The 72089-nt window shown below is 38.9% G+C and overlaps 2 protein-coding genes across 3 annotated transcripts; both read left to right on the forward strand.

Moving 5' to 3' along the window:
- The first annotated feature begins 19287 nt into the window (after positions 1 to 19287).
- Positions 19288 to 39571, forward strand: LOC5572423 (integrin beta-nu). 2 transcript variants are annotated; one of them, XM_021856275.1, is made up of 7 exons: positions 19288 to 19428; positions 19493 to 19572; positions 32816 to 33014; positions 33080 to 34205; positions 36635 to 36826; positions 36896 to 37260; positions 37591 to 39571. In XM_021856275.1, exons 1-7 carry the CDS (start codon positions 19359 to 19361, stop codon positions 37938 to 37940), a joined length of 2382 nt encoding a protein of 793 aa, XP_021711967.1. In that variant the 5' UTR covers positions 19288 to 19358; the 3' UTR covers positions 37941 to 39571. The 2 variants fall into 2 exon arrangements, with proteins under 2 accessions (XP_021711967.1, XP_021711968.1); XM_021856276.1 differs by lacking the exons at positions 19288 to 19428; positions 19493 to 19572 and adding an exon at positions 24123 to 24380.
- Positions 39572 to 56602: 17031 nt separating this feature from the next.
- LOC5572425 (microsomal triglyceride transfer protein large subunit) lies at positions 56603 to 66748 on the forward strand. Its single transcript, XM_021856274.1, is given in 9 exon segments — positions 56603 to 57015; positions 60925 to 60945; positions 63744 to 63913; positions 63986 to 64606; positions 64665 to 64922; positions 64925 to 64982; positions 64985 to 65258; positions 65260 to 66117; positions 66178 to 66748. Coding segments are annotated over 9 exon segments (2616 nt in total). The 5' UTR covers positions 56603 to 56972; the 3' UTR covers positions 66491 to 66748.
- The last annotated feature ends 5341 nt before the right edge of the window (positions 66749 to 72089 follow it).

The raw sequence follows: 72089 nt of genomic DNA on the forward strand, positions 1-72089 counted from the left end.
CAACACATATCGCGACGCAATGAGTGCTGATGAAAGCCCACAATCTCCATCCTCGGCCGATAGAGGGAACGGTCAGTCCTGTCATTTATCATCGTGTTGTCCAAGTCTTGCCCCTAGTGTCCGGAAGAGCCTATTCTTACCGACCAAGTGTCGCTCACACAGACGACTAATGGGAATTGTCTCACGGCTTAATAGTTCAAGCACATCAGATAGATATAACTTCGTGCCGCAGATGTTCTATGCAGAGATTTGGTTAGATTCTTTTCTCACATACCTCCAAGGTTGTTTCACCCTTTACTGACCTTCCGGACGATTATCGTTGTCTGCTTATTGCTCACTAGTGTGCATTTTATTTACCCTTATTGTCCATTTGCGCTTGACTGTGAAACGTGTCTTTTACTCCACCCAAGAATCTCCTGATTTGCGACATTCGTTTCTGCCAATTTCTAGCCCGTGCGCAACCCCGGAAATCCGTATCTCAGTACGACGACGGATACATGATAGCGTAGAAGAGCCTTTCCTACTATTTCTCGGACCATAGCGTCGCATGTAAGTGCGTTGGTCGCCATAATGCTGCCTTTCACATGCAAATAAATCAGAAATTCCCGTGTCGCTCGTTTGAGATTTCAGTTTTCCGTTGGTCGTCTTATGCAGTCTCTACGCCCAAGGTTGTTGTAATTTTGACGTTCTGATCCCTGGTGCGTGGGAGGTCTCTCCCATTATGACATCCTAAATTATTACAAGTCTTCTCTATGACCTCCGCACATATCTTCAGTACTGTTCATAAGTCGCATTTGCGAATTTCCTTCTATTACTAGATAGCACGTTCGTTTTTTAACTTGGTGGCTATCTTTTCAGCTGACTGCATTCATTCCAGATATACTCTATTTCATTAATGTTGTTCCCTTCTCCCTATATATTTTTTATTTACCTTCCTTTAGCATATACGACAATGTAATCCAATGACTAATCGCTGCAGCGTCCGGGACCTGAACATTTACTTTAAGGACAGACAGCTGCATCAGCAAAAGGGTCCATTCGATTTTCCCCGAACAAGCCCTTAACAGAGTTTAAAAAAAAAATAGAGTAAACTTCCATTTAGATTAGATGTTAAATTCTCCTCCCATATCATTTCTCCATTTATCCTCATAGCGCATCTGCCCTGGGCCACCCTCTTAGTTGGGATGGATCCGTGTGTGGGAACTTCAGCCCGGGATTACTATTTAACTCCCTTTCCGGAACCGGTTGCAATTATACGACCTAACAACTACCGAGAACGTCTCGAGTTAGGCTCTGCAGAGCATCGCGAGTTGTAAAACAGCTTATTTCGAGGATACCCTGTTGCGAATTTTATTTTAGTGTCAAAGATTCTGTCTCTTGCTTCAATTGGGGGAACAATTGCAACCCTTTTCTTCTGCTACGGCGCTTGTTAATCGATCTTGCCACGCGCTTGCTGTCTGATGGCAGGTTCTCGACCCGGGTGTGTTCTCTAGAGTCGTCCATGATCCCCCGTGTCGATACTGATTCTGCGTTACAACCACACTCTCCTCTCTCCCCTTCTCGCCCTCCCTCGACAATTCCCTTCTCGATTCTCTCTTATCTTAATAGCTCACTCGATGCTTCGAAATACACATCTCGCTGTCTCTGCCGTATTCATTGGTGGACAATTCCCAGCAAATTTATAGGGTGCGGAGTGAGTCCAAATGTTCCGAATGAATCACCGTTGGTGTTAGTATTTCAATGAGCATATGTTTCTTGAGACAAATGCCAACTCAGCTTTCTTGCGCATCCTTCTCATAATATACTTGTGTACTGTGACCTTCCTCCCGTTTTAAGCTCGCCTACCACGAACATCTTTCCCGCGTTGATACGACTAGCTTTATAGTGCCACTTCTTATTCCCATCCGGCTCCTGTTGCTGCCTTGTATTCCACAACTATCAATGCTTTCGCTTGTCTCTGCATAACAAGCCTCCGTCTCCTTGTAAGAAACTGACGGGATTTCTTCAGCAGTTTTTGCATTCAATGCCGCACCGTACGTACGTCGCCCAAACCGGGTGTGCAGATCAGTAGCAACGTTATTTAGGGTTCAGAAGTGAGATTATTTACAAATGAAGCCTACAGCTATTCAGCACAATAGTTTAACTGACAGGTTAAATGACCCTTAGCTCTTTTTTGCCTTGCTGGTACACTCATATATCAAGGGGATTGGAACGTCAGGCTGCTCGGCACAGCTTCTTTGTAGCACTTCAGACTTACTCTGCGTTATCTCGGGTCGCAAAAGACACATTTGAACGACTCTCCAGTGTTTCACCTTATAGCTTTCCACAAAGATAGGAAAATTCTCTTATCTAATTCTTCCCTCAATATTGAAAGTAATCTAGAATAGCCTGAAAATACCTTGCACTTTGCGATTCAGGTGTCAAAACCCACTATCATATGGGAAAGGGTGTTTGCTGAAGGAAGGTTACAACTTTTTGAGCTATTCACTGATGATCTAAAAATGCGCTTAATTTTTGTTTTGGGGATTTTTGTAGTACTAGAAATATCTAATTGAGCCCTGAGTGTGATTGACGCCTGCGTTGACAAGACAGCTCTGGGCGCTTTTCCTCATATTTTGAACAATATTCTCCTCTCCACTATGTCTCTTCTTATTAAACGCCGTTCCTGCTTTATAAGGCAAGACAGTCGCGAGATGCAGGTGGCGTGAAGCCTACATCCCAAACCAACCACGCTTCGCAACGTTGCCACCCATTTTCATGGCATCGTTGTACTTCACATGCCCTTGCCATCGCTGTTATCAGCCCTACCTGCTTCCATGTTCAATGGGGATCATCGCCTCTATCGTTGTGCGTAAGAGAGTCTAAAATTCGTTTTCGGAAAAGCCTTTTTTCTTGAGATCCTACTTGTCCGCCTCTCACTCCAATTGCTGTTTCTGAACATGCAGCACACAGATGTTTTCGTCTGTTTCTATAATCAGTACGCTTATGGTGATTCGGCATAGATGAGTGATGCTACTTCGCTTAAGTTTTTCATGTTGAACCCAGCGTCGCCTTTATGAATGGTACACAAAAGATTTATTTATGTTCGATGGATCATTGCTCTCGTCTACGATAATTTGCTCTGAAATGTTGGCTAACGGTGGCTTCGTTACACAATCTTTTAATAATTTACTATGTGTATTAGTTTAGCTAGAGCCATCCAGTATGTTGTAACCATCTAGTGCATGGCCGCCTGGCTCCTTGAAGTCACCTCCAATCAGCACTGGTTGGAGTGGCACTGTGAGTGGCACTCCTGGGGCATGGGGCTTAATTACTTTGAAAAACGCTTACGGGTCGCTTGTAGGAGATTGTGATTGGTATCCGTGGGTTTTTGTTTAGGAGTTCAACAGAGCCCTGCATTTAACCCCCGCCACTCCTAAGCAACCTCCCGGGCTGAAAATCGGCAATCTCAGGCACGGTAACGACCTGGGTTTTGAAACATATTCATGTAGACCGTTGTTATATCTGCCCGAGAAGAAAAGATCACTTCTTGGACTCAAGAACGGGTAAAGAGAAGGCTATTTGTTTGAAATGCCAAGTTACCTATGTTTTTTTAATTTATTAGTGTGCACTTACCACAAATCAAAATCTATATTTTATGCATTGGATAATACATGTTTATTCTTTACATCAGTGAATGAAGAGAACGCGTCGACTCGTGTTTAATAAATCCTCTTACATATGCTAATCTACCGATTGGCACACGATCTCTGTGTATAGAAATGAATGATATACGGATGCGACTGTAACTTAACTTAACACAAAATTTGCAAACCTTCTCAGATACTTACTAATCATGTTTCTGACATGTTTCACTTTCAGCTCGAATTCATATATTTCACATGGGTTGTTACTTATGATAACCAAACACTGGAGGGTTTGCCTATCGTTGTACTTTTAACAGGGGAAGCTATAGGAACACTAGGAGCAAACAAAGATGACACGAAAAATGAGTGAGTTTTTAATGCCAGAAGAGCCTATGATACAAAATACTTGAACAAAACAGTAGTTTTTAAAGTTGGTTTTTCTCATTTTGCAATATCCTACGTCGCTTGGCATAAAGGCGTTTGCATAATGTCGGTTGCATAATGGTCATTTGGCCACTCAATGCTGTCATTTAAGTGGCATAGGAACGTACGTGTTTGGTACATACTGCTTCCGCAAATTGGCAAATGCGCTCGATTATGCATAATAGACTACTTTTCTTGCACATAATGAGTATTGTCTGAACTCGAAGACTTTCTTTCATATTTATTGACACATTTTCTTTTTTTCGTTCTCTATTCTGACATATTTTCTTTTCTGCACCTATTATATAACAGGTCTTGATCCGTGTGATCAACCCGAAATGACCGTAGATATATGATCATACTTATTACAAACAAGAATATATATGCATTACTTGGATATAAAGCTTTAATAATTACCTTTCTTCTAAACATTACCTTGAGGTGGTTAACAATTCAGCTTTTACGCCAGTTCTACCTGAACTTCGGCCAAGTTCGCCCTATAGGAATAATCACATGGCCTTCCCCGATTTAGAGCCCCCTAACGGCCCCCGAGAACATTTTTGATATTTAGTGAATATCGTAACTTTATGACAAGGTTATCAGGGAAAGGATGGTGAACGAACTGAAACCATCTGACTCCACCTTGCACGCAGTGTCGTTTATTTGAATCTGGCCTCGTATGATTGTCCAAATAATCTTCAACCGTCCTCAGAACATACTTAAACCAACATTGTGTCCCATAGATCTATTGAAAATGACTATCAATATAACCTCTTCTCTTTGTGGATTTCTTATATCGTTCTTAAACCTCCAGCCACTGAAGTCTATATAGCACCTATTCAAACATGCAACCAGTAAATCGCGGGCGAGAAAACGGGTCTATCAGGGGAAATGGCATTTGGAAAAACCGACACTCGCGTGAGACTATTCGTTTCGGACAATTCATGTCCACCACAACTTCACTCCGATGATCATCAACCCTCATTTTTTTTATTGTTTTTCCGTCAATCATCGTCTGCGCGTCCGAATTTTCTATTGTTTAATCATAATATTTTAACATCCTTTTCTTTTAAAAAAATCTAGGCTTATTGTACTTAAGCAATAGGTAGATTATACCTCTTTTTCTTCAAATATTACTTATTCGTAGCATTTGAGCTAAAGTGTTAAAACCAAAATTTACTTGGAGCCAAAAATTGCTTCGAGCGAGTAATGTAAGACTACTTATTTGCAAATTATAACCTCCGCCACGAACTTCAACACTTCGGTTTTTTTTTCGCAACCACGATTGATCCCGTGTTAGCTGGAGTAGAAATTAATTTCTAAATGAACTGAGAAAAAAATATTAAAATTTTCAACATCAACCAAATTTACCCTATCTTTGCGATAATAGACAGTGTTGTTGGAGTGTACGACTTTTCATTAATGTCATAAATTTCTACTCATTTTGCCACGAGACTATCTTTACTTCTCATTAAAGAGTTGTGATTGTTTCATGAAATTAAAACTTTGCCTAGAAGCACTTTCTGTTAAACATTGGGTTATATACCACTAAACAAATACCGACTTTTAATCTTCTTGCATTGTTGGCGCTATATATTGATCTTGGGATTCAAGTATCTCCCTTGAAGATGCGAAATATTTTGCAAAATAGTGTTGAACCACCTTCAATCTTTACCCAAGTAATATTCAATCACCCCTAGCGTTACCAACACGTGAGCACGACAACTGAATCCTAGCATTAAATGAAGCATTCCCTTATTATTAACTAATAATGCGAACCTTTCTTTGGCCAATTTTATTATATCCTTTTCTCTTTAAACTATGTTAACTATCGCAACCAAGCTTAAAGATTACTCTATGTTCCTAGTTTTTGGGGAGGAGAATCTCATCTAATTTCGAAAAAAATCTATCACCGCACAGAGGGCGCCATTCACGCAACGTTTATATTTAGTTATGCATTTCGTGTCACTACAATCTTTGTTTAGCTCCAATTCAGTTAGTTTGAATTCTTTCTGTACATATCCACCACCGTCTTAATGTGAGAACTCTACGTGAAGATAATTTGTTAAAAGGTAACTACTCAGATAAAAAAGCCTTCAGAAATATGGCGCACCCTCACATATCCCCATTAAAGCTTAGCTTATCATTATGCCAAACGGCCATTACCTGGTACAACACAAAACACCATAATAGTTTCGACAAAACAAATCCATTTATGCCCAATACGTTCGACTATTATGCCAAACGAGCCCTTTATGCCAAATGACTTAGCCAAACGGTGCTTTAAACCCAAAATTTTTTTTTTTTTTTTCGTTTTTTTTTTTTTACTTATTCAAAGAAAAACACTTGAAAATTGAGTAAACAGTGTTTTCGGCCTGAAATTAAGCGTTTGGTAAAACATTGGATCAGGGCTTGTTAGAACCCTCTCTCGAAAAGCTCGAGATGATCAAAATTTAAAGTTCACAAAAATGCGTTCCCATGTGCTAGCACAGATTCAAATCGTGGCCACTTTACTTCAGTAAAAACTATAAGGCGATACCGCGAAAAATTAAATGCGTGCGTATGTTGTGGGGATCACATTACTAAGTACATTGATTATCAATTCAGTCGTTTTATCTATATTAAGGTTGAGCGACTTCCCTGTCTTCTTAAGATATGCAAAAATGATAGCTATGTAGACTTCTACATATTTTATATTCTGTTACGGAAAACCTCCGTACGTTTATTCAACGTTGAAATTTCACTTACGCTCTAGGGCGTCCACAAAGAGGCACCCGATGTCACCTTTGTGACTATCCGTTACTGTAAGACCCTTAGTGTACCCATCGACGGGGGATGACTATAACTTAAATTTTCAGACACAAATAAATGCATGAAAATTTTGAAAAGGTAAACATTTCCCCTCGATGCACTTTTGGTCCTCTCTAGAATACTTCGAATTAATAGTACTATTACATGATTTAATATTCAGTTACAAAGGAGGGACAAATATATCGCCTCAGTGTGCCAATAAATAAGAAACGAAGACTAATTTCTCGCGACCCTTGGTTTTTGCCATTTTAATCATCGAGTGGGTACCATGGCGGTTTAACACTTATTAGCGGCTTTTTGACTTCTTCTATGCAAATTTTGGTCTCGTCACCGAAACTTTATAAGAAATGACAATCTCTAGGATGTAATATGCGTGGTTCGTCCTCATGGTTCCTCGGCGAAGAGCGTGTGTTACTACATCTCCTCTGAGCTTAGATCATCTAATCAGCGTCCGCCACGTTTTAGCCTAATAATTATAAATTCTTTGTATTGAACGATTCGACGTAGGCTGAGTGCGGAGAGAGGTAATTTTTTCACCTCCACGCGTCTCCACACGCAACGTTGGTACCATGAATAGAGACTTACAAAGATTATCTTAGGTGCCAATCGCGAATATAATAACATCTGTGCATGTGAGTATCCAATAAAATGTGGGGATTACCTGTATTTTCGCAGAAACAACATGGTAAATTACTGATTACATGCTATCATGATCTCTCAAGACTTCTGTTTCTCAATATACCATCAGTGAACTGTGAGAGTAAGTGGGGAATTGTTAGTTTAAATGTAGTTCTTTTCTATATATATAACGCTTTTAAGAAAAATTAAAAATGAAGAAATATAGAATTTAGACACACAGGCGTATAGATATAACGTGTTTATAAGGGCCACATCCTCCTACTCCTGTCGAACGCTGCTTTTGCCTTTCTAACAAAAATGTTTAGGAAAAAGTCTTGATCTGGAGATATAAAGGAGATTTCCAACTGATAAAATTCTTTTTGAACCAGGTGAACCCCTTTAAGTAAACGATATAGACACACTCTCGAATGGTGGAAATAATTGGTGTGTGCGTTGGAAGGGTGAAAGCTTATATATAAATTTTAGGAGGATGTGTCTTTCTAAGATGAATTCATTAGTCTTTCTAAAGGGAAGACTTTCCTTATGATCTTAATCGTCATATTTGTACGTTAGTGCTCCGTCAGATTATTTCTCTGAAGAATTCTCGTGTAGGAATTAGGAATTATTATGAAAGTAGTATACTCCATTTGCAGTGTATGCGTAAGGAATAAATCTGCATTATCTGCCCCGAAGACTTTACATCAGAGTTAGTTGTGTTTGCTCAAAGATTTTATGTAGAAAATTCATCTCACTTGAGCAAGCGTATCTTTGCGAGTTCTAATAAGGAATACATATCTATCAAGTTTGTGCGTCTCGAAAAAGACGTTCGTGGTATTCTTCTCGAAAAGAAATAGCATTATGAAATCTTGTGATTTCCATTTGCCCACCGAGCTAAACAACGAAGCACAAGCGTTATGTTTTTCGTAGTTGATGTTCGGAATATTGAGTCGAAGTCCTCTCGATAGAATCTACTGCACTCTCTCGCGAAATTTATTATGAATTTATTCATAGTTGTGTTTGTATAGTACAACCCGATCTGTAAGGATTGATACACGAAATACTTGGCCAGAGCGGATTCGAACCAGAAGCTTCTCACTTTAAGAGCACGTAACCTTACCTACATCCTTACGATTTGTACGTGTGGAATTTATACCGTGTTGATCGATACGAATGAGTTGAAGCAAAGCAATGTTGTCACTCTGGATTTACGATTATGTAGATTTATAATTATGACTCCAGGAACCATGAATTGTCGTCCTGATATCATGATATAATCAATTTATGAAAATCATGCTTCCGGAATCACATTTTTATCGGTGAACAGGATAATTCGTGAGAATTTTTTGAGGAATTCTGTGACAACTAATGGAGGGATAAGCGAAGGAACTTTTCAATGAGTTCTAAAAATATTTCTTGATTTTTTTGATGAATTCTTCTAAGAATGTTACTATAATCGCTGGAAGAATTGATTTGAGAAAGTTTGGAAGTATTACTGGAGATACTTCTAGAGTAATCCATGAAAGAATTCTTGTAGAAAACCTGTGGAAAAAAATGCTTTAGGATCTCTTGAACAGCTTTCGAACCTCCAGAAATTTATAAATGATTTCTTCAAGAATGATTTTTTCAGGAATTCTTTAAGATTTTCTCCGAGGATTTCTTCTAAGACCTCTTAGCTTTTCCTCTCAAGATATCTTGAAATATTCAACAATACTTTAATTGAACAGAAAACAATTAAATTATTGAAAACCCTGATTGCCGATCACAACTATATACCTACTTCTGTTTCAGGATATTTCCATGGGGTTGCAACTCTGGTTTTCTGCGACGGCTGGTTCCCGATGCCACACCTCAACATGCTGCCCCCATCCAAACTCCAAACGGCCTCAAAATGAATGGACACTCACACCCGCTGGCGGAAACGGCACCGGATAACAACAACACGAAGACGTCCCCACTGTTGGTCCATCGACTATCCACCGGGGAAAGGGTACTGTAATAAGCAAAAACTTAACTCCCACCGAAACACGGATTGATCAAGAAATACAAACACAAACACACACACACATACACCCACTGTACTAATTAGAATATTGCGCATCCACAGAACTGAAAGGTTTCAACACCTAAGAACCATCAAAAGAAAGAAAGCTGACAAGTGGAAAACTGGTTTTTCTTTTCAAGGAGGTTGCTCTCGGCAGCCTAACCATGTCCTAAATTTGAAAAAAAAAAGTTTTTAAAAAATCTCTAGCTTTAAGGAATAGTGTCGACGGAGAAAAACTGATACAAGTATATGTGATTTGCCTTGTTTTAGGAAGCGGACGAAAGAAATGTGATTAAGACAGGCTAGGCATTAAGGCTGGATAATTTCCTATTTCTGGGGAAAAGTAGATGTTAAGGTGTCCAACTAGTTCGTAAGTCAATAAGAAGAAGACAAAACCAAAATCTTTACACAATAAAAATCTGTTCACAATTCCTTGCCTCCCGCTAGCTGTCAAGCTTTGGACGGACACAACGCACTTTATTCGAGAATCCTTTGGAGCCGATACTTTCTGTTGTCTTCCCTATAGGAAGAAGACCAATTCGAGAGACGTTTTCCATGAGCGAACCGATATTCCACATTCCGAATGTTCCTTACAGAAATCCGCCTTTGGCGCGAAATTTATCAATAAATAGGCATTTCAGACTCGTACAATAATACATTGGTTTCTCTTATCCGATTAACTTCCATTCATCTACAACTCCTTTGGAAACCGCACACCAAACACCTCAAAAGCCTACCATATAACCCCCTGTCCAGATTGTCTAGGTAGACTGGGGTAGACTTGAAGCCCTGGAGATACTTGATTCCACCCCTATTTCTTTCGAAATTAAAAACAATTTATTCCAAGTGATTTCGTTGAATACTTCATCTCTTACGAATACTATGTTCAGAACTGGAATTCGACAAGGATGAAAAGGAATGATATTTCAAGAGCAGTTTGTTTATTGCAATTAAAACATTAATTAACAAACATCTTTTGAACAGCTTTGGTAAACCCAAACAACTTTGATTATATTTTACAAAATGTTTAAGATTTTCCACCATTTGGAAGTTTAAAAGGCCAAAAAAACGTGTATACTATAGGAATTTCCTCCACAACTGTTCTTTCTCTGGAACAAGGGGCGTATTTCTCCGTGATTTTTTGAGGCAAAGCAGTTTATTCTAGGAATTGCTCTAGGGATTCCCTCAGAGATTTCTTCAAGAATTCTTCAAAACGTTTTTCTCCTGATATTCTTATAGGCTTCGTCCAGAAATCTTTCCAGAGACTCCTCCAAGGATTCCACGAGGAAAATCTACAAAAAATCTTGGCTTCATCCAGGGATCTTGAAGAATTAACTTCCTGTTTTTTTTATCTATCTTTATTAACGAGATTTTTAGCCCTGGGCTGGGTTCAACTCGGAACCAACGCCTTTACTTCCCGAAGGGAAGTCGTCACTATAACTTCTTACGTCAGAAGTGACTATCTCGGGGATGGGATTCGAACCCAGGTCCATTATCCAAGTTCCATTATCCAAGGTAGACCTCTCGAGATTCCTTCAGGAATTATTTCGGAGATATCTCCAGGGATTCCACAGGAGCTTATTCAAACAGGGGTTTCTTTAAGAATATCCCAGGGATATTTCCAAGAAAATCGGGGAATATGAATCACTCTAAACATTTTTTTCAAATAATCCTCCATGATTTCCCCAAGAATGTTCTTCCAGTGATTCGTTATAGGCCTTCGAAAATTCCTGTACAAATTCTATTAAAGATTCCCTCATGAATTCTTCCAAGGATTTAATCAGAAGTTTCCCCTATGAGTGCCTTCAGGATTACTCCCAGATTTTTTTCCAGGAATTGGTAGAGAAATTCCTTTACTAAAGAAAGTTTTTGAAAAATCTCTGGGATAAATTCCTGGAGGAATCGTTTTTGAGCCATCCTGGAGGAACTTCTAGAAAAAATTTCCTAGACAATCCCCTCTACAAAAAATATGGAGAAATCTGTTAGTATTGCCTATCCCTTGAAAATCCTTGTCTAATCCTGGAAGATTCCTTGGAAAATGCTTAGTAATTAATTGAAAAATGAACTGAAAAATCTCTGGCACAATTTTTAGAGGGACCCATGCAAAGATTTTTCTTGAGTAATTCCTGAAGAAATTGCTGGGTAAATCTCTGGAGGAAATCCCTATAGAGATTTTTCTGGAGGAGTCTCTGGAGAATGAATTGCTGAATGAATCAATGAAGGGTTACTTGGGATAATTGACGAAGTGATCTTTGAATAATAATGATTACCTGGGTAAATTGCTGAATGAGGCATCTTAGGAGGAATCCCTAGAGAAATTTTCTGGAGAAGTTTTCTAGAGTGATTCTTGAAGAATCACTGTGAAGATTCATGCGGGAGGAATCCCTGAAGAAATCTCTGCAGAGAAATTTCTAGAGAAATCCCTGGATAATCCTCGGAGGAATCTATTGGGAATCAAAGAAGTGATTTTCATAGAGGAATTCTAGGTAGAGATTTTCCTAGAGTAATCTAGGTATAGATTTTCCTGTTACAATCCCTGGAGCATTTTTCTAATGAAATTCCTGGGAGAATATTTCCATGGTTAATCTTTGGAGGAATTATTAAAGAATCCCTGGAGAAATTTTAAAAGGGCAGATCGAATCTCTGAAGAAATTTCTGACGAAATCTCTGGAAGATTACCTGCAAAAATTCCTTGGGAGCAATTCACGTAGCGATTCTCCAGGAGATATTCCTGAAATAAAATCCTGCAGGAATCTCTCTAAAAACTAGTGAAGTAATTTCTTGTAGAATCTCTGGATGAATTCCTGGAGGAATCCAAGGAGTTCCAAAGGAGGACTAACTGGGGATATTCCTGCATGTGTCCTTGGAGGAACCCATGGAGGAATTTCTGATGGAATATCTGGAGTAATCCTTAAAGAAATTTGTTTTATTTTGTAATCCCTGGTGAAAGACTTGGAGACATCTCTGCATTGAATCCTATAGAGTTTTTCCTAGTCAATCCTTAAAGGAGACTCTGGGAGGAATCTCAGAAAGAATATCAGGGATAAATCGCTTATAGAATTCCTGGAGGAGTATCTAGAATGATCCTGGAAGAATCCTGTGAGAGAATTCCTGGAGGAATCCCAGTTGAAAATTTTACTTTGAAAATCTATGAAGAATTCTCTGGAGGCTTTTCTAAGGAAACTCCTTGATAAATTTCTAGAAAAGTCCTAGTAAAGATTATCCTGCAATTATCCTTGGAGGAATCCTGCAGGAACTCCTGGCAAAATACCTAGAAGAGTTGCCGGAGCCTTATCAGAGCTGGTTCAAAAATCATAGTGATCAAAAGTTTGGAGGGTTTTCTAGTAAAAACCTTCTAGTTCCTTCTGTAACAAGGTATTTTTGTGCCCTTATGTCCAAAGTGGTGGCCATGCTAAGAAAAACATTCCACGGTTCTATTCAACGGTTTCATATCTTTCATATAAAGCTATAAGCACGTTAATCGCTCCAAAAATGGATTTTCGAGAGCTTTTCAAAGTCATGTGTAATTTTTGCCCCTAATACGTAATGTGTAACTTTTCTCCATGCATTTGGAAGGTTATGAGTATTTATTAATTCCAAAAACTTTGACTCCATCCATGTTTGGCATTCGGAAACAATTAACTATCCTTGGTTATTTGGGTTACTTTTGAGTAATTGCATTTATATGTTAAAAGTCTACAAAAATCCAAACATTCTTAGAATTTGACGAAATTTTATTTAGTAATGCAAAATTAAGGTATTGTGGACTTAAAAAGAACTAAACACATATAGACAATAAAGAAACCATAACAACTTATGAGAAAACCGTTACAAGATTGGTTTTACAATACAACGTAGATATATGAGATGTGGTGTTTCTACACTGTTAAAAATAATTAAAACTACATGTCATGTAAACTTAATTTATGCTAGATGTAAACATGACATCATGTAAATTTAAGTCTGAAATCATGTAAAATGAATTATATGTCATGTATCCTACTGGATTACATGACATATATTCAAAGTTTACATTATGTAAATATTCATGATATTACCACGCCTCCAATTATGTGCATTATATGTCTCAGAAATTTACACGTTTCGTTCGAACTGTGCATATAAGTTTGGAAAAAATATCAGTTAAGTGAAGCGGGACCTAAGAAAAAATCTTGTGTTCTCAGAGGAAGTAGAATTGAATATTGTAATTTAATGAAAATATTAAAGGTAGAGTAAGGTGGGGCAAAAGTTCGACCTTAGTGGTATAATCAAAGTTTCCAGGAAAACAATAGCAGTTGAACAAAATAAATACCATACAATGAACCTTCAATATATTGGCCATAATTTTGCTGAACAAATTTGTCCTACGGCAGTCTAATAATTAATTACATACAGTGTTGCCAAATACACCTATTTTCAATTTTAGAAACTTTTAATCGATTTTTTCGTTTAAGTAGTACGACGTTCGATCGCAAACGAATAAGAATTTTGACCACAAACGTAATTTTAAGACCATCTCAAATATAGCTCCAGGAATTCCTTTAGGAAAATCTCTAGAGAATCCACCAAGAGCTCCTCCGAAATATCTCCAATGTTCCATCAGCTATTTCTCCAGACACTTTCCTGAGATTTCTCCAGGAATTTATTCGAAGATTTTCCAAGATAATCTCTACCGTAATCCCTACCGTGATTATCCATGATTTCACCAGATATTCCTCTGAGAATTCCTCCAGGAGAACTTTTGAACGTTACTAAATTTTTAGACCGGTTCCGATTAGGGCTCCAAAAATACCACCAGCAATTTCTCCAGGAATTATTTTTACGAGTTTGGTTAGAGATTCCTCCAAAGATTATTTCAGGGATTACTGCAGGATTTGTTCTAGAGATTTTTGCGAGGAGTATCTCCAGTTATGCATCGTTAGGATTTCTCTAGGTTTCACCTTTAGGAATTTCTCCAAGGATTTTCTCCCGTGATTTTTCCAAGCAAGCAAGGAATTGCTCTAAGGATTTCCCTTTCTGAGATTTCTTCAAGGATTCTTCAACGTTTTCTCCTGATATCATATAGGGCTTCATCCAGAATATTTCCACAAGGAAATCTACAAAAAAGTATTTGGCTTGTCCAGGAATTCTCCAGGGATCTTAAAGAATTACTACTGTTTATATTTCTAACTTTATAAACGAGATTTTTAACCCTGGGATAGTTCATCTCGGAACCAACGCCTTTACTTCCCTCGAAAAAGTCGTCACTTTTAAGTCAGAAATGACTATCTCGGAGATGGGATTCGAACCCAGATCTCGGCGTGGGAGATTACTCCTGTAGTGATTTTCTGCAAAAATTCCTCCAAGCATACTTACAGAATTTCCCCAGGTAGACCTCTGGAGATTCCCAAGAGCTTCTTCAGAGGTTCTGCCAGGAAATCTACAAGAAATTACTTGAAGATTTTTCTTCAAGAATTCTCCCAGGGATATTTCCAAGAAAATCGGGAATATGAATCACACCAACTCATTTTTTCAAAATAATCCTCCATGACTCCCCAAGAAATTTTCTCCCAGTGATTCATTATAGGCCTTCAAAAATTCCTGTACAAATTCTATAAAAGATTCCCTCATGAATTCTTCCAATGATTTAATCAGAAGTTCCCCTAAGAGTGCCTTCAGGATTACTCTAAGATTTTTTCCAGGAAATTGGTGGAGAAACTCCTTTACTAAAGAAGTTTTTGAAAAATCTCTGGATTAATTCCTGGAGGAATCGTTGGGAGAAATTCTTTGAGCCATCCCTGGAGGAACTTCTAGAACAAATTCATGAAGAAATCCTTAGAGTAATCCTTAGCCTAGACAATCCCCTCTAGAAAACATATGGAGAAATCTCTGTAGTATTGCTATCCCTTGGAAAATCCTTGTCTAATCCCTGGAAGATTCCTTGGAAAATGCTTAGGAATCGATTTGAAAAATGAACTGAAAAATCTCTGGCACAATTTTTAGAGGACCCATGCCAAGATTTTTCTTGAGTAATTTTTTGGAGAAATTCCTGAAGAAATTGCTGGGTAAATCTCTGGAGGAATCCCTATAGAGATTTTCTGAAGGAGTCTCTGGGAGAATGAATTGCTGAAATCAATGAAAGGCTACTTGGGACAATTGACGAAGTGATCTTTGAATAATAATGATTACCTGGGTAAATTGCTGAAGGAGGCATCTTTAGGAGGAATCCCTAGAGAAATTTCTGGAGAAATATCTAGAGTAATTCTTGAAGAATCACTGTGAGGATTATGCCGGAGGAAATCCCTGAAGAAATTTCTAGAGATATCCCTGGATCCTCGGAGGAATCTATCGGGAATCAATGAAGGGATTTTCATAGAGGAATCTAGGTAGAGATTTTCCTAGAGTAATCTAGGTATAGATTTTCCTGTTACAAATCCCTGGAGCATTTCTAATGAAATTCCTGAGGATAATTCCATGGTTAATCTTTGGAGGAATTATCGAAGGAATCCCTGGAGAATTTTAAAAGGGCAGATCGAATCTCTGAAGAAATTTCTAAGGAAATCCCTGGAAGATTACCTGCAAAATCCATTGGAGCAATTCACGTAGCAATTCTCCAGGAGATATTCCTGAATAAAATCCGCAGGAATCTCTCTAAACTAGTGAAGTAATTTCTTGTAGAATCTCTGGATGAATTCCTGGAGGAATCCAAGGAGTTTCTAAAGAGGACTAACTGGGGATATTCCTGCATGTGTCCTTGGAGGAACCCCATGGAGGAATTTCTGATGAAATATCTGGAGTAATCCTTAAAAGAAATTGTTTTATTGTAACCCTAGTAAAAAGACTTGGAGACATCTCTGCATGAATCCTATAGAGTTTTTCCTGGTCAAATCCTTAAAGGAGACTCTGGAGGAATCTCTGAAAGAATATCAGGATAAATCGCTTATAGAATTCCTGGAGGAGTATCTAGAATGATTCCTGGAAGAATCCTTGGAGAAATTCCTGGAGGAATCCCAGTGAATATTTTACTTGAAAAATCTATTATATATTTTTGTGCCCTTGTGTCCAGAGTGGTGGCCATGCTAACAAAACATCCACGGTTCCATTCAACGGTTTCATATCTTCCATATAAAGCTATAAGCACGTTAATCGCTCCAAAAACGGATTTTCGAGAGCTTTTCAAAGTCATGTGTAATTTTTGCCCCTAATACGTAATGTGTAACTTTTTCTCAATGCATTTGGATGGTTATGAGTATTTATTAATTCCAAAAACTTTGACTCCATCCATGTTTGGCATTCGGAAACAATTAACTATCCTTGGTTTTTTGGGTTACTTTTGAGTAATTGCATTTATATGTAAAAAGTCTACAAAAAATCCAAACATTCTTGGATTTTGACGAAAATTTTATTTAGTGATGCAAAAATAAGGTATTGTGGACTTAAAAAGAACTAAACACATATAGTCAATAAAATAACAACTTATGAGATTGCTTACAGATTGTTTTAACAATACAACGTAGATATATGAGATGTGGTGTTTCTACACTGTTAAAAATAATTAAAGCTACATGTCAGTAAACTTAATTTATGCCATGTAAACATGACATCATGTCCAATTTAAGTCTGAAATCATGTAAAAATGTGTTATATGTCATGTAATCACTCAGGATCCTACTGGGTTACATGACATATATTCAAAGTTTACATTATGTAAATATTCATGATATTACACGCTCCAATTAGTGCATTATATGTCTCAGAAATTTACACGTTTCGTTCGAACTGTGTATATAAGTTTGGAAAAAATATCAGTTAAGTGAAGCGGGACCTAAGAAAAAATCTTGTGTTCTCAGAGAAAGTAGAATTGAATATTGTAATTTTAATGAAAATATTAAAGGTAGAGTAAGGTGGAGCAAAAGTTCGACCTTAGTGGTATAATCAAAGTTTCCAGGAAAACAATAGCAGTTTGAACAAAACAAATTCCATACAATGAACCTTCAATATATTGGCTATAATTTTGCTGAACAAACTTGTGTCAAAATATTTACCCATTTTTAGTTACAACAATTTCAAAATTGATTGTCTTAAACGAACTTTTGCCCCACCGGTGGGGCAAGATTTCGAATCTAGTGTGGGGCAAAAGTTCGCTGGCTAAAATACAAAACATTGATACTTTTATGATAGGCACACTTTACATCAGCCGTAAACTTAAGTTTGCCGAAAAATACACACTAAATTTTCATCAAAAAATTGCCTAAAACAGGGTTAATTGTAATATACTTAAAATAGCAGTTTTTCGCAAAACTAAGTGGAAATGTAAAATTTTGGTGACATTTTTCGCACGATCAGACAAATTTTGCTAAATTTAAAGATAATATGTGGATTTTAGGTAATTTGCAAATTTTTCCGTGCGTTTATACATGGGTCGAACTTTTGCCCCACTATGGGCTTAAAATTGTTTTCAAGCATTTATGCAAAACTAATACACCTCCAAGCATCCTCATGATAGGCCTAGAAACGCCCTTACATAAAATATTGCAAAAGATTTTATCTTCAATTGGTCCCATGCAACGAAAGTTTGACCAAAAATTACAATTTTGACGTCGAAAAACAACAAATAGCCATAACTTTTCCAAATCTCAATCGATTTTTATGATATTTGTAGTGAAAGTCTCTTACTTGAATAGCATGCGAGCCACCATGATATTGATAAGTTTAGTTTTGAATTGAGCTAGAAATCTTGAAAAGAAACTCTTGCCCCACTCGAACTTTTGCCCCACTTTACTTACTCTAGCAATTATTTTATCAAATAGACTTATCAAACAGATCAAACAGTCTAAACTATTTGTTTTTGTTAACGATTATCACATGGTAGAAAAAATAGTGTATTCGTTAAATTTTGATAGTTTACCATATGTAGCACTGCGTGTTACAATTCACCCTGGGTGGGTTTTCGTCTCTTAACTAATTTTCGGTGCAATGTTCACTATATATATATCGTAATCTACACTTGCTCATCATTTTGAACAATCCCATTGATCCCAATTGCATTCGAATACCAAAATCGAATCAAAATAAAATTTAATGTATCACATACAGTCGCCTCTCCACATCTCAATATCGAAAGAACCATCGACATAGGGAGAGATCGAGATATAGAAAACATGTTTAATGAATACTAGATTGAAAATCACTCCGTTACCAGGAAAATTAAAAAACAATCAGACATCATTTCGTCTTTGAAAATTGCATTGAATCCTTAAAATCTAGTCTAGTAACCTTTGGCAATGGGCATATCGATAGACGGAGAGAAAATCGGGAATGAAAATCACATTGATATAGAGAGATTTCGAGATAAGGAGGATATCAAGATATGAAGAGGGAAAATGTATGCAGAATGAAAGGACCGAAGTAATCATCGACATAGGGAGAGATATCGAGATGTAGAACATCGAGATGTGGAGAGTCGACTGTAGTACAAAACTCTTTTTAAAGCTTCATAAGACATATCATTGAACAAATGAAATTTCGAATACCTTGACAGAATTTTATAACTATCCCATATTCTAATTAATGATCACGCAAAACATTATATTAGGAGCCAATGCAGAAATTTCGTAAAAATTGCTTTCCTTGAGTAATTGCAGCGATCAAGTAACCCAGTCTCCCATATCGTTATCTTATCTTCCGTTCACCTATACACCGTAAGAAGGCTCCATCGGCCAAGCTCGGATATCAATCGGTTTAGTCAACTCCATCACTAAGTTCAATTTCAACGGTGACCGCGAATTGATTCAGTTCAAAACAGTTAGAAATGCTACTAATCTCATTTTGTTAAAGTTCGACACATTTCGTTAATCAAAATGCTATGGAAAATTATTCCTCTGTTACTAGTGCTCAATGTGACACTCTTCCGAAGTGTATATGGCCAAAGTGAGTTGGATGACTTCCGAAAGTGATATTAGGAATCCCACAATACAATTTCAACAATTTGCAGGTTTATCCAAGTGTATATTTCGGAAAACTTGCGTCGAATGTTTGGATGCTGATTATGACTGCGCGTGGTGCACGGATGAGGTTAGTAAAAAATAACAGTTATAATACAGATTGGTGGTCTAAGCCAACAATGGTGATGACATAAGGAAGTGACGCATCATGCAACATTCCTAAAAGTTGAGGTTCTATATATTTTGAATGGTTTACGCGTTGAAGAAAGCAGCCGATAAGCCGGGACAGTGATAAGAATGTCAATAACAGAGTTGCCGTGGTGAGTGCCGACTTGAATAAACGCCGGCTGGTTTGTTGGTCAATAAACGGGGTAATAGTTGAACACATAGAGACTTCGATAAAGGGACCAATCCTATACAGCTCAGAATCGAATTAAAATTTTGCATTCTGAACGAGTTGTATTTCAACAGTGGAAACATTCAAGCATCCAGTTTCATATCGCCAAAGATGCTATGGAAAATAATGAACTTTGTTTGTCGATTTCACCCCATTCTTGTATAATGTAATGGGTTATGACTTCCACAGCTTTTGATTGTTTTGTTGGCGGCCAAAACTTGATCATCGTCTGACTTTTGTTGCTTTGAGATATAGGTCTTTGAACAAATCGGCCACCGTTTCAAAAAATACTCATGTCGTCCATGTCTTCCGCGAAGCCAACAAACTGATCGGATCTCAGGAAAGTTGTACCTATCATGCAATACTCAATGGTGTTAACTTCCGGGAAAACTGTTTTCGTCCACGATCTTTCGTAATTCTACTAGGAAGCCTTATCTCCGTCACCTCGGTTCCCTCTGGATCATTTCTGAGGTGAGTAGACTTACCAACCTCGTCGGTGTCACACTGTTGTTCAAGGGTAGCCAGGACCTGGGAGGGAGGCACAGATACTACACACGAAATTTGATACAAAATGAGAGCCTCATTCCAATACGTTATATTTAATTAGAATAAACGGTGCTCTCGTGACGTTACTTTTGAATGTGCATGAATTGATTCTAATTCGATTTTTGCTACTTTTGATGATATGCAAAAAGATGCTTTGGCTAATTAGGCGCTTTTATAGTGTTTGTCCATTGTTTGAGGTCCGGGCTCACAGTAACAGTTCGTGACAGCAAAATCTCGGCTCACTGTGACGTAGAGAAATTTTGTATTGGTTTCTTCCTCCCAGGCCAGGACCATTGCTGCATCGGTGACCTCATCCAGACTTCTACACTCACTCAGCTCCCATAGTCGGAGATTCCTCTTCGATCTCATTTCCAAGCTACTGTGCCTATCGATTATGGCTTGTACGTTTTAGCTAGGCATCTTTTCTCAAAACTAGGAGCATATCATCAAATATAGTAAGCCTTGTGGTATGTACGTCTGCGCTCACACATTGGTCCTAAAGCCATATCTAGGAAGTCAAAAATATTTGCGCCTAAACCGTCAGTTTTAGATATATGGTGTCTTCGGGAAAGTTTCTTCATATTTTAAAGACAATTTTCAATTCAATGTTCTACGATGTTTTGGACCAACCAATTTGGAACAACTTTGCTGAAAACCCTAAATTTCTAACTCTTTTGGTTTGGAGTTATGATTTTTGTTAAACAAACAAGTTGGGGTGGTCCTCAAATATCAGTTTTTTTCTTTATAACTTTTTATGGATTAATTTCTCACAAAATCTTTGTTCCTAGCACTTTTAGAACCTTTGATTGCGCATGCGGGGGGTGGCATGAGCCAATATTTACCAACCCAACATCAATTCAACATGACATCCAGTGTTCTTGTTTTGATTATTTTGGGAGGGACAAAACATATGTTTTTATTGGTAGGAGACATCAATGATACCTCGCTGATGCGTAAAACATTAAACAAAATGATGAACTAATGAAAAGCGTCGATGATGAACTAATGAAATACGACGATTCATGCGTTACGTTTAATTGCCGAATCTAGCACTAGCAGCGTATGAGCCGTATACTCGAAAATCAGGAGCAAGGTTAGGGCAAACCGACCAGTAAGTGGGTACCAAACCGCGAAGTACCAAAACGATGTGAGGAAAGGCCGAAATGTATGCAGGATGACAGCCGTGTCCGGTCCCCTGCAACTGTTGTATCTACTGTTCTACCTCTTATGGTTGCAGAGTTATGAGAGATTTCATTCGAAAAAATAATTGTTTCCAAATGTCGATACCTCTGAAAAGGCGCAAACGGCCTTTTAACTTAATTAGAAAGATTATCTTCCTTTTTGTTCATGGTGAAAAAACTGTGAGGACGTTTTTTTTGTTTTAATACCTTAGTTGAATTTTGATAATAATATGTTTTCGAATGAAAAACGTCCATTACTCGACAAATTATCGATATAGATTTTTGGTGACTTCAGCGAAAATGTGCACAATTGAAAGTGTCAAACATAAAGTAATCATAAAAATCAACGCTTTAGGATATACAGTCAGCTCTCCATAACTTGATATTGAAGGGACCATCGAGTTAGAGAGGTATCGAGTAACAGAATACATAACCAGTGCAACTGCGATCCAAGAGGCCATCGAGGTAGTCATGAAAATCATCTTTTACTATGGTTCTCTAACTCGATGGATAAATTATGGGTGAGATTATGAAAAAAATCTGTGGGGATTTGAATTCGAAACTTGTAACCTACTGAGTTATTGGGTCACCAAGTGGCTCGGTAGCTTTGTTGGTAAAGTGCTCATCTAGCAAACAGCTGAGCACGTGATTTTTTTTCATTATTTCACCCATAACGTATCCGTTTTTACCACACGTAATGAATTAATTAACATGATTGATTTGCTAAAGAAATAAAAAAGGGATAATTTTGCTAGAACAACTAATATAACTGTAGGAAAAGTCATTAGTAGTTATATAAATAAACTAGTTGGACCGGCAAACGTTGTATTGCCTTGTAGTAGGCTGTTGTTTTTCAGATTTCCATACAAACTGACAGTTTCGTTATGTCCCGTTTTTTCGACTTTCCCGTTGAATATCACGGCATACAAAATAACAAGGCAGGCTCTTTACTGATGTAAATATCAAGTATGATTGTAAACATGTGACGTCACTCCTATCGTACCATATATCTTCTGGACCACTAGATTTTTTTTTTCGCAAATTTGTTCGAGGTGGATAGGAATGACGTCGTCAAGTAGCTGTCAGTTTTCGGAATATATCACCTTCTTAATTTTGTCCACCGTGGTTGAATATCTACTACTTTCTGTGCACACAAACACGTCGGAACACGTCACGAACACTTTAGTGAAAGAATTTTCAAAATCTGGAAGCCGGTTCGTAAGTCATTTCGTGACATACAAACTCCACTTCATTTTTATTAATATAGATCTATTATTACATCAGATCATAGTAAGCGGAAACTACGCAGAGAAGGATTATTTGATGAAGCAAATATTTTATTATTCAACATCTAAACAAATAACACTATATTAACAATTTCACGCCACAGTACTCGGTTCGTAGCCGCATCACACCATCCTCGGTTCTGCCCCACGCTCGCCAAATCAATGCGCACTTGATCCGCCACCTAGCTCGCTGCGCTCCACGCCTTCTTGTACCAATCGGATCCGAAGCGAACACCATCTTTGCAGGGTTGCTGTCCGGCATTTTTGCGACATGCACTGCCCATCGTTTCCTTCCAGCCTTGGCCACCTCCTGGATACTGGGTTCGCCGTAGAGTTGGGCGAGCTCGTGGTTCATCTTTCGCCGCCACACACCGTTTTCCTGCACACCGCCAAAGATCGTCCTAAGCACCCGACGTTCAAAGACTCCAAGTGCTTGCAAGCCTTCCTCGAGCATCGTCCACGTTTCATGTCCGTAGAGGACTACCGGCCTTATGATCGTTGTGTGCATGGTACATTTGATGCGGGTGCTAATCTTTTTGATCACAGCTTCTTGTAGAGGCCATAAAAGGCCCGACTTCCACTGATGATGCGCCTTCGTATTTCACGGCTAACGTTATTGTCAGCCGTCAGCAAGGATCCAAGGTAGACGAACTCGTCGGCCACCTCGAACGTGTCCCTGTCTATCGTAACACTGCTACCTAGGCGACCCCTGTCGCGCTCGGCCCCACCAGCTAGCATGTACTTTGTCTTGGTCGCATTCACCACCAGTCCAAATTTTGCTGCCTCGCGTTTCAGGCGGGTGTACAGGTCTGCAGTGTTGTTCAGACTCATTTCCCCGAAAATAACATTTTCCGAACTACGAAGCCACGAACTACTACAACCATGCTCTATCCTCCTAAGATAGAAAAGCAGATGGTTAAGCTTGAGTACTGCACACAAAATCGATCAATTTTGATCCCAGAGAGCCACAATTCAAGTTTTCGGTGAAATGAAATGAGTGAGTGAGTGAGTGTGAATCATTTCACCGAAACTTGAATTGCGGCCCACCGAGATCGAAACTGTCGGATCCCATGTGCAACACTCAAGCCCAACCACCTCCCCCTCCATCTCAGGAATACAACGCACAGTTATAACAGTTTATGGCTTCACAATTCGAATTTCGGGGAAATGAGTCTGGTCAACACTGCAGGTCTGCCACCTTTTCAAATGTTCGGCTTGTGGTATCTTAATATTAGAGTGTATGCGTATGCAGCAGGCTATGGGTGGAGAGAGAGGAGGTCGGACGAGTGCGTGAGATAGTCGGTCACTGAAATGGTGCTTGTAGTGCAAAAACCCGCAGTTTAGTTCCTGTAATAGACAGGATATCACATTGGCGATCCTGCCATGAATATGGTTAAAGTATGCGGAAAAGAATCTGCGAGAAAAGTGGTTTTAGAAATCGAAAAAAATTTGTAAGTTTGTTTGTTTTTTTTTTCGTGGTGGCGAGTGAAATGAGTGTTTTCAAAGCTGTCATATTCACATAAAAACGGTAAGAGTTCATGCGACATGGTTGCCAGAAATGTTGATTAGCAGAAACTTGATAACTTGCGTAGAGTTTAAGCTCATTACCAAGTATCAAATATTGAGCCAGGTGATGCCCAAGGCCAATGTAAATGGACGTGTTGAGTCGAGTTTAGCTCATGGCCAATACAATGAAATATTGAAGTGGAAAGCTTGCGTAGAGTTTCAGCTCATTACCAAGCGTTTTAGACAGTTGAGTCGGGTATAGCCCATGGCCAACGTAGGTATAAGCGGAGTCGACTGTGGTTGAGTCGGGTAAAGCCCATGGCCAACATAGGTAAATGTGGAATTGACTGTAGTTGAGTCGGGTTAAGCCCATGGCCAACTTACGTACTGAGTCAAGTATAGCCAAGACCAGAAAGCGGGAGACATCTATGAAAGTAAACACGTCTAGACATAAGTTATTACCTATCGAGATTTTATATCCCTTAAGTGATAAAATTTTACATTATGAGAATTGAAAATGATATATATATATATATATATTATATATAGATATATATATATATATATATATATATATATATATATATATATATATATATATATATATATATATATATATATATATATATATATATATATATATATATATATATATATATATATATATATATATATATATATATATATATATATATATATATATATTATATATATATATATATATATATTATATATATTATATATATATATATATATTATATATATATATATATATATTATATATATATATATATATATATATATATATATATATATCTATATATGTTGGCTCTTTTTTCTACTATTTCATCTGACCACACTGTTCAAGTTCAAAAAGAAAGACTAAGCGCAAACATAACAGTGTTCATTTCATTTGCCTTTGTGTATGTGCACATTAGCTTCACACGCTAAGCAATTTCGACACAAAGTTGTAGCGAACTGCGTGGAATCAAGAAAGGGCGAATGTTTGAATATTGTACAAAATATTAATCGTGAATTATATTGAAAACGTTTGGTATATTTTTGGATGAGGTAATTTATAGGCGAGTTGAATACAGTTTTAAAGTCAACGATATATATACAGTATATTTGGATCACCTGAATTAATAAAAAAAAAGTAGCGTGGATGGAATGTATTTGATTGTTAAAAGCAGTGCCGGTCAGTGGGTGAACACTAATCAATGTCTTTCGGTGAGTGCCGGGTAGAGGTTGTGTTGATTGCTGTGTGTGCAGTCGGACTCAAGAACACACTATGGGCGATCAGGTGGCCAATAATCGAAAAAAATGACTTGTTCTGATAGGTTTTTCTTGTACATAATTCCATAGTAAACACTTCTATAAAGTTATTCGTGGAATATCAGGGCACGATCTTTTATATTTTAATTGATACAGTAGGTCAAAGTTAGAGTTTTTAAGAAAAATGAAGAATCCAGTGCAAACACAAGGTACACATTGAATACAATATACTACATAATCGTAATATTTTATACCGATCTTTATACACTGTCCGAAAGCTTATTCAAAAAGCTATCTTAAAAAAAAATTGTATCACATTCTCATAAATACGACATGAGTTGGAAAAAAAATATTTTTGGCCGCCAGTCTGTATGGAAACCGGGCATAATGGAACAGGAGCACAGTAACTTTCCTAAACGAAAGAATAATGGTATGATTTCAAGTTGCAGCTGCATTTAGTGACTGATACACGAAGAAATAAAATAATCGAAAATTGAATTCAATTCTCCCAGCATTGATGTTACGAGTGGCATTTGAATTGTTCGGATTGATGATGAATTTGATTGTTTTTAATAGACCATTTCCGTCAGACCTTACCCCCTATTTTTATATTTTTCTTCGAAAGACGATTATTTTTAATGATTATTGACGCTTTCAGATCTAATTTATATGCACTCCTGATTTTATTGTAAATTTTTGAAAATTCGAGAATTTACCAATTTTGAGTAGTGCGGCACAGTTGTTTCAACCCTGTGGGTAAACAAAGTGGAGATTTTCCCACAACTTTCAAAACCCCTGCGCTGAGTGTTTGTAGATATGACGAAATATCAATGTCAAATCAAGCACACGAGACGACACGACAAAATGGAGAAATCTGAGAGAAATCTGAGGTCCGATGGGCAAGCTTCGTTGTAAATGAAGCCCATCCTTTACTATTGTACTTATAATAAAAACTTTTACCGGAAGACGACTGCTAATAGACCGTTTTAAGCTTAGCAAGTGATGGAATTCTCCTTGGAAGCATTTCTGCAACGCTGCGGAACGTTTTCTACAAGAGGGGCATATTGGCCGGTTTGTTTTGAAACGTCAAGAATTGGACCGTTTGCAGATTTTTCGGGGAGACCTACGAGAGTGGTAAAATGGGGAAGTATGTATAATCCATTGGTCATATGGTTCCGGAACAGCTTGACGACATAAGCAGCAGATATCAAACGGTAGGGTAAACAGGTATAGGCCCCCCTAAGGAAAAACTGCTCTATCGCAGTGGCAAATCCATTACTTATACAGTTTTTGGTGTCAAAGTGTTATTTACTTAGTTAATCATGCTTTGCATGCAGGTTTCTCTTGCCAGGTAGCTTCTAAAGCGAGTACAAGACGTTATCTGCAAACGGTCCAATTCTTGACGTTTCAAAACAAACCGGCCAATATGCCCCTCTTGTAGAAAACGTTCCGCAGCGTTGCAGAAATGCTTCCAAGGAGAATTCCATCACTTGCTAAGCTTAAAACGGTCTATTAGCAGTCGTCTTCCGGTAAAAGTTTTTATTATAAGTACAATAGTAAAGGATGGGCTTCATTTACAACGAAGCTTGCCCATCGGACCTCAGATTTCTCTCAGATTTCTCCATTTTGTCGTGTCGTCTCGTGTGCTTGATTTGACATTGACATTTCGTCATATCTACAAACACTCAGCGCAGGGGGTTTTGAAAGTTGTGGGAAAATCTCCACTTTGTTTACCCACAGGGTTGAAACAACTGTGCCGCACTACTCAAAATTGGTAAATTCTCGAATTTTCAAAAATTTACAATAAAATCAGGAGTGCATATAAATTAGATCTGAAAGCGTCAATAATCATTAAAAATAATCGTCTTTCGAAGAAAAATATAAAAATAGGGGGTAAGGTCTGACGGAAATGGTCTATTGTTCGCAAAACTATACAGTTTGTTTTACTTAACCGCAAGTTGAAGTTACTAGACTTTCGAGTAGCGTACAGCTTTCTCAAAACTAAACCTCCACGCAGTTCAGAAACAAAAACTATTCAACGTTGAGTGGTTTCAACGTAAAACCGTAGTTGAACCCATAAACCTAAAATTGGCTAAATTTTCAAGGTTATAAACTGCCGGATTATATGTTATGATTGAATTTGCTGTTAAGTCGTTAAGAACACACAATCAATCTCGCCTTATATTAATGTCCCATCAGGAAAAGTCGTTTGGGAATCAATTATCGATGCACAACAATGCAGTGGTAGGGTCCCCTTCTTAGTGCTGTTGAATGCTAGTTGATCGCTTGGTATTTATAAAGTATTATAAAGTGATACAAAGTTAATTTGCTGAGCTATTTCTTGGATTTCTGGACTAAACACACGTTTTTCCCTAGCGTACTCTATGACAAAGGCGCATTAAATTCGGCAATATAGAAAAGTAATTTTAATTTAAGTACTGTATGAACATTGAATTTATTGTCTAGGTTTTAGAATTAGTAATATTCTTATTCGCTTGCCAACAATGCTGTAGGTAATTTAAAATCACTGTATTTATTTATAAATTTAAATTTATAAATATTTTATTTTGGAACGGGGAGGAATAGTTGGACTAAGTTACGCACTTAAAAATAAGATGTGTTATTGACAATTATGACACATTTATAATAGCTGGAAGAAAGACAGGATAGAAAGTTGCTAAGAAAAGTATGTTACAATTATCTTTCATGAGCGATAAATAATTAACGCTTGGTTCAACTCGTATTGTAAATGTTTCGATATAATATTTCAATGCCAATTAATTGAATTTCAAACATTTGTGGCAAAGGGAGGATGTGGTATCTTAATATTAGAGTGTATGCGTATGCAGCAGGCTATGGGTGGAGAGAGAGGAAGTCGGACGAGTGCGTGAGATAGTCGGTCACTGAAATGGTGCTTGTAGTGCAAAAACCCGCAGTTTAGTTCCTGTAATAGACAGGATATCACACGGCTGACAATGTTCATATCATCCGTGAAGCAAACAAATTGACTGGATCTCGTAAAAATCGTACCCCGGCTCTACGTATAACACCTTCTAGCGCAATATTGAACAACAGTCACGAGAGTCCATCACTTTGTCGTAGTACTCGGCGGGATCCAAACGAACTGGAGTGTTCCCCTGAAACCTTCGGTCGATACTATCGTATGCCGCCTTGAAATCGATGAAAAGGTGATGCGATGGAACCTTGTATTCACGACATTTTTGGGGGGATTTGCCGTACAGTAAAGATCTGGTCCGTTGTCGATCGTCGTTGTCGATTTTCTCCGTTGTCTCGACGTTCATTGCCTGTGCTCTCAGCGCCATTCAGGTGTTCATCGAAGTGCTGCCTCCACCTTTAGATCACCTCATGCTCGTCCGTCAAGATACATCCCATCCATATCCCTGCACATCTCGGCTCGCGACACGAAGCCGTTGCGGGATGCGTTGAGCTTCTGATAGAACTTGCGTGTTCTTGAGACCGGTACAGCTGTTCCATCTCCTCGGACTCCGTCTCTTCCAGGCGGCGTTTTTTCTCCCGAAAAAGGCGGGTGTGCTATTGCCGTTTCCGTATATAACGTTCCGCGATCTGCCCTGTGCCTTGCTGTAGCATGAACGCCCGCGCTGCATTCTTCTCCTCCAGAATCTTTTTATTGTTCATTTTGTTTTCGTCCAGTTAAATTATTGTAGTATATCTGTTTCATTTATTTATAAACTAATTAGGTTTTGTCGTTAAAGGGATCCCTTCATAGGAATACTATTCCACTGGGAAATCATTCTTTAAAATATATTTATTATGCAGAAAAAGATACGTCCACTACAAGGGGGTTCATACTGAGGTTTTTGGTGGGGGGTTGAGTGGGAAATAAATCTGCCTACATTCCTCGTCGAGCCAATCGTTCCGTCGACTCCGTCCCATGTACCCGACGTTGCTCCAGCTCATCCTCTTGCGGTTATGCAGCCCCGAGGTGCTGCGCGTATGCAGTGACGACATCGGGTTGCTTGAGCCGCTGTAGGTCGTACCGGAACGGCCGTCGGTACCGTACGTTGTTAACGACGGAGAGTTTCAGGCGCAGTTTAACCATCACCTGATAGTGGTCAGCGTCGATGTTAGCGCCACGATAGGTCCTGGCGTCGATAATGTCGGAGACCTGGCCAACCTAAGCGTTTAGATCTCCTATGATGGTTTTTACGTCGTGGCTTGGGCAGCTGTCGTACTCGCGTTCGAGCTGTGCGTAAAAAGCGTCTTTATCATCATCAGTGCCTCCGGTGTGAGAGCTGTGCACATTTATTATGCTGAAGTTGAAAAACCGGCCTTTAATCCTCAACTTGCACATTCTCTCATGGATCGGCCACCAACCGATCACGCGCCTCTGCATATCACCCATCACTATGAAAGCTGTTCTCAGTTCGTGTGTGTTGCCGCAGCTCTGGTAGATGGTATGGTTACCTCTAAACGTTCGCACCATTGATCCCTTTCAACACACTTCCTGCAACGCTACGATGCCGTATCTGCGGTCCTTCAACACGTCGGCGAGTATGCGAGTACTTAGCTTAGCTTAGCTTAGCTTAGACTGACTACACATATCAATGGTTCACGCTATGTCTGAACCAGACGATTATAAAAATCGAATGTACATCGGATTTTTTCTCGCTAGAGTTTAGTATTTGAGTTATATTTTCCTAATCGGAAAGTTTTAGAATATTCCATCGGTGAAATTTTGATTTTTTCCATTTTTTAGCTATTTTTCATACTAAATACATGAAAATCAAGTTTTCGACGCATTTCCGCCCATACAAAATGTATGGAAAAAATTTCACCGATAGCATATTTTAACCTAGCAGTCGTCGCGCGGTTTGCCGCCGTTAGAGCCACCACGCTGCTGTTGTGAACGAAAAGCGAGGTTTTTAAGGCAGTGTTGTACAAAATACAACAGCGCGACGACTGAAGTGTTAAAACCTTCCGATTATGAAAATATAGACCAAATACTGATCTCTAGCGAGAAAAAATCCGATGTACATTCGATTTTTATAATCGTCTGGTTCAGACATAGCGTGTGGTTGCTATTCCGTGATTGACCGAGGTCAGTGAAAATGCACAAAGAATCAACTAGAAGATCGGCTTGGATTGGCCATAATCTTCTTCAGTGTGCATAATTCAGTGCCTCTATTTATACATGGTCAATAACGGCGCCGGCGTCCTTGCAGTCAGGTGGGATTGGGGGAAGGAATGTTAGTGTGTAACCTTTGCTATTTGGAGACCGTGTTTGCCTCTGCATCTCCACAAAGGTTACTGGGAGGGATGTTTGTTAATGGGGAGGATCGTTGGGTCACAGGATTCACTTTGATAAGCGATTAGACCATGATAAATAATGATTTGTGAGCTATAATTATGCTTATATGTAAATATAATATTTTCATTTGGTGTGAACAATATCTATGTAGAGAAAAATTATGCCGACACTTACAGTGGCGAACCTATCGAAGTTTGTTGAATAAAGTGAACCTTTCGCAAGTCTACACTCGTAGTGTAGTTTTGTTTTAATTACAAAAATAAAAGTAAAAGGAAAAAGGTGCTTTGAGAAAAACAAAATTGAACGTAAATAATTTATGAATCAGAGTTTATGTCGACACTCACAGTGACGAACCTTTCATAGTTTGTTGAAAAATTATATTTACGTCTCACCATTGTAACGATTAAAGGTGCAATCATACATATTTTATAGATTGGATATAGTAGCATGAAACGAGCTCACCAATTGATCCGTCATCCTTGAGCAGCAACAATCAACTATCAGCTTCACTCGTTTGCTCGGCTACATAAAAACACACAGAAAAAATAGGCGCGCGACCCGAGAGGGAAAACAACTGACGACTGCTCGGGCTTTCTTGACGCACTGCCAAGGAGCAAGCATCAAGGTCGAAGGATCAAACACAACTAAATGATCACGCCACTTTTTCACTTTCACTCGACCGACGCGCGACATGTTTGATCCTGCCCTCATCGCCGGCCCCCGCAGGAGCAAGCGTCAAGGTCGAAGGATCAAACACAACTCCACGTCGGCGAGTATGCGAGTACTCCCGATGAAGTTGAGAGATTTACAGTTCCACGTACCTGTAGTTGACCATTCACACCTTAAACTAATCTTGACATTTGGTAACCTTATCGAAGATATTCATAGTTTCATTAACATACCTTGTTTTGTGTCCAACTGTACACGGAGAAAACGGAAAACCCATATTTGAGTATTTTTTAACTTATTTTTGAGTTATTTTTCTCTCCCTATTTCATTCGCTCCTTCTATTGTTGTCAGAGAGCGAAGAGCAAAACAACCCAAAAACCGAACCTTTGTGCGTTACCTCAAATTTGAGTAAGTGGCACAGTACTGGAAGTTGAGTTGTTTGATCTGCCGGTTGAGTGAAAAGAACTTAGCTAGTAGGTATTTTTTCGTATGGCTGCAAATGAAAACAACTTCTACCCCATCAACTCAAAATTAGGTTAACGCACGAACCCCCCGAATTGAGTGGAATTAACTCACTTTTGAGTACTTCATTTTCTCCGTGTATGGAAATAAAGAAAAGACAGTTCTGTTACAGACTATCAAGAGACCGGACGCGTGTTTGCTCTAACTAATCCGAATCAGCTACGACTGTACCGAGCTTCCAATCGCTAGTCTCTTTACGTCACTGTGATTTTCGCCGATTGTCCCGGTTCCTATTCTCTCGATGATTTTTTTTTTCGGCTGGCTTGCAGGGCCTGACACCAACCCCCTAGATTTCCGGAGGACCATTCCCCCTTAATGTTCGGAGAGCCATAGTGCGCAGTTTAGCTTAAAGTCTTCTCTGGCACTCGAACGATGATCGGTCGTCCCTGACATGGGGAATAGACGCTGTTATGAGCCGCGCCAAACATGGAGCACAGACGCTTCAAGTTTGCAGAAGCAAACTCCCCTTCCCTGCATACGACCAAAGTTCCCACCGGGATTGGTTACCCGATCTTCCCTAAGGTTGCTCGTACTCCGACCAGTACCGCGAGGAGATAGGGATAGGATTTGCTGGGCAGGAAGCTAAGGAAAGCCCCAAACTTGGGTGTTTTGTATAGGAAACAGCATTTGTTTACTTACTTTTGTCACTGACTGTATATACGAAGATGAGGATCAATAACGAGTTGTTGATCTTATTCCAGAACTACGGCATGTACAAGCATCGCTGTATGACTTTCGACGATCTGGTGGCATCCAACTGTAGCAAGAGCCAAATCGAGACAAACGACTATTTTAGTAAGCTCGAAGTTGAAGAAAATCGACCCCTGCTGGACTATGACCGTGAGAAGCTTGGAGCCACTCAAATTAGGCCACAGCGCCTTAAAATTCATCTGGGAAAGTGTAAGTTGTGATGATTGATGATTACCTAAACTGTTCAACCTTTGATACGCTTCCCTTGATTTCAGTGGAATCACATTCGTTCAAGTTCACCTACAAACCAGCCAAGAACTACCCATTGGATCTGTACTACCTGATGGACCTTACCTGGTCGATGAAGGACGATCGTGACACTTTGATCAATATGGGCGATCAGCTGGCGAAGGCACTTGCCAACCTGACCGAAAACTACCGACTTGGCTTCGGAAGTTTCATCGATAAGCCCATAATGCCGTTTATCCAAACCGAAGAGGATCGAGTTCGGAACCCTTGCAGCACAGAGCGGGATGTATGCGAGCCGACGTATGGATTCCGTCATCGATTGGAGATCACCAAGAATATCGATCGGTTTATTGAAAAGTTGAAAACTAGCAACGTTTCGGCGAATTTGGATAATCTTGAGGGTGGTTTGGACGCGTTGATGCAGGTATTGGTATGTGACGATCGAATTGGATGGGGCAAGAATACACGGAAAATAGTGATCTTGGCTACGAATGGGCTTATGCACATGGCAGGTGATGGAAAGTTGGCCGGTATAACCGAAAGGAACGATAAAGAGTGCCATCTATCGGCAGAGGGAGAATACACGGGAACCCTGACGTATGATTATCCATCGCTGGAGCAAATTTACAGAGTACTGGCCAAATCGAAAACCGCTGTGATTTTCGCTGTGACTGATGAGTTGAAAGATTACTATTGGTCGATGCGGGAGTTGATGTCGGAGTTTGCCAGTGTTGGGCTTTTACAGGATGATTCGTCGAACATCTTACAGCTGGTCGATACGGGGTATAGAGACTTTGTAAAACGGGTAGAGTTTACGGATGATGCCCCGGCTTATATTCAGATTTCCTACAAGACTGACTGCGGTGGGATTTATAAGACGCCTCAACCAACGAGTAAGTGTGATAACATCGAAATCGGAAAGGAGTACGATTTCTTCGTAGAGGTCCGTTTGCTGGAGTATCCCAATAGGGCCGAATCGAATCTAACGGTTAAGATTGAAGAAACATTGCTTAGCAATGAGAGCGTAGAGCTGGAGATCTACATCAGGGAAGCTTGCCAATGTGAACTACAGGAAGGACTAATCGAAAGTAGTGACATTTGTGAGGGCCATGGAGAATACTCGTGCGGGATGTGCCGCTGCCACCCTGGATGGTAAATATGCTCAATAATATTAGCACCCTAGGTATGTACGTTACCCACTATAAGTATAAAACCGCAAGCTGAAAAAAATCCACACGTTAGATCTGTGTGCTCATTTAAATTATTGATCGGTTCATAAACGTCAACATCGATTTATTGTGGTTTTCTTGCTAACTTCGTGTGTGTTATACATTAAATTATTTTGTTTTACTTTATGGACTGATTCGTTAACCGACAACAGGAATTCCATAATTTCTTCATAAAAGTTCTATTAGTTTTCCCCTTTAGATTCGTATGCGTCAATCTATAGGTGGAGAAACTGTCATCCAACACGGATTCATTGTGTATTACTTAAAGTTCTTGTTCCAGGATCGTCGTGATCAAGTTGATTTACCCAATTAGTGTGTTACGATGAAATCGATGAGATTTGCTGTCGATTTCCATGTTCAAAATTTGTAAATTTTCTGTGATAAATATTTAAACACTGTAATGTTTGTTATGCAATCATCAACTAATATATTTAAATATTGGACATTCGTATTATGCTTCGCATGTCAATCTAATGTTGATACATTTAGTAATTATAGCCTTAACCCATTAACGCCCAGTGCTCTTTTTTGAGATTAGATGCCTCGAACGCCCAGTATCAATTTTGAGATCAGTCACTTTTATGAATACAGTTAATTTTTTAGGCAAAATGGATGGTTGGTATCTTTGGCAAAGTTGTGAAAGACATCAAGGGCAGTCTAATGACAGGTTTTTGAATTCAGATTTCTTCCACTAGGTTGCGCTTTGCAATCCTGGGATTCCAGTGTGGATCGTGAGATTCTAGTGTGGATGCTGGTATATTAGTGTGAATCGTAGGATATCATGATTGACCCTAAGATTGTAGTGTAAATCCTGGGAATCCATTGTGGATTCTGGAAATCTAATCTGGATTCTGGGAATCCAGTGTGGATTCTGGGAATCCAGTGTGGATTCTGGGAATCCAGTGTGGATTCTGGGAATCCATAGTGGATCCTTGGATTCTAGACTAGTTAGTGTAGTGGATCTCAGTCTTCTATTTGTGGATATTGGGATTCCACTAGGTTTGTCGTATTTTTCTGTGGATCTTGAAACCACAAACAAACAGACGTAGCAGCTAGAACAATTATCAATTTAAAAACATAGTGACGTGAACATTTACGCCCAATGCTAAAACTACTTTATTTGGCCAACCGCGAACTACGTGGCGGTAGTGAGCAAACGTCAAACTAAAACAAAAGCGATGCAAGCGCCACGAGTGGCCCGTCGGCCTACTACCAACTAGTTGTATTGAGCGCTATTCTGCTGTGCAATAAAAACAATTAGAGTGATATGTCTGTTTGTTTGTATTGGAACTGTTGTTCCAGTGTGGATTTTGGTATTCGATTGTGGATTCTGGGAATTTCAGTGGCAATTCTGGTATTTCAGTTTAGATGCTAGGATTGTAACGTGGGTCGTGGAATTCTAACGTAAAACCTGAGATTTTAGTGAGGATTTCGCAATCTCAGTTAGATTTTAGTGAGGATCTTGAGATTCCAGTATGGATCTTGCGCTTGCAGTGTAAATCACTCTTTGCCTTTCGAATGCGGCTTAGAGAGATTCAATTAGACGTGTAATCACAGAGATATAGACTGAACACTTTGTATGTTTTTTAGGGGGTGAACCCAAACTTATGCACGGGAGTGTAATTACTAAATTTTAGTAATTTATGACTATTTTCTATCTGCCTCTCGTTCATTCTATTGGACATTTTCATGCTATTCGCCCATTCGCCTGGGTTGAAACATCGCTAAGCTTCAACTCAATAAGCTACCGAGGCTAAGGTTTTGAGTTAATGAACACGCAAATCTTCCTCGCAGAAACATAGATGAATCCATATGAAGCGATGGGTATATCAGGATTGGAAATACGTTTTAGTTTTCTAAGACTTTTTATATTTAGAAGAACATACATTTCATAGAGAAAATACCATTGGTAACATAGTTTTTGTAGCTTACGTATTTCTTTTTTTCTCAGCTTTCTAATAATGACCTCAAAAATTCAAAAGAGTGGAGCTCAAATGGGTACATAAAAGTTTTCCTAATGAAATTCAAGATGACTGTTAAATTTAAAATGGACACCATTTTCAACTTGACATGAAAGCTACATTTTCCCTGTCATTAAAGTGATACATATCAAGTGCAAAAATACGCAAGAGTTACCAAAAAAAAAAACATGGAATTCCGATATTCGTTTTCAAGAGATGCTGAAATGTTCAACTGAGTTTTTACAATACTTGATAATGGGATTTCATATTTTTAGAAGTTAATGTACCCAAGTAAACATTTACCAGCTAATTTGAATTATTAGAGCTATTATAAGACTAATATATTAAAATGCTATTTGGTATAAACTGATTCCAAAACTTTCTTTTCCAGGGTGGGAAAAACGTGTGAGTGCGATTTACGAAATTTCGAGAGCAGTGATGATTTGCTGAAGCAATGCCAGATGGAGAGCGAATTCGATGAACCCGGACCAGTTTGCTCCGATAGAGGGGAATGTCTTTGCGGTCAGTGCATTTGCAATCCTGGTTTCGACGGACCGCACTGTGAGTGCACGGAATGCATCCCGTGAGAATACAATTCTTGAGCAATGACTATTTTAAGCTAATAATCGTTTTAACTCTTCGTCAATTTTAGATTTTTTGATATGATCTGTAGCAATCATGGCGAGTGCGACTGTGGTGCTTGTAAGTGCTATGAGGGATGGTCCGGCGAGGAGTGTGAATGTTCTACGGATCAAGCCGCCTGTAAGGCACCGCATAAGGATCAGATCTGCTCGGGCCGAGGTGAGTGTGTCTGTGGCAAATGCAGCTGCAGAGAGACGTATTTTGGAGCTTACTGCGAAGCAACGGCTGGATCGGAATCGGAATTATGCTCATACTATGAGGAATGTGTTCGCTGTGCCATTCACAAGAAGTTGGGAAAACATTGTGATTCGATAGAGGACGAATGCAAGTCGAAGTTGGGACTGTACAAAGCAGAGTTCATCGAACATCTGGACGGTAAGACGGCACGGTGCTCCTCAGACCGTTATTAGCAGAAAAAAAATCTCCATCAAATTTGTACTCATCAGTCGATTTTTATAGCTAACATCCTTTTTTTTGTGTTGTAATATCCGTCGTGTCGTGAAAATTGCGTTTAATTACATTCAAATTATTGTAATAACATGTATGAGACAACATGGTTGGTCGGATTACGTCGTATAATCTATGTTTTATAATGATCCGAATGTTTTACGCAATAATCGCGATGAGAGTTTTTTTCCTGATAATAACTGCCTAGCAAATTGTTTGATTGTTTTTTATTCAGTTCACCAATTAATCATTCAACAGATACCCTAAACTGCACGGCCCGCATTACGAATGACGATCAAACGTGCGACTTCAAGTACACCTACGAGCTGGACGATCGTCTTACAGTGCTGAAGATCATAGACCTAGACTGCACCCGAGTCAACGTAACTGCCGCCTTCATGTACATAGCCGGACTAACGATTTTGCTTGGATTGGTGGTGTTAGCAGTAATCAGATTCAAAATGCATCTAGACGACCAGAAAATGTACCGGTTATTTAAGGAGGAACAAATGAATCAAACGTCTTATGAAATGACGAGCCCTCTGTATAAGTCACCCGTCAGTGAGTTTCAGGTGCCTGCAGAAATTGCCGACATCGAGTTAAAGTGAATATGCTAAGCTATGTGCGCCTTTCGTTAGGTAACAAGTGGGGATTAAAGTACAGTCTACTGGATTTAATTACGGTTGAGCAGGCTTGAGTTCAATGCTGCTACACCGAAAACGTACAACCAAGGGCTCCATGTTTCATTTTTTTTTCTTGCGAATAATTCAATCATTTTTTGCATTGAAAATTGCGATGATCAATACCACCCGAACCAGTTTCGGCTACAAAATAAAGTTCCTAAATTTATAAATCACATTGATTTCTTCTGAGAGTGATCGAATTAGGAGTACCCTGACCAAATGAGGTGTTCAGCAGTACAAACTTCAAGGAAAATAAGTTGTTTACATTATTTTTCAAATAAATTCAGACGAATAGGCTCAATCATGTGAATATGGTTTGCTAAACACATATTGATTCAAAATAATTCGCACTGTAGAACAGTATATAAGCCACTATGGCACAATTAGCACTATGGCCAAAACCGGTGCTTTTACCCTACGCATATAATGAATTTTCAAATTGATATATATACTATTGCTTCTTCAATAGTATTGTACTAATGATTGACGTTTTCAATGACTTTACGTTTTGTCTTAGATTGGTTCAACACTATTTAGTAGGGTAAACATGAGCAGTATTTTAAAAACCAAAATGTGCCAACCTTTGTTAAATTCAAGTTTAGTACTTGTACTCACCTGACCTTTACTTACATATTTACTGAACAACAAATCAACCAAAAGATGATTACAGTCGACTTTCTCTCGATATCGAAGGGTCGATGGCCCCTAGGGATATTGAGGGATAGGAGAGATCGAGACAAAGCACATACTTTCAATCAAGGCGGGTTTAATTCTCTAAGGTGTCCCATTATGCTAACTTTGTGGAGAAAACCAGACAGGGTAGGTGAGGAAAGGCTAGCCGTTTTGTTTACAAACATCAGAGACAGGTAGTCGAGAGATTGACTCCTGATTGGTTGGAGAACCAGTGTTGTCAAGAATAATTCTAATCTGGTCGCCCCTGCTCCTTGTGTACTTTTTTATTTCTTTTTTGAAGATTTCGCCCACACTGATGGCAGCACGGTTAGTCTCAGTTTCAGCATCATCCAGGCCAGGCAGTAATGTTTGTAAACAAAACGGCCAGCAAGTTAAAGATGGCCTCCTAGCCACTTTCGCCAAGTGATTACACCTTACTCTGGTTACAGAGTAAAATGCACACACCTTGCTTTCAATGAATACTAGATTGAATTGTCAATTGTCAAGAAAATAGGGAAAATAATAAGCAATCAGACGTCATTCAGAATCACGAAAATCTGGTCTAGTATCATTTGAATTTAGGCATATCGACATATGGAGATAAAATCGGGAGTTGACTATATTTTGAAATCCATAGACTTGTCATAGTGATGGTAATATATACTCTTGGAAATACGTGTTTTATTCAACAATAAAATCCCTAGAACTTACATCATAATTTCTAGCTTCCAAATTGATTTAGCAATGTATGTTTCAGAGAATCTTTCAACAGCAAACGAAACATTTCAAATGGCTTCAATAAACAATGTGACCCTACTTGACCCTTTTCTGTTTGAATGTAAATAACGTAAGAAACAATAAAATCAACACGTATCCCACAAGTAGCTACTGACCAATCTTACCCTATGGCAAATTTTGCCTCTTTTTACCCTATGACAATTGGGTCCTAAAATTTTTAGTGAAATCTTGTTTTTATTTAATAACACGAAAAAGCATGTTACTGTAACTACTTTAGCAATTTTTTCCCGCTCAAATAATGGCTGTATCATGTTTAAACTTTAATTTAAAAATTTGGTCCATAAATGAACCTTGACACTTTTGATCATGTTTGACGTTCGCTTAGTCGACAAAAACACCATAGGGGTTTTAGTTCGACCACTGGGGTTGTTCCTACACGGAGACATATTTTTTACCTAATTTTTGAGTTTACTTTACCCAAAATTAAGTATATCGATTATAGTTTCAACCCAAAATCTCTCGGTTTTCTCTTTCTCCCACACGAATGTTGTCAAAAATAGAGAGAGCTGCATCTACCCAATGGGGGTACTTTGGCCCAATAAGCCAAATTTGGGTAAATGCAACTTTTCTTATGTTTGGGTCGAAAGAACTCAATTTTGCGTTAAATCAACCCAAAATTGAGTATATTTTTCTAATGGAATTAAAGCCAAACTACCTAGTGGGGACCTTAGAAATTTAGCCAAAATTGAGTTATTGGGCTCAACTACGGAATTGCGTTGAAACAACCCAAAATTGAGATGAATTCCGTCTCCGTGTATCTGACATTTCGTAAGGGACACGGAAAACAAAATACACCCAAAATTTGAGTTTAAGCCAAAGTATGTGACAAAATCTAAAAACAATTGTTTTGGGCTTAAACCAACGGAAAACATTAGAAAATTGAGTAAACATGTGTTTTTGGCCGAAACTTAAGCGTTTGGCACTAAAATTGGGACAGGGCTTTAGGACCCTATTCTTTACATACTAAAAATCCCTGAATATGTCACACATTTTAGAAAAGTTGTTATGAATGATTCATGTGAATTGCAAATTAAACCAAATTTTTGAGCTACAAATTGGATAAAACATGACAAAGACAGGATGGTGAATAGAAAAAAAATTCGTGGCATAATCCATGCGCATTCTAAATCATTATATGATACATGATTAAAATTATTGTAGAGGTAATTCAATTTTCGACTCGAACCGTATTCTAAGTGAAAATTACATAAAAATTGTCTCATGCTATTCAATTACCAAAGAGAATGAGAAAGTAACCCAATTTTAACTGATATGAAGAAGCTTTTCTATGACTAATAATATCACAGCCATTTCAATATTTCTCTAAAACTTATTCAAACAACCTCAAGTCAAAAAAGTGAACAATCTTGCTTTATCAATCCTACGTGTTTCGCAGACGAAATTCTACACGTTTCGCTCTAAATCAATTCGATTTTTCACTTTTAGAACTTGCAATTTCAGGATTTACAAAACGACGTAAGTAATATTTTCATCTTTCGCAACCTAACCATTACTTTCACCGCTCCGTTGTATACAACCCAACTTTGACATCTTTTGACGCAATTCGGCTCTTCCGTGGGATAATCCAAATTTGGGTTAACTGATATATCATAAGGTTGTTTCCATTTGACAGCGGCAAAACAAACAACTCCGAGCAAAAAAAAACTACCCAGCGTTAGCTTTCGAAGTCTCCGTGATGGGTTAAATCAACTTAACGTTAAGTAAACTCGAAAGAACCCAAATTTGGCTTATTCCATTGAACTTCGACGCTGGGTCGGTGCGTCTCTCTCTGACAACATTGCTGTTGCGAGAGAGGCAAAACAATCCAACCGTGGGTAAATGCTAAATGCAGTTTACCCAAATTTGAGTAAAAAGAACTTATTTTTTGGGTATTCTGATTTCTCCGTGTAGCATAGCATAGCATAGCATAGCATAGCATAGACTGACTGTACATGTCAATGGTTGCTACTCCGTGATTGATCGGAACTGGTAAGAATTGCACTGGGATCCAAATGAATAAGGGATGGGAGTTTCCGCTTACTCTCGAAGTGCAATTTTAGCAGATCTAATATTATTGATCAATAACGGCGCCGGCCAAGTCCTTACAGTCAGTTGGGATGGGGAAGGAATGTTGGTGTAATGATTGTTGCTTCTAGAGACCGAGAATACCTCTGCATCTCCACAATCACCACGGGAAGGGTGTTTATTAGTGGGGGAGGAAAAGATCTGGGAGTCACCTTTGGTCGGTGATGCGATCCATGGACAAGGGGGAAATATACGACTTACATTTAAAACTAGTTTTGTATTTTTGTCTCGAGAAGTTTTTAGTAGTAGATTCAAAAAAAAAAGTCAACATCTATAATATCGAACAATTCAAAAGAAGTTTTTATTAATAGCGAAAACTGAGAATTACATTATATATTTTAAATCATATGAAACAGCAATAATGCCGACACTTGTAGTGACGAACCATACATAGTTTGTTTGAAAATTACATATGAGTATTACTGTGCATTTTTGTCTCGAGATGGTAGAATTTTTAAAAAATACGTCAACATTCACAATGTCGAACATTTCAAAAGATATTTTTAATAATGTAAAAAAGAGAAAAATATATGTATATTGAAATTGTGTAAAACAAGCATAATGCCGACACTTATAGTGACGAACCAAACAAAGTTTGTTTTAATATTACACAAAAGTTACACTTTCAAGAAAAAATGTGTTATCATAAGCATGAAACGAACTCACCAGTTGGTAATCCATCCTCGACTGAACACAAATATCTCTTCGCAACACAGTGCGAACAGAAAAACTTCTTGGCGTCCCGAAAACAAACCGTTTTCACGAAGCACTATCCAGCAAGACGCGCTAAACCGAGAACAAAACCTATCCGTCGACGCAACAACGATCCATTCTGCTTGGGGCTTCACGAAGCACTACCCAGCAAGACGCTTGAAAACAGGGGAAAAAAAATTCTCCATCGACGAAAACACGCGCGAAACCGAGAACAAAACCTATCCGACGACGCAACAACGATCCATCCTGCTTGGGCTTCACGAGGCACTACCCAGCAAGACGCTTGAAAACAGGGGAAAAAAAAATTCTCCATCGACGAAAACACGCGCGAAACCGAGAACAAAACCTATCCGACGACGCAACAACGATCCATCCTGCTTGGGCTTCACGAGGCACTACCCAGCAAGACGCTTGAAAACAGGGGAAAAAAAATTCTCCATCGACGAAAACACGCGCGAAACCGAGAACAAAACCTATCCGACGACGCAACAACGATCCATCCTGCTTGGGCTTCACGAAGCACTACCCAGCAAGACGCTTGAAAACAGGGGAAAAAAAAAATTCTCCATCGACGAAAACACGCGCGAAACCGAGAACAAAACCTATCCGACGACGCAACAACGATCCATCCTGCTTGGGCTTCACGAAGCACTACCCAGCAAGACGCTTGAAAACAGGGGAAAAAAAAATTCTCCATCGACGAAAACACGCGCGAAACCGAGAACAAAACCTATCCGACGACGCAACAACGATCCATCCTGCTTGGGCTTCACGAAGCACTACCCAGCAAGACGCTTGAAAACAGGGGAAAAAAAATTCTCCATCGACGAAAACACGCGCGAAACCGAGAACAAAACCTATCCGACGACGCAACAACGATCCATCCTGCTTGGGTTTCACGAAGCACTACCCAGCAAGACGCTTGAAAACAGGGGAAAAAAAAATTCTCCATCGACGAAAACACGCGCGAAACCGAGAACAAAACCTATCCGACGACGCAACAACGATCCATCCTGCTTGGGCTTCACGAAGCACTCATTTTGGGTATTCTGATTTCTCCGTGTAGAGAGACAAAGTGACTTAACCACGAATCAAAACAAAACACTACTTGAGTCGATTTTACACTGGTACAAAAACACATTGAGCAACTGAATGAAATAATAGAAACTACTTAGTTTTTGATCGCGAGTTGATTGTATGCAAAAATGAAGCGATGTACACTGCAAAAAATGAATGTGATTTTTCTGTATTAGTTTTCTCAAATTTGTTTGAAAATTATTTACATCGTTTTGAAAAAGTAATGGAGATCCATTAGTCGAATGTGTGTGACTTGCGACTAACGGCACCATCAGCTATGGTTCTAGCGACCACAATAAACGTTGAAATGAGCAATAGTTCATTTGCTCAATTCTTCAATCTACAAAATGTTTCCAAGCCACAAAGTTTAATATAATAAATGCTTACAAGGAGAAAAACTGATTCTACTGCTCAAAACCAAAATGACCGCCAGATTTTTTCACTACAAATAATAGTGTATTTTCATAACATTGGTGTCCAGGTGTAATTTAAATTATGAAAAATAAATAAATCGTTTCATAATTTTCCATTTCCATAATCGATTTCAAGCTGAGAATTTTCGCGAACGACTGGACAAAGACCCCCATTGAGTTCAGGGTACGCAAATATTACAAACATTATATGGCACATCATAGCCCAAATTTCTTAAAAAGAAAATGACGGAATAAATAACAAAAGTTTTGGTTATCTCAAATTGATAGACTCCGTGTTAGCCAGCAAGCTGAACAGTTTGAGGAAATCTGAATGTTGGATGTTATTAACAATATGTTTATAATAACTTAATTTAGTTGTGGTGTAAAATGGGGTAACATTGATCGTAAAGATCAGCTTCGTGTAATGTTCGAATCAAAATTTTCAATACCGTTTGATTTATATTACTGGAACTTTAGGCCTTAGTGAAATATAACTCATCTAAAAACGTAAAAATAAAATCATTTGCTTATCTTAAGCTTGATTGGCCATCTGTGATTGCTACTCCAGTATCGCTGGATCAGCTGCAATGTGATATATATTATAGCACATTGGATCAACTGCACTTACACAAGGAATCAATCAAATTGGGATTAAGGCCCAAACGCAATGATAGCGGAACGGCAACGGAATGCGGAACCGGTTCGCCAGCATGAATCACAACATCTCGACTGAGCTGACAACGAATGAAATTGGATCAACACTGAGTCGACAAGCTGATCATAGTTCATTCTGGCGAACCGGTTCCGCATTCCGTTGCCGTTCCGCTATCATTGCGTTTGGGCCTTAACAGACACCCACAGTGTATACGTGCAGTGATCTGTCTATAGCAGAATGTCAACCAATGAGGAGAAGGAATTGAAGTTGCATTTAAAACTGGCCCACAGTAGACCAGCTACACCCCTGCATATACGCCAGTTCATCCGGGAAGGTATAGGGGTAAGGTAATTTTATGGCAGAGTAGCTTGCTTTTTTGATTAGTAGACTGATTATTCCCTGGGAGGGAGGCACAGATACGACACACGAATTATAAAACAACACTTTTCCAAACTGCGAGTAGCTCCAGTTTACCAACGACAATCAAGGCAGGCTTGAGGAACATCGCTAATTTTCATTTATTGTGCACCGTTGATCTTCCTGGACAACCATGGGACAAGCCCATCGTTTTCTGTGCATTTGATTTTCATTTTTGTTTGAAAAAAGAGTAAAAAAATGCGTGTTTCAATACTTATATTCAACCAAAATATAAGGTGCAATCCTGACATTGCTTTTGGACGTACAGGAATTGATTTTCAACCGATTGTTGTCAACTTGGATGAAATGCAAAAATATGTTTTGATTGATTGCGCTTTTTTTTCAAGTTTATCCACTCTTAAGATCCGGGCCCACAGTGACAATTCGTGACAGCAGGAATCTCGGCTCACCTTGACTTACAAGAATTTTGTAACGGTTTCTCCCTCCCAGGTTATTCCTTAGAAAGGCGTGCTATAATGATGGAAGAATGGAAGCGTACACAGTCCCAAAAAATAATGTGATTTTATGGTTTTTTTTTAGGGTGAAATTACAAGTAATCAATGCGCTTGAAATATATTGTATGCAACCAGTTATTTGCAACGTGCTATTGCAGTGCGATGTTGACAATTTAATCAGCAAAATCTGCTGTTTTCGAGAAAATTGATTACGCCTTCACCATTGTGTGGTCGTTATTTTGTATGGTTGTTTAAATTTTAGAACCAACCGCACGTTCGGGTAGCAATAAAGAGCCTCCAGTACCTCCCTTGCCTTTAACATGTTAAAGTAAGGTAATTTGAATTACAATTAATATTACCTTCTTTTAAACATGGACTGTTCTTTTGATCTATACTGTCCTCATAATTATAGCTATGGAAGCTGTTGATGTTTCAATGTGAAATTTTCTTTTCAAGCATAATTTTTATTTTTTTCGAGCTGTTATGCTGCAAACAATATGGTTGGATTTTTGTATAAAATTTTAATCATATATATTCCTTCTTTTATGCATTCAATATTGTATAACTGCAGTGATCAATTTCACATCATCGATTTTCTCTTTAGATTATCACTTGGAGCACGGTCGACACCGAGAACTTCTTCTACTGAAATAAGAGTAAAAGTCTAGAAATTGGCATGTCAAATTCATTAGCAAAAAATAAATCTAATGAAAAGACTAAAACTAATTACTGCTGCTACTCCAATGATTCTAAACAACATAATCATTTTGTTAAGTTTTTATTATGTTGCAATAATTTTTGGAACCAATGTTTTACTGTTCAAATCATAAATTTTTCAATCATTTAAATATAGAACAGTGAAGTTTTACTGCTATGAAATAATATTTAAGTTTAGTACCATTAGTGCACCACACGCTATGTCTAAACCAGAAGGTTATGCAAATCGAATGTACCTCGGATTTTTTTCCGCTATAGTTCAGTATTTGGGTTATATTTTCATAATGGGAAGGTTTTCAAATATTCCATAGGTGAAATTTTGATTTTTCCCACTTTTCAGCTATTTTTTCATATAAAGACCATGAAAATGAACGAAAATCACGTTTTCCTACACATTTCAGCCCATACAAAATGTACGGAATAAATTTCACCGATAGAATATTTTGTAACCTAGCGATTATTAAATTATAGACCAAATACTAATATCTAGCGGGAAAAAAATCAAGGTACATTCGATTTGCATAATTTGTTGGTTTAGACATAGCGTGCACCAGTATCCGCTCATGCCCCTATTTCCGCTCACTAGCGTAAAAATTGATTTTTCGTGTCAAAATCAACATTTTTAGCAACGGATATATTCTAGCAATATTAACAACTTTCAAATGAAGTCATCCGACATTATTTTCATTTGATAATATATATATACAGTCATCTCTCCCTTACTCGATATTGAAGGGACCATCGAGGTTATGGAGGTATCGAGTTACAGAACACAAAATCCGTGTATCTGCGATCCAAGGGACCATCGAGGTAGCCATGAATACCAAACTATGTATATGTATGTATGTATGTATATATATATATATATATATATATATATATAATATATATATATATATATATATATATATATATTATATGTGTATATATATATATATTATATATATATATATATATATATATATATATATATATATATATATATATATATTATATATATATATATATATATATAATATATATATTATATATATATATATATATATTATATATATTAATATATTATATATACTTTACTTACTTATTTGGCTTTACATCAATTATCTTGATAAAGCCTCGCCAACAATATTTCGCCAATTCCCTCGGTTCATGGCCGCTTCTCTCCATCCTCGACTGTGACCCACGCTCTCCAGGTCCTGGTGTACCTGGTTCAAATCCACCTAGCTCGCTGCGCCCCACGCCTTCTTGTTCCGACCGGATTCGTGGCGAACACCATCTTTACAGGGTTGTTGTCCGGCATTCTTGCAACATGCCCTGCCCAGCGTATCCTTCCAGCTTTAGCTACCTTCACGATACTGGGTTCGCCGTAGAGTTGAGCGAGCTCGTGGTTTCAGCCGCCACACGCCGTTTCTCCTGCACGCCGCCGAATATCGTCCTTAGCACTCGGCGTTCGAAAACCCCAAGAGCTTGCAAGTCCTCCTCGAGCATAGTCCACGCCTCATGCCCATAGAGGACTACCGGTCTTTATGAGCGTTTTGTACATCGTGCATTTGGTGCGGGGGTGAATCTTTCTTGACCGCAGTTTCTTCTGGAGCCCATAGTAGGCACGACTTCCGCTGATGATGCGCCTTCGTATTTCCCGACTAACATTGTTGTCAGCCGTCAGCAAGGATCCAAGGTAGACGAACTCGTCCACCACCTCGAAGGTATCCCCGTCTATCGTAACACTGCTTCCTAGGCGGGCCCTGTCGCGCTCAGTTCCGCCAACCAGCATGTACTTTGTTTTCGACGCATTCACCATTAGCCCGACTCTTGTTGCTTCGCGTTTCAGGCGGGTGAACAAATCTGGCCACCGTTTCAAATTTTTCTCCCAATAATATCCATGTCGTCCGCGAAGCAAACAAATTGTCCGGATCTCGTAAAAATCGTGCCTCGACTGTTTAAGTCCGGCTCTCCGCATGACACCTTCAAGCGCAATATTGAACAACAGGCACGAAAGTCCGTCGCCCTGTCGTAGTCCCCGCCGAGACTCGAAAGAACTGGAGTGTTCGCCCGAGATCTTCACGCAGTTTTGCACACCGTCCATCGTTGCTCTGATCAATCTTGTGAGCTTCCCGGGAAAGCTGTTCTCGTCCATGATTTTCCAATAGCTCTATGCGGTCGATACTATCGTATGCCGCCTTGAAATCGATGAACAAATGGTGCGTAGGGACCTGGTACTCACGGCATTTCTGGAGGATTTGCCGCACGGAAAAGATCTGGTCCGTTGTCGAGCGGCCGTCGATGAAACCTGCTTGATAACTTCCCACGAACTCGTTTGCTATAGGTGATAGACGACGGTAGAGAATCTGGGATAGCACTTTATAGGCGGCGTTTAGGATGGTGATTGCACGATAATTTTCACACTCCAGTTTTGTCGCCCTTTTTGTAGATAGGGCATATAACGCCTTGCTTCCACTCCTCCGGTAGCTGTTCCGTTTCCCAGATTCTGACTATCAGCCGATGCAGACAAGCGGCCAACCTGTCCGGGCCCATCTTGATGAGTTCGGCTCCGATACCATCCTTGCCAGCGGCTTTGTTGTTCTTGAGCTGTTGAATGGCATCCTTAACTTCCCCCATCGTGGGAGCTGGTTGATTTCCGCTGTCCGCTGTGCTGACGTAGCCATCGCCTTCGCTGTCCTGACCTTTCTGTGCCTGTGTTCTCTGCGCCATTCAGGTGTTCATCGTAGTGCTGCTTCCAACCTTTCGATCACTCGCGTCCGTCCGTCAAGATGCTCCCATCCTTATCCCGGCACATCTCAGCTCGCGGCACGAAGCCTTTGCGGGATGTGTTGAGCTTCTGATTAGAACTTCCGCGTTTCTTGAGAACGGTACAGCAACTCCATCTCTTGGCATTCCACCTCTTCCAGGCGGCGCTTTTTGTCCCGGAATAGGCGGGTTTGCTGTTTCCGCTTCTGTCTGTATCGTTCCACGTTTTGCCGCGTACCATGCTGCAACATTGCAGCCCGCGCTGCATTCTTCTCCTCTAAAACCTCCTGGCACTCCTCGTCGAACCAATCGTTTCTTGAGCTCCCGTTCCCACATATCCGACAACGCTTTCGGCAGCGTCGTTAATGGCTGCTTTGACTGTCCTCCAGCAGTCCTCAAGAGGGGCCCCTATCGAGCTCGCCCTCATCCGGCAAACGCTGCCTCAAGATGCTGCGCGTACGCATTGGCGACATCTCGGTTGTTTTCAGCCGCTCGAGATTGTACCGGGGCGGGCGTCGGTACCGTACATTGTTGATGACGGATTAGTTTTGGGCGCAGTTTCACCATCACCAGGTAGTGGTCGGAGTCAATGTTGGCGCCACGATAGGTTCTGACGTCGGTTATGTCGGAGAAGTGCCGTCCATCGATCAAAACGTGGTCGATTTTGCGATTCTGTCTGCTGAGGTGATCTCCAGGTGTACCGATACGGGAGGCTTGTGCTGGAAATAGGTGCTACGACATGGCCATGTTCTTGGAGGCGGCAAAATCTATCAGTCGTAGGCCGTTCTCGTTCCGTTCAGCCGGTGGGCCGCTGAACTTTCCAATCGTCGGTCTGAACTCCTCCTCCTGGCCAACCTGAGCGTTCAAATCTCCTATGATGATCTTGACGTCGTGGCTTGGGCAGCGGTCGTACTCGCGTTCGAGCTGCGCGTAAAATGCGTCCTTGTCATCATCAGTGCTTCCGGAGTGTGGGCTATGCACGTTGATTATGCTGAAGTTAAAGAATCGGCCTTTGATTTCTTAACTTGCACATTCGTTCATTTGATCGGCACCACCCGATCACGCGCCTTTGCATATCACCCATCACTATGGAAAGCTGTTCCCAGCTCGCGTGTGTTGCCGCAGCTCTGGTAGATGGTAATGATTACCTCTAAACGTTCGCACCAATGCTCCTGTCCAGCACACTCCTGCAGGCGCTACGATGTCGAAACCGCGGGTCTTCAGTACATCGGAGAGTATGCGAGTACTTCCAATGAAGTTGAGAGATTTGCAGTTCCACGTACCGAGTTTCCAATCGCTAGTCCATTTTCGTCGCTGTGGTCTTTGCCGATTGTTCCGGTCCGTATTCTCTCGGTTGACGTTCCTGTGGCTGATGTGTTTTTTACGGTTGGCTTGCAGGGGCCTGACACCAACGCCCCTAGATTTCCGGAGGACCATTCCCCCTAAATGTTCGGAGGGCCATAGTGCGCAGTTTAGCTTAGAGTCCTTCTCAGGCACTCGGACGATGATCAGCCGCCCCTGACATGGGGAACAGACGCTGTGTGAGCCGCTCCTAACGTGGAGTACAGACGCTCCAGGTTTGCAAAAGCAAACCCCCCCTTCCCTGTCAGCATACGACCAAAGTTTCCACCGGGGGTTGGTTACCCGATCTTCCCAAGGTTACTCGTACCTCCGGCCAGTACCACGAGGAGGTAGGGATAGGAGTTGCTGGGCAAGAGGCTAAGGACCGCACAAAGGGTCTATTTTATTCCTGCAGGTACGCGAGGTACCAATGGTACGCCATGCCCAGCCATTTACCGCGCCATTTATATATATATATATATATATATTTTTTTTTTTTTTTTTTTGAAAACATAAGACCTCGTGAGCGGTTATTGGATCACTAGGTTTTTTGTGTGTTCATGTGCTCATGCAAAAAATAATCAAAATTTTAAGGAAATGTCGATTGTAGTATACAACTTTCTTTATTTCAGTAGTAGCTTGACCATAAAAAATATCAGGATAAATAATGAAATTCGAAATAATGTTTTTTCAGTAAGTTCGTCACGAAATATGTTTATCGTGAGCAGAAATAGGAACACCTAGATGCAGTATGAAATGCAATTTTTTTTCGAGGTTTTTTCCTTTTTTTTATTTTGCCGCTGATCACCTATACTTTTGAGCTACATTGTGACATAAAAATAGTATTGATCGACACAATTGTTATTTATAGTAAACAACAACATAACTTCCCTTAAATGAGCGAAATCTGGTGTCCTGATGGTAGTCAATTTTCAAAGATGTTTAATTTTGTTGTTTTACAAATACTTTCAACATGAAAAGTTGAAAAAATACTACCTTGTTTGTTCTCGACCAGACTGGGATTCGAACCCGTCACGGCTTTTATGTAGTTTGCGTTTGAAATGAACTGTTTGTAAGCGTTTCTTTTTGAATTCGGTGAAGTTAAATTATTACCTCTAGTGTCCGGCAACCTTCGTCTTGCCATCAAATAGCCTGTTGAAAAACGCATGAAACGCCCCGTGTAAAATGAAGTTCCGTTAACTCTGTTTTTTCTTTGATTTTTATATACACAAACCGTTGGAACACTTCAGGAACATGACTATGGAAGTATTTTCAAAATCTTATAGCCCGTTCTCAGTCATTTCGTGACATATCAAACACCTATTCCATTTTATTTATATATAGAAGAATGTAGCGCTGGCCAATTGTTAGTAGTGCCTTGTGCTCGACAAATCTCTGAAAATAGTCACGCTTGCTGGAATCTCGTAATGTTTTGCGTAGCAACTCGGTGTCATCTTGGTGAAAAGCTTTGGAAAAAAATGTGTGCAGAAATCTTTTATTATAGTAGTAATATATTTAGCTTTAATCTGGTCATTATAAAGCATTCATTAATCCCAAACGCCTTTTATATGCCAAACGGCCTTATAGCAAAACAGCCTTATGCCAAACGGGGATACAATGGTGTGGAACATAGAAGCAAGTAAATATATAACTTCAAGTACGAGGGATAGGGACGGGCCTGGCATTGAACCCATAACTTCGACTTATGAAGCAGAAGCCGGTAACCACTAAGCCCGTCACTTTCAGTATTCATACGTAAACGTTATCAAGCTTTGAGGGCATCAAGCTATCAAAAGGTGGGTGAGTTTTTAATTCCGCAACTTGATTATCCTCAAATACATAGAAATGTGTAGCCTTTTCTATATTCTTATTCCAGACGCTTCCCCACTTCCGCCTTGTATTCCGGACACTTTGATTTGAATTCCGGACAGGTTATGGTAAACATAATTAGATAACTTGAATCATTTATTGATCTTATCTAAGCTCATTAGAGAGACGTCTGAGGCAGTTGGGCATCCTAAATTTTCATAAATATCAGTAGAAAATTCTTAATAAATCAAACCTCCAAAGTGGGAAGCTCTTTACCGGAAAATTTTGAAACATTTTCGTGTGAAATGTTTCCCATACAAATAGAGTGTACGGAATATGAAGCTGCCGGGAACAGTGTTGATAGACTCACACTCAATCTCAATCACCACGCTCTCCCGTGAGGAGCAAACTCATTAGAGATCGGCTTCGCAAATCCTCACCGCTTGAGATTTTGATGGCAAAATCACTCAATCAACTCAAACCGTAAAAAATGATTTCAGTCGAAAAACCCGTCAAAAACTCGGAAACCCGAATGTTGTTGTTAGCGTTAGGAAAGATTACTAAATTTTGCAAGACTAACAAGAAATTATTGCTCTGTGTGAGTAAAACTGTGAAAATACGAGACAACGAGTCAAAAAGGTGAACCAACTCATCCATGATTTTTGAATGCAGATCTCATAAAGGGGGCCCCTTTATACAAAATTCAGCACGTTTTGGGATTCCACAAACTAACGTATTGAATTTGAGTTTTGAACGAGAAGGTCGGTCCAAACTATATGAGGGGCCCAAATTCAAAGTAGTGCAAGTGACATTTTCGGTTGTGAGCTATAGAGCTTAGTGACATTTGAACACACGTAGACTAGCATTGCGCTCGTCATACACGAGTTTGGTTTTTTGTTTTCCTCAAAAGAAACTTGCACACGCTTTCAGACTCATCAAAATGCATATGAAAATATTACCCAATTTGAAAAATTTACACCCGGTTTCTGGGTGTTTTTCGAGACTGAGTGCATATTGTTTTCCTCCAAGGTTCACAACTACATCTACACTAAGGCACCCATACCATTGGGCGTGATGCATTTTGATGAGTCTGGAAGCTTGTGCAAGTTTCTTTAAGAAACCAAAAAACAAACTGTGTACGACGAGCGTATGCTAGTCTACGTGTGTTCAAATGTCACTCCCATATTCATTGCGAAATTCGTCGTGTTTTCAAGCTTTTCAAATAGTGTTTGTGATGATTTTTCTGTCCAAATTGAAAAATTTAATAATTCTTAGAAGCATTGGCTGTTTTATTGGCTAAATAATTTGTGTAGAGTAAAAAAATTGCTGAAAATCTTCAAAGCCGTTTTTCTTTTCCTTTTGACTCTATTTTAGTACAAGTTTCCAGTTTGTTCCGTTTGCCGCATTCCTCTGGAAAAAAAATATTTACAGTATTGGCAAGAATTACATGTACTACAAGTGCCGTATTGACCTGAAAATTGAACTGCCATGTTGGAAAATAGCTGTCATTTGTAAATGAATCACCAAATTCTAGCTGCAAAGTATCTAAAGTTCTTTTGACAAATCCACCCATGTCGACAAAAATGTCCAAAATGCTGATAATTGAACATTTTGAAAACAAACAATTTAGGATAAGTATAAGTATAATAAATATTTTGCAATTAATTTAAGTGAACCAATTTGCTGAAGCATGCCTTTTTCTAAATATAACCATTTAAAAAATATTCCAATTTGAAAATTTGGGCATTTTTCTCATAACAGTATTTTTGTAATAGCTTTAAAACTCTTGAATAGAATTTGGTTAATTGCTCATAAATCAAATTTTGAATAAAGAACTTCAGGTCAATCGGTTCATTAAAAGCTGTTATACAGTGCCCTTAACTTGACCATTTTTGTATGAAATCGGCCTTCATGTACTTTATTCTTGGCAGTAACTGTATTATTATATAAATTATATTCAAAGTTTACTATAAGCCTTTACTGAATTTCTCTTATGCTTCATGTTGCTGATAGAATTGCAAATATGATTAAATTTCAAAGTTCTGATAGGTACCAGATAAACTCTTTGAATTGAACAGTGCTTTAGAGGTTTAGTCGCATTTTTTAAGATCCTGCAAATACGTCAAGCGCATTTTCTATTCAAATATTTTTTTGAAAACTAACTAGAGAAGAATTTCAAAGATTTTGGCTTAATATTCATGACTTTTTTTGTAATTTGTAATATACTGAAGGATAACAATTGACGAAACCATACTGTGCGATCAGGTAATAAAAAATTATAACTCAAAAATTGTAAAGTTGACTTTGACGTTAGAATTATATGTCCAAATGTCGAAAGAGAAACTATTGTAACGTATTTAATTTTTTTTTGTTCTTAATTTTGAAGCCCCCCCCCCTTCATCGGGGGCCCAGGGCATTTGCCCCTTGGCACCCCCCCCCCCCTCAAATCCGGGCCTGATGGGAAGCATTTCACACGTATTGTGTTCAACATTTGCCGTTTATAAATGGCCACTTTTGATGTTTGTTTTAAATAAGTTTTTTTTTTTCATAAATATCTACTAAAATTTAAAACACCCTACTGTCCTCAGACGTTCACTCTAGTGGTTGGGTGATTTCAAATTGATAATCAGATATTCCAAGGGGACGGACCTGGTTGTAGTGGTTAGAACACACGCCTCTCACGCCGAGGACCTGGGATCGAATCCCATCCCCGAGATAGTCACTAAAAATTTCAGTGACGACTTCCTTCGGAAGGGAAGTAAAGCCGTTGGTCCCGAGATGAACTAGCCCAGGGCTAAAAAATCTCGTTAATAAAGATAGAAAAAAAAAGATATTCCAAATTATCATTTCCATCAGCTTATTCGGAGTTCGAATTAAAGGGTTCGGAATATGACGAAAAAGCAAGCGTCCGGAATTAGAAAAAGTCCATAGATATCTATTTATTCTAATCTAAATTATTCATGTAGCGGAATCCAAATCTTCTCTTAGCATTGGAAAGCTAAGTTGCTTGAAATCTCGTCAACGCTTAAGGAATCATTCACAATTATCTATTTTGTATGCTTTTCGATGAGTTATACTTCACTGAGGGCTTAAGTGTCCATAATGTGAATCATAACGGTACTAGAGCATAAGCTATTTTACGAGACGTTCGGATGACGTTTTCTGGCGGGCCGCTCCATGAACTTCTATTAAAAATGCTTGTTTAAATGAGCTTTCAAATTGGGAAACTTTTGAATGGCAAAACGTGAAACATTTCAAGTGAATCCTTTCCCATATAAAGTAGAGTGTCCCGTAAATTGAAAATTAAGTATCAAATTAAACTTTTCGTAACAATTATTTTGCATGATTTTTTGAAAGACACTACCAAATATACATGCGTCAAATGAGTTCTGTAAATGTTATAAGTAATGGAAAATACTGGTTTACTGAAAACGATACCGGTTTTCAAATTCATGTTCAATTCAGCTTTTGTTTAGTAGGTTCAAATTCAGCTAAATTAACGAAATAGTTTTGATAATGCTACATTCTTTGGGACATTGCCTTTATGCGTATTACCGTGGTTTTAAGGAGGTTATTATTTTAAAATATCTCAAAAAGTAAATCACTTGTAAGAGTTATGGACTTCATATTCGGTTTCAGGGGGCCACGAGTTTAGTATAAAACGGTATTTTAAATATTACCGTACATTGATAACACTGTGAGTGTGTTGTGATTCATCTAACCCCCACTTTGATACTCATTTTTGCAAAAACCTTCAGAGACACGTCCACTCGGAAGTCACTCTCACTAACAACAAGCCCTGCATGTATGAATAACCGCATACATGCTTCCTGTTTCATAGATGGTTACTTTAAAACTGGCGCCGTATTTAGGGTGCACATCTCGGAATCCAAAGATAGCCGCACAGCGCACCTCTTTCGGGAGAATTAGATGCCCATTCCAAACAAAACGCTTTCTATTGGTATATGCAAAGCCTAGCCGACAGCGCATCAATTTACTACTTTGAAGGTTTCAAATAAAGAGCTTTTGGTTTATGTGGAAATATTATAAGTTGAGTTTTTGGAAGCATTAGGAGAAATCTTCCATTTTTGCAAGTATGAAGAAAAAATATCCAACTAGCAATCTACTACAGATGCAACGCAGGCTTCGTCCTTTAGCGAAGAGGCCTATGTCATCCGTAAACAAAGATTTTTGACATCCCTGAGGCAACTCAGGTGAGCCAGAAGTAAAAATATTGTATAATATTGGCCTAAAATGCTGCCTTTAGGAACACCAGCTCTTGCAAGAAGGCTTCAGACTTGGATTTCTGATTCTAACAATGTGGGTTGGAAAATTAAAGTTTTTGAATTTTAACAATCAAAAACTTGATGCCAAACTCTTTGTGCAAATTGCTCGGGTAGAATAATCAAGATATGCAATCTGAGTATGTTTATATCTAGTACAATTTCAGCCAAACAACTCAGTTCATCACGTTCCATGTAGATATGTAAACCCTGAATTTTCTTTCAGATAGTCCACACATCGTAGCACCGCGGTTACCCTTCGAAGAAACACCACCGCACCATGCCTGAAATTCGAAAGCCGGCAATCTCCGACCACTGGAGAGCATTTCTCCAGCTTGAAGCATGATGTTGTGCTTTATAGCTGTGTAGGCAGAGCTATGGCATCGATCTGTTTGGCCTTCTCGTTCGAACGAGCTCTCAGTTCTCTTTCAGCACCCGCCCGCGATCGGTTCGTTCCTTTCCTGGTTGTTACCCGTTCATAACCGGTATAGTGTAGTATTCGTTGAACTCTCTCCAGACTTCCAGACCGTGCGTTTCCGTCCCGCTTGGCGCCCTAAAAAAGCAACTTCGTGCACATCAATCCCCAAAAAGCCAACTGCAGTACAGCGTATAGTTGTTGGTGACGAGTCCGGTTGAGCAATTATCAATCATTGTTTGGTGCACAGAAATTTGACCCGGTGGTCTCTATCCGACATGTGCTAGAATATGTGTCACTGATTTGGAAGTGAAACTGGTTTTTTAAATTCGATTTGATTGGGAGGAAGTCGATGAAAATGAAGATACAGCTAGCGTTTCTCGGACTGGTGTCCCTCTTCGGTGAGTATAATAATGTTACGAAACAGATATTGAACAATGCATGGTGATGATTTCGCAACAGAAAGTGATTCCAATATTGGCCTTTTTCCGATCAGACATGTGAGAGAAGAAAACAAAATCTCACGAGAGTCGATAACCTCTGACCTTGGCAATGAAGTATGCCACATAACAGAGAGAAAGAAGCTGATTAATAACCATGGTAGTAATCAGGCCAAAAGTACCGGACCAAGTAGCATTCGAGAGAGTTCAGTCATATGTTTGGTGGTGCGATGCTGGGTAACGGAAGGCACCGCTAAAACCGGTCGACGTGTCTCATCCTTGTTTATGCTTCATTCATCAGTTTTAATACCGTGGGCGTAGTTAGGGGGCCTTTGACCCCCCCCCCCCTTCTGCCTTAATGATTTATTTAAATAAAATTAAGGCTTCTGCCAAAGACCATTCAAAGGTTCAGCTATTCCTGGATTCCAAGAATTACTGCAACAATGTTTCCTGTTTTTTTTTGTTCAAAACAATATTATTTGAGACTGCACAGAAAATCCTTCTAGTATTTAAAAAGAAATATTTTTTTTATTATAAGAAAAAAACTACTTCAGGAATGTTTCCAAAAGTTTTTGTGATATTTTTTAAGGAATCGTCCAAGTATTCATCAAAGCATTTTAACAAAAGGCACATCTTGACAATTCTTTACATATACAACAACACCAACAATAACAGGACAAACAAGAAAACCAATTAACATATTTCGAACAAATATTCACAAAGTGCAAAACGTTCTCTACGTACACTGATTGGCAAAATAAAGTTTTCGAATTTCTCTCATTGATTTGGTTCAAATTAAAGTTAACACATTTATGATATTTTATTTTTGATATTCTTTTAAAGTTGCACTTACGAAATTTTGATAAAAAAAGAATTTTACTCAAAAAAAAAGGAAATCAATTTGTATTGAACAAAAAAAATAGTGATAAAAAAAGTGCCCACTTCCTTCTTGCCCCAGAAAAGATGATTTAAGAAAAATAAAAAGCAATTTAATAGCTAATGTGTCCTCCTTTGGCCTTAACGACTTGCTGGAGGCGCTTCGGCATGCATTTCACCAGGTTTTGTAGGTGTTGTGGATCTAGTTCTTCCCAGGCGCGCTCCAAGGCTTCAAAATAATTATTTTTGTTGATAACACCAGTTTTGTCAACCCTGGCATCGAAAATCGCCCACAAATTCTCGATGGGGTTTGAGGTCTGGGCTTTGTGGAGGCCATTCCAGCGGTTTAATCCGACAAGGCCGGAAGAAAGACTTGGTCTTCTTGCCATTATGCTTCGGGTCGTTGCTCTAGAGAAATATGAATTTCTCTTCAAGGCCCGTCTGGATCAGTGAAACCTCCAGATTTTCCCGCAAGATGTTGATGTAGGAATCTGCCATCATTATTTCCGTCGATTTTCACGAGGCTTCCTACTCCACCCCATGAAAAACACCCCCAGACCATCAATCTTGGATAAAATCTTGGAGAAGTCAAAACTTCCTTGAAAAATTTCTCAAGGAATTTTTGGAGGAATTCAGATAACTTCTCAAATCATCTTTGGAGAAATTTAGTTTCTATGGTTCTCCTTGGCAAAATTCAGGTTGGATTCTTGTGTATCGGTAACAAAATTCTTGGAGAAATTTCCTAAGTAAATTCATGGAGAAATTCCTTGGGAAATACTTTAATCAATTTGTGATGAAGTTTGTTGAAAAACACATATAGTTAACTAACTAGATATACTTGTCGTATTGTCACGAGGGAAAAAGTCTTAAATCTTAGATAAATGCCTGCTCTGCTATGGAGAATCAAACTTTTATCTCCTGGCTCCTTTATTGGATTTCGTCTTGTTTTCTTGATTCCTGTTTGATCTCATACCGGCCTCATTTTGGTACTTTTTAGATATCTTTTTATTTTGGCAAGACTTCTTCAATTCCCGTTTTTTTAAGACACTCAGTCGCTACCAGCTTTATAAAGACGAAAAATTTTTTCTTAGTCTTGTAGTAACTACTGCCATGAAAATGAAATAAAAGGTATCAGTAACAAATACCTAGTTTTGAGAGAATCTACTTTGAAATTTTTTCAGCAATTTTTCATTCTATATAAATTGTATGGGAGTCAGTAAAACAAGCCAGTTATTTTTTTTTTTTCTATTTAGCAGAAACATCTCCTGAAAATATCGTTAGACCGCTTATAAACAGTGAAATTTTCTTAATTCAACTCAACTGAAAATGGACCAAAATGTCACTCACATCCCTTTGCGTTCAGCTTCTAAAATTTCCAGTTCAAGGTTAACATTTTCCTTCGATGCACTGTGCACAAAATATTTGCCAAAGTTTGACTTACCGATGATGTCGAACGTGGACGCGCCTCTGAACGTACGTAACACGATGGTGTGAAACGTCAAACACGAAAAAAAACGATGCGCGTGCCTTTGGTTGTGAGATTTAAAACAAGGCGAATGTGAAATGTTCGTTAAATGAGTGCTCGATGGAAATGTTGCCAGGGTTACGTCTGTTTGACTGTACTTAAAATGAGACAGTTGCAAGATATGGATCCGGATCCTATTCGTGACTCTTTTGATTCACTTCAGCAGTGTTTTTTTTTATTTGGCCACAATTATTTCATATTTGGTCACAATAGTGCTTCTCATAGCAAAGTTTCAGCCAATTCAACTGAGTTAAACCTCACATGTCAAAGTGAATTATGAAAGTACCCAAGTAGCTTTGCAGTGCGACAGCGATTTAGCTGTCTCTGAAATTTCTATTTCCAAACCCAAAAACAATTCCTTATGAATATAGCAGCGTATATCGATCTAAAGATGTCATAACTTGAACCTAAAGCTGCTTATATAACTTAAGTCAGAAAAAAGTTATTTGTTATTAGGAATCGGAACAAATTACCAACAAAAATGTTCTTTTAATAGTAAAATATTCTATCATTAACTTTAAAACAAGTGCTCCGCTTTTATTTTGAAAACTGCTCTACCATTCAAAAGGTTTAAAACACTGCCCTGCGTTTTTAGAAGTAAGTGGATAGTATCGTATGTTGCCATTTTGTGAGAAATTGGTGTATAATGCTATCGGTGATCAAATGTGAAGTTAGGTTGCAAAAGTATTGTTAATTCAAATGGATATTCACGGTTCTCTGTGCTTCGAATTACCAAAATCTTATCAGTAAAATGATAGAGGTGATCAGTGTTGTGAAAAACTCAATTTCTCATAACTCACGCTTGAGATTTTTCATGCGTGAGTTGTCAAACACGCAACTCAGCAGTCAAAAAAAGAGTTGGCTCACCTTTTTGACTCATTGTCTCGTATTTCCACAGTTTACTCACACTCTGCAATAATTTCTTGTTGGTCTGGTAAAATTATAGTAATCCTTTCTAACGTAAACAACAATGTTCGGGTTTCACGAGTTTTTGACGGGTTTTGCGACGGAATCATTTTTTACAGTTTGAGTTGATTGAGTGATTTTGCATCAAAATCTCAAGCGTGAGATTTGCGAAGCAGATCTCTAATGAGTTTGCTCTCACAGGAGAGCGTATTGATTGGGATTTGAGTGTGAGTCTATCAACACTGGAGGGGATTTTTCTTCCAAAGTTATCGCTAGTAACTTCAACTGGGAATCTCTAATCACCATTCTAGAACAGCGCCACCTTCGCATTTTAACTTTGCGTTGGACCTTAATTCGTCGGCGACCGACCTCCCCTGATGGAAATCCTTTCTACGCCCATGTTTACTACTCAACTTGTCTATCCCGAGAGGCCACACAAAATCGTTGAATCAGCTGATTGCGACTCATCGTCGTTGATCTCTTATCATTGGGTACTGCCGATTGGTCGTTGCCCCTATCAGTTCAATGAGTATGCTAATTTATTCATTTCTTTCTATTTGCAGGATACTGCCACGTAGCACCTGGTAAGCATCTTCTCACATATTCGATGCGTTCGAAATAAATCGACCGAAACAGACATTTTAAACAGATGCAAGTTGGTAGGTAGGCAAGCCTACCATTGATCAGACAACCGAGAAGAAAGTATGAATCGACCAGTAATCCTTAGCGAACCGAAAGCTTTGTCGGGAGGGTTTCCATGCAGTTTGTAGTGAATATAAACATAACGGTTTCCTCGTGGAATGGCTCCGGCAGAATGTGCGGAGCAGTTTACGTCAGTCGGTGCGATTTTCTTGGTGGTGTGAATCCTCTCATCGACCGGTTTCGGTTCTTTCAGCCGGCTGGAGATGACCGTGAAGAGAAACATCGTGGATTTGAAGAGAGCGAGAAATTTCGATGGTATATCGGTGGCGTGATTGGTGTATGCTTTTATTTTGATGTTGGGTAGCAACTTATTTGGAATGTTGTTGATTTGTAATCAACTTTTTTTATGAGATACAATTTCCAACAAAATTATGTTGGATTATTCAACAATTTTTTTTTTATTTATTAAAAGTCATTATCTAAAACATTACATTCATTTTTCATTCCATAAGAGTAGATTTGGATTGGATTGGATTTGGATTGGATTTGGATTGGATTTGGATTGGATTTGGATTGGATTTGGATTGGATTTGGATTGGATTTGGATTGGATTTGGATTGGATTTGGATTGGATTTGGATTGGATTTGGATTGGATTTGGATTGGATTTGGATTGGATTTGGATTGGATTTGGATTGGATTTGGATTGGATTTGGATTGGATTTGGATTGGATTTGGATTGGATTTGGATTGGATTTGGATTGGATTTGGATTGGATTTGGATTGGATTTGGATTGGATTTGGATTGGATTTGGATTGGATTTGGATTGGATTTGGATTGGATTTGGATTGGATTTGGATTGGATTTGGATTGGATTTGGATTGGATTTGGATTGGATTTGGATTGGATTTGGATTGGATTTGGATTGGATTTGGATTGGATTGGATTTGGATTGGATTTGGATTGGATTTGGATTGGATTTGATTGGATTTGGATTGGATTTGGATTGGATTTGGATTGGATTTGGATTGGATTTGGATTGGATTTGGATTGGATTTGGATTGGATTTGGATTGGATTTGGATTGGATTTGGATTGGATTTGGATTGGATTTGGATTGGATTTGGATTGGATTTGGATTGGATTTGGATTGGATTTGGATTGGATTTGGATGGATTGGATTGGATTTGGATTGGATTTGGATTGGATTTGGATTGGATTTGGATTGGATTTGGATTGGATTTGGATTGGATTTGGATTGGATTTGGATTGGATTTGGATTGGATTTGGATTGGATTTGGATTGGATTTGGATTGGATTTGGATTGGATTTGGATTGGATTTGGATTGGATTTGGATTGGATTTGGATTGGATTTGGATTGGATTTGGATTGGATTTGGATTGGATTTGGATTGGATTTGGATTGGATTTGGATTGGATTTGGATTGGATTTGGATTGGATTTGGATTGGATTTGGATTGGATTTGGATTGGATTTGGATTGGATTTGGATTGGATTTGGATTGGATTTGGATTGGATTTGGATTGGATTTGGATTGGATTTGGATTGGATTTGGATTGGATTTGGATTGGATTTGGATTGGATTTGGATTGGATTTGGATTGGATTGGATTGGATTTGGATTTGGATTGGATTTGGATTGGATTTGGATTGGATTTGGATTGGATTTGGATTGGATTTGGATTGGATTTGGATTGGATTTGGATTGGATTTGGATTGGATTTGGATTGGATTTGGATTGGATTTGGATTGATTGGATTTGGATTGGATTTGGATTGGATTTGGATTGGATTGGATTGGATTGGATTGGATTTGGATTGGATTTGGATTGGATTTGGATTGGATTTGGATTGGATTTGGATTGGATTTGGATTGGATTTGGATTGGATTTGGATTGGATTTGGATTGGATTTGGATTGGATTTGGATTGGATTTGGATTGGATTTGGATTGGATTTGGATTGGATTTGGATTGGATTTGGATTGGATTTGGATTGGATTTGGATTGGATTTGGATTGGATTTGGATTGGATTTGGATTGGATTTGGATTGGATTTGGATTGGATTTGGATTGGATTGGATTTGGATTGGATTTGGATTGGATTTGGATTGGATTTGGATTGGATTTGGATTGGATTTGGATTGGATTTGGATTGGATTTGGATTGGATTTGGATTGGATTTGGATTGGATTTGGATTGGATTTGGATTGGATTTGGATTGGATTTGGATTGGATTTGGATTGGATTTGGATTGGATTTGGATTGGATTTGGATTGGATTTGGATTGGATTTGGATTGGATTTGGATTGGATTTGGATTGGATTTGGATTGGATTTGGATTGGATTTGGATTGGATTTGGATTGGATTTGGATTGGATTTGGATTGGATTTGGATTGGATTTGGATTGGATTTGGATTGGATTTGGATTGGATTTGGATTGGATTTGGATTGGATTTTGGATTGGATTTGGATTGGATTTGGATTGGATTTGGATTGGATTTGGATTGGATTTGGATTGGATTTGGATTGGATTTGGATTGGATTTGGATTGCAGCGATGGTATAGTTTGAAAAACCATAGAATGTCCTAAATTGCTATCATCAACATTTCTAATAACACAGCGCTTGTTTCATGGTTATTACAGACTAATGGATTTTTCACACGATATTTCCCTGTTTAACACTCATTTATAATTGACTATTCTGCTCTAATCATTTCAGCATTCGGTGATGCTTTCCAACTAGGCACGGAACAAACTTACACCTATGTGAACGAAGTTCGGGTGGGTGACGCGAGGAACGCTTCCCAAATAGTTGGGTATCTCGTCAAAGCCAAAGTCCACGTAGCCACCATATGGGGTGATGATGAACATAAACTTCTACTTTTGAAGGTAATTGGTATTAGCATCTGCTCCGGAAGTTGTCAATTAAATTTATGGATGTTAAATTTAAACACTTTACAGGTCACGAATCCAAGCCTGTACACCACTCCAGGAGATTTGAAACACAAAACGACCTTGTCAAACGTAGATTCAACAACGTTCTATGTGTACTGGAATCTCGGATATCTGAAGAAAATCTACTTCGGACAGCAAGAGGATGCTTCGTTGGCGAATTTCAAAAAGGGGATCGCCTCCTTGTTCCAGTACCAACTTTTGGATGGAAAATACGTCGAAGAAGATACGTCTGGAACTTGTGATGTTCAGTACACATCTCATTCGTCAACTCGATACCATAAAGCAAAGAACAACTGTAAGTTTGTCGGCGATCGCTTCGAGAGGACCGAGTACCCTCTTCGTAGTCTAACAAGAACAGTTCGCAGTGCGGACTTTACCGTGAGCACTGAAGGAACGCTGGAAAAGATTGTGGCTCAAGATTACGTGAAGTACCTGGTCAACGCATATGATGGGCTAGGAGCGTTCCTGGAGTCTACGACGAAGCTCGAACTTGAAACTGGATCCAAAAAAGTTAGCACCATCGAGGGAAAGTCGGTTGATGAAGTGGTCCAATCTTTGGGAGTACATGAACACGGATTGCTATCGGAAGATGTTGATACGAAATGCGTAGGCGATAACTGTGATAATGTAAGTATTCAGATATCCTGCTGTTTTCAAACGATTACTTAATGAAACTTTCTTCCAGCTCGTGAAGTTAGTGAAATCGTACAAAAAAGGCCTTACCAACGAGCGCATTGGTAAACAGGACTCGTCAGCCGCTCTAGTGAAGCTAGTCGAATACGGTCGCCAAACATCCACTGAAGACTTCCTACGCCTTCTCAAAGCAAAAACTATGCAGGAACAGCGAGGCCAATTGCTGGATCTCCTAGGCGCCATCCAAACCGTAGAAGCTCATAAAGCGGCCAAAACTTTGTTGAAATACGAGTCGGACGAAGACCTGTTGCTGCTGAGCGATATCTGCAAGCTCTAGCCGTGGGTAGTCGTCCCAAGAAAGCCGTCATCGAGATCTGCTAGAAATGGCCGAAAAGAAGCCAGACAATAACAAGTTCTACGACACGTTGTTACAAACCCTAGGATCTTTGGCCCATCGCTATGCCAAGCTTTCAGGAAATTCCTATGACACCGAGTTAGTTGAAAAGGTTAAGGAGTTTTTGTTGAAACAACTGGATTGGTGCAAAAAGGATAAATGCAAGGAAAAGTTTATCCGCGGCTTGCATAACCTGAAGTCCCCTAAAACCTTGGACGTGCTCATCAAACTTGCAAAGGAAGGCAGTGCTATAGATCAGCGTATCGGCTATGAAAGCGCTGAGGTCGTTCTCCGTTTTCTTGTGGAACGACGAGTTCAAAGCCGTTTTCGAGGACATCTTTTTCCAAGTTTCCAAGAAATACGACTCGAGTGCTAGGGCTCTGGCTCTGGACATTCTTCTGGACTTGAAACCGGACTACGAAGAACTGATGCACTTGATTCAGCTTTTGAAATCCAGCGACAAAGCCTACGAAGTCAAACAGTACCTTCTTCAGAAATTGAACATGTTGGCTGATCGTTGTCCAGACTTTGCCGCTATGCTGAAGAAAGTAATTCAACAAGATCATCAGTTGAACAACTACCACATCCTCGGTGCCAAGGGATTGTCCACAGCCCTTACTAGAACTTACTCAACAGTACCTTCTTTCAACGCATCTTTGGTGTCTCTACAGGAAATGAGTGGAGGAGTCCTGAAGCGTGGAATAGTTGATCTCACCTTAGACGTTGACGAAGAGAAGTTTAGTTTGTTCACACTTGGACTTTTCGCTGGAGGACTGTCTTCCTTCGTTAGCAGCGGTGATGGTGAAGAAGCTGAAGAGGAAACCGATACAGTCGCCGGTATGGAGCTGTCAGTGCAAGGATCCGTCCTAAGGCCTTTAGTGTTCTTCGATGGTAAAGGCGAACTTATGGGACACGTCTGGAGCGGAACAGCCTCGGAACCTACTCCGGCCTATCAAGCGACTACCCTCCTGCAGGACAATGAAGAACGGTTCCCTCTACAGAATGGAGGCGTCGTTAGATTGAACACCCTAGGAGCCCTTTCTATCGATCTGAACGGACAAGTGACCATGAGCTTATGGGGACGAAACGCACATTCCAAAGTCGAGCAAAAGTAAGTCTGATCTATTCCATAGTTCTGCACACAGTCTAATGAGTCTTTATCTTATTTCAGCACCGGAATCGCTGTAACTGGAAGCCTTTCGTTAGATACTTCCTTCATATCGCTAACAGTCAACTTCAACATCGGTCAAGAACCTCAGCTGCACCTAACGTCGGATCTGGACTTCTCGTCCGACAATCGGCTATGTATGCAGCTGAAACAAACGGACAGTGTTCTTAGCCGAAGTGTGCTGAAGTCGGTTTCCGTTCCTGGAAGCAAATACCGTAAAACGCAGTCCCACAAGATGACATACAAAATTCCGGGCCACACGCATGCCCTGAACCAGAAGAACAACGACATGTGCAATCTGATTGCCAAGAGCTGATCCCGCATGAGAAAGGTGAAGTCCGATCGGTCCCATCCAGAGACCAAAGCAACCATTTTGCTCCCAAAAATTACCCTCTAGGAAAATGAAAAAAAATGAATAGACTTTGACGCGTAATGTAGATTGGATGTTTTGTTCGAATTTTGAAAGTCCTGTCAGAATCGAAAGAATGTTTTATGTGCGAAGTTTTGTACAGATGAATGGGAGTGTTAATATTAGGGTGAAGAATGAAATAAAGATTTCTAATAATGTGAACAATGTTGTTTTAATGTATTTATTTTCACTAGGGTAACAGTCGTATTTTGGACCCCATAAGGAAGTGATTTGAGTTTTTTCTCCCAATTAATTATTGCACAGCGTAAACCAAGTCAAAGAATATGCCAAAATGTAAATGTAAATGGGGTTATCCCACGGAAGAGCCGAATTGCCGCTTCAATTTCTGTGTGTAACGTGTTGTAACGGTTGCATGGATGAACCGATGAAATTAAACAAATTTCAGATAAAATAAACACATTTTCTATGTAAAAATGGTTGATACAAGTGCGGAATAGGCCTATCTTTCCAAATGGCATGCGAATTGTGTTAGTCTTTCGATTTAAACTGGGAAATTTGCATGAAAATGGCCGAGAGGGTTCAAAATATATTGGTTACCCTATATAATCAAACAAACCATTTTTTTTACTTTTCCATAGAGACTATCCATTAACAACGATGTTTTTTTTTAATTTCCAGACCCGTCCTTCTCGTGGTCTTTTGGCCATTCTTTTTTTTTAATTTGTGTTGATTGTGGTCATTGGCTAGATCATCCCCTCCCCCCATAAATGACCTCGTGGTTTATGAACAACCCCTACAAAACATAAATTAAGGCCATCTTAGTATTGAGAGTGCAATTTACGTCCATTGTATGTAAGTTTTACTATTGATATGCTCCTCGGTGTGCAGACACTACTGCCAACCTAAATGTCATATGTTTATTTCCTGTTATTTTTTCACGATTCATTGATACAAGGAAAACCGATCAATAAACACGCGTTGCAAAAGTTCCAAGAACTAAATCGGCTTTTCCTTATCCGAAATCTCTTTTTGCCCATACTTAGAGTTTTGAGGTCATTTTCGTATTCAACTTTATAAAGGTGTTTTTATAAGAATTGCAAAAGTTTTAAGCTGTGGTTTTTTGAACGAAAGGAATTTTCATTTTATAAGGCAGTTTTAGTTAGCAAAATGTTAATCCAGATCAAGATCAAGATCTCCTATTTTGTTTTAACCGAAAGCCGATTTTCATACAAAATGCTCATGTTTGGCATGCTGTAACTTTGTTTCCATATGAGCAATCGGTATGAAATTTTGCCAGTGAACTACAAATATACTCAATTTTATTATCACAAAATTTTAAAACTTTCACACTACTGGCTAAAAAGTTAAGCACCATGTGAAATCGCTCAAAATAATAGTAGTTTTAATAATTTAAATATCTGCTGTATTTTGAGTTTATTTTTTATTTTTTCTTTACTCACCGTTTCAACCATTTCCACCCAAGCTATAAATGTATAAACTAATTGAAGCTAGTTAGCTTAGTATGCTGTTTCACTCAAGAAAAGTAAATAAATTCCTTGACTGAATGGGTCAAGACATATTTTACTTTGAAATGACATTTCTTCTCAACTGCGTATTGCGATCAGAAAAATGTGATTTTCTGGACCATTTCTGGGGATAAATTTTCCACGCATCGAGATAGGCGATTCCTTTCCTTGTCAGTAGCAAACCAGCCTTTAACAGAAAAAGTTTTTCTTCTTCTTCTTCTTGGCATTAACGTCCCCACTGGGACAGAGCCTGCTTCTCAGCTTGTGTTCTTATGAGCACTTCCACATTTATTAACTGAGAGCTTTCTTTGCCAATGTTGCCATTTTCGCATTTGTATATCGTGTGGCAGGTACGAAGATACTCTATGCCCAGGGAAGTCAAGGAAATTTCCATTACGAAAAGATCCTGGACCGGCCGGGAATCGAACCCAGACACCTTCAGCATGGCTTTGCTTCGTAGCCGCGGACTATAACCACTCGGCTAAAGAAGGCCCCAGCCCCAGCTCAGAAAAAGTTGTACTGTACACGCAAAAAAAAAATGTGCGGTAAAACTACCATTTTAGGGGGTTAACTTAAGCGCTTGCACCGGCAATTTTCAGCAGACCATAAATGCGCTTGATTTTACCATGTCCGAAGTCGAAATTAGTTTGTTGTAAATTATTTCTGTCAAATGTATCAGTAATGTGGTGGGATGTACCGTAAACGTAGTAAATAAATTGGTCTGAAATTCCATGGTAGTTTCAAGAATGGGCGTAGTCGGCTACAATAGTAATTTCTACCACAGAATTTTTTCCCGTGTAGGTATCGCTTTTGGTGCAACTGAATGATCTTTGGAATATATGTTGAGAACTGAATCAATTTGACTGGCGTTACATATGATTATCGTTCAGCAAATTATGAGCATATAAAATAGAAAATCAATCAAATAAGTTGGCAAAATGTGTTAAGAAATGAATAAAATGTTGGATATGCCGTTAATTTTTTTACAAAATATTATACGAAAAAAAAGAAATAAAATAAAAATAAAAATTATGAAAATTTAACGAACTATTTAAATATTTGCGATCATTCAAAAATTGCCATTCATACCGTATTTGAAGAGTGTAATGATTCTTTGATTACGTTAAAACAAAAATCAAATCTGACAACTTTCCATCTGAAATGCACTTTGATGATAATTTTTTTTCAAGACGTTTACACTAATTCGCAAAGCAATCGAGATCGTGAATATTTTTCATTTCTTCCGGAAATCTCAAAAGACATTTGCGTGAATCAAACCAAAGTACGTGGTATTCTAAATGCACGTATAAGTCTAGATGTCTCCAAAGATGCTGGACCTGACGGGATTCCACCTGTATTTTTGAAAATGTTATCAATCGAATTTGCATCTCCACTATTTTAAGTCTACCGTGTGGGACTGAAATCCGTACACCTAAGCACTAAGCCGAATAAAAGCCTATGATTAAAATGTGTGGGTTTGTATAGAGAACCGATCAGCCTTTTTTATGTTACCTTAACATCTTTTTAGATGTAAATAATCACATCAAGATCTAGAAGTTGAGTAGAAATCATTAAAAAAAATAGGACTAAAAATGACTTGCCTTGAATCAAAATTCATACACCTGAATAAGGTTGAATCACAATCCGTACACCTGTGATTCGAAATCCGTACAGCTACTTAAAATTCAAAAATTGAAGATGGCATTTTTATCTTCTTCTTTCTATTACTGACATTACATACCAAATTGGACAAAGCCTCATTTTCAGCTTTGTGTTCCAAGAGCACTTTCATAGTTTGTAATTCTTCGCAAAATAACGTATTTTGCATTAGCATATCGTATACTGTGAATTGTATGTGAATAACAGCAGTGACGTACGAAATTACCTATACGTTAATGCATGAATGAACAGACGTCACCAAAATCGATAGATTTAACATATCTCCTTTTCACCCAACGGCAATCCTACTGCGGCCGTTGCAAGGATCCAGTTCACAATTCCGGCTTTCTTATCGGTTGTGAAAACTGTGGGAGCTCCTTTTTTTGGGCGTACCGATTTATACCAGTATCTCTGACAGTGGTCTACGGTATACCAAAAGCATCCACAGCTTTCCGGAATGATTGGCCATTGCGCATTGCTTCAACTGCTTTTTCTACTCTCCAGCACTATATTTAGGCTTCATTGTATCATGTGATTTGGCTAGAACATGATGAAATATGTTGAACTTTTCCTGTGTACGGATTTAGATTTAAATTGAAAATATGAATCAAAACCCGTACAGTGCAATAAACCTTAAAAATAGTTATTGTACTAATCAGAAACGGCATATACTGCATTGGAATAATAAATACTTACTATTCAAAAACATCTTAATAAGCAGCGGGCTCAAAAAATAGGAATTTTACTGTTAATCTGTTGAAAACTATATCCACTTTTGTTAGCAAATCGCTAAGAAGGCAAACAACCCACATAGTACAATAGCAAGCGATCACGTTTTGATTTTTATAATTTTCAAATCATGGCCTACTTATATACAGTTAGCATTACCAGCAACTTATAATTTATTGTGATTAGATGTGTCCATTTAATACTGCATATTTAGCCATTTAAATAGCAAAATAATGATAAATAGGTCAAGTGTACGGATTTCAGTGCTGTACGGATTTCGGTCCCTCACGGTACAATATGTCTCTGTAATCAGGTAGTTTCCATGAAACATGGAAAAACTTTTTTTAATGCCGATCTTTAGAAACGGCAAAAAAAAAATCTGACATACGTAATTATCGTGGGATAGCCATTATCTCTTGCATTGGTAAATAATATTTTATTCAATATGGTGAAAAACAGAATAAATCATACTCAGCATGGGTTTTTAAAGGACACTCAACATGCACAAACTTGCTCGAGTTCATTAATTATTCATTGACAGTCATCTTCTTCTTCTTCTTTCTGGCGTTTCGTCCCCACTGGACAGAGCCTGCTTCTCAGCTTAGAATTCTTGTGAGCACTTCCACAGTTATTAACTGAGAGCTTACTATGCCAATGACCATTTTTGCATGCGTATATCGTGTGGCAGGTAGATACTTTATATACTTTATGCCCTGGGAAGTTGAGAAAATTTCCAACCCGAAAGATCCTCGACCAGTGGGATTCGAACCCACGACCCTCAGCTTGGTCTTGCTGAATAGCTGCGCGTTTACCGCTACGGCTATCTGGGCCGACAGTCATGGATAATGGTAATCACGTGGAAGCTCTCTATACAGATTTCAGTAAAGCTTTCGACCGCAATCACATACCCATGTTGCTTTTCAAGTCAGAAAAAATAGGATTTCATGGGTAAAATCTTATCTTACTAATCGTCAACAAAATTTGTAAGTAATATTTAATATTACTTTAAACAGGGCCCAGATAGCCGTAGCGGTAAACGCGCAGCTATTCAGCTAGACCAAGCTGAGGGTCGTGGGTTCGAATCACACCGATCGAGGATCTTTTCGGGTTGGAAATTTTCTCGACTTCCCAGGGCATAGAGTATCTTCGTACACGATATAGGGTAACTCGGTATAATATGCCCCCCCTTAAGCAAAAATGGATATATCTCGGTCAAAAGCATTATCTCTAATGAAAAAAGCACTTCAATAGGACCATTATCTTACTAGTTGTTAAAAAAATGTAAGCTTTTCCGCAACATCTATTTAATTATCTGAAAATAACATCTTTTTTACAATCATCTGAATCACGCACTTCAAAAAGAGCCTGGGCAATATGCCTCAGTATCAGTATAATATGCCCCACAACAAACGGATAGTACGCCCCATGACAAATGGACAGTATGCCCCACAACACATGGGTTATATCCCGGTCAACCATCCTATGCGCTACTTTAAATATCTTTATCCAACAATATAGATTTCTGTCGTTTTTTACTTTACTGTTAATTCTGTTACGTATATTTATGTATCTTCATCGATCCATAAAACTTCATAAGTAACTTTATTTATCAAGCATACGATATAAATCTT

Source organism: Aedes aegypti, unplaced genomic scaffold (genome assembly GCF_002204515.2).
Source record: "Aedes aegypti strain LVP_AGWG unplaced genomic scaffold, AaegL5.0 Primary Assembly AGWG_AaegL5_hic_scaff_1446_PBJ_arrow, whole genome shotgun sequence".
Taxonomy (NCBI): domain Eukaryota; kingdom Metazoa; phylum Arthropoda; class Insecta; order Diptera; family Culicidae; genus Aedes; species Aedes aegypti.

What these genes read in the sequence shown, in the direction of transcription:
- LOC5572423 (XM_021856275.1), top strand. Translation starts at nt 19,359, where the DNA reads ATGCTATGGAAAATTATTCCTCTGTTACTAGTGCTCAATGTGACACTC. An exon ending in GCGCGTGGTGCACGGATGAG is followed by an intron (nt 19,573 to 32,815) that starts GTTAGTAAAAAA and finishes ATCTTATTCCAG; the next exon opens with AACTACGGCATGTACAAGCA. An exon ending in TAAAATTCATCTGGGAAAGT is followed by an intron (nt 33,015 to 33,079) that starts GTAAGTTGTGAT and finishes CCTTGATTTCAG; the next exon opens with TGGAATCACATTCGTTCAAG.